Source organism: Talpa occidentalis, unplaced genomic scaffold (genome assembly GCF_014898055.3).
Source record: "Talpa occidentalis isolate TD23 unplaced genomic scaffold, MPIMG_talOcc4v2.1 talOcc4.8, whole genome shotgun sequence".
In the NCBI taxonomy this organism is placed as follows: Eukaryota; Metazoa; Chordata; class Mammalia; order Eulipotyphla; family Talpidae; genus Talpa; species Talpa occidentalis.
The window spans coordinates 87,530,379-87,602,467 of NW_023605194.1; the positions used below are offsets into that span (position 1 = coordinate 87,530,379).

At 41.1% G+C, this 72,089-nt stretch overlaps 1 long non-coding RNA gene across 3 annotated transcripts; it reads left to right on the forward strand.

Annotated features, from left to right (window-relative positions):
• The first annotated feature begins 11,590 nt into the window (after positions 1 to 11,590).
• LOC119233815 (uncharacterized) lies at positions 11,591 to 31,624 on the forward strand. Of its 3 annotated transcripts, none has more exons than XR_005122479.2 (3): positions 11,591 to 11,693; positions 16,013 to 16,147; positions 31,281 to 31,624. It is a non-coding gene; the product is annotated as an uncharacterized LOC119233815 (long non-coding RNA). The 3 variants fall into 3 exon arrangements; XR_005122481.2 differs by having other exon boundaries at positions 31,292 to 31,624; XR_005122480.2 differs by lacking the exon at positions 31,281 to 31,624 and adding an exon at positions 18,214 to 19,177.
• The last annotated feature ends 40,465 nt before the right edge of the window (positions 31,625 to 72,089 follow it).

Below are 72,089 nucleotides of genomic sequence, written 5' to 3' on the forward strand. Positions count from 1 at the left end.
GAGAGATTTGAAAAATAAAATTCCAGGGATGGGACCAACTTAGGGAACCAAAGAATGAAGTCAGGTTCCCATCTCAGAGCAAAAGGATAAGCTTGGAAGGATCCAGATGAATTTTTCCAAACTGTTTTTCCATTTTATTGCCTTAAATGTGCAGTGTTAAATAATCCAACATTAGCACTCCCAGCGGGGTGGATAGTTACCGATTGAATCAATCCAAACCTTATACAATTCCAGAGACAAAGCTGCTTCTGGCACTGATGATTAGACTGGTTTAATAATTGGATACTCTGGGGGAAGATTCTCCTCCTTTCAGCTTTTTGTCCCATTAGCTTGATACAATCTACACAATAAACTAATTGCTGAGTATGTAGGGTAGGAAGATAAAACATCCACTACTGTTTCCCAATTTATACTTTCATGTAGCATTAAACCATGAGAAAGGCCTTCTGGGGAGTGGACACAGATTAACAAAGGTTTAGGAGGTATGTGTTTTAACTTCAGATCTGCAAGATCACTCAAAAAAAAAGGTGTCTCCCTATCACAGCCTCCATCACTTCCCATCTTTAAGTACGTGCTGGAGCACTAAAATCTTCTCTTGGACTGACTTATTCTTATATCAGGATTACTTCTCAGCAAGGAAGATAAACTAGAGGAACAAGAAAAGATTTATTCTCTAGTTACCTTTCATCCTCAAATTCAATGGCAAACACCAATTTCTTCCACGTCCTGTGCTCAAGCAGGGTTTTGGATTGAGCATCTAACCTCCCCAAACTCATATGTTGAAAGCCCATCCCTCAGTGTGACAGGATTAGGAGGCAAGGCCTTTGGAAGATGATGAGGATTTGAGGGTGGAGTCCTCATGAATAGGATCATTGTCCTTATAAAAGATGCTCCAGAGCCTCCCTGGTGGCACAAGGGGTTAAGATGCAACCTATGAAGCTACCTACCCTTAGCCATTGCAACACGAGTTCAATCTCTGGCCAGGAAGCTACCTACATGGTGCAGTAGCTACCCACATGGCACACCTCTCCTGACTCGCCTGCTGCTCCCCTCAGCAGTGTATTTCAGTCAATCTGCCTGTCCTGTTCCCTGCTCTGTCTCTGGTGAATCCTCTCACCCCGCATACCTTTGGCCTGCACCCCAGTTCTTATATGCATAAATAAATCTTTAAAAAATAAAAGATGCTCCAGAGACAGAGGGGTAATATGACAGTGTGCTGGCACTGGAGCTTTGGTAGAGAGTGAATGAAGAAAGTGCACACATCATTGATGTGTGGAGCTATAGTCCCCAAATTATATAGTTTTGTAAACAAATAATAATTTTTTTAAATTGACTTTAAAAAAAAGATGCCCCAGAAAGCCCCCTTCCCCTCCCTCCATGTGAGGGTACAGCATGAAGACATCCATCTGTGAACCAGCAGGGCTCCCACCAGACTCCAGATATGCTGCAGCTTGTAGCTTGAATTTGCCACCTTCCAGAATTGTGAGAAAAAAAGTTTTGTGGTTTATTTAAACCTCTCAGTATTTTGTTACAGAGACCTGAGTGGACTAAGAGTAGGTGATTGGAATGTGGGTTTCCACATGTTCTGGGGGTAGAACTGAATCTCAATACACCCCATTTCTGATGTAACTTTATGTATTTTATCCTACACATTTTCAAACATTAGTCTGAGGAATTGAAGGCCCTTATGACACTGCTGAAGGGATCTAAACCACAAAAAAAATGTTAAGAAGACACTTTCTAGAAGGCGAGAGAGAGTGCAAGCCCTATGGGTGAATGCCAGTCACTTGGCACTTAAGATGCCTACTTGATGCTAAAACAGTAAGGCATACCAAGTGAACCAAACAGTGAAACAGCCATGGATTATGTCTTTCAGTCTGTTACGTTGGCATCAACACAACGCAGGTCAATAACAACTAAGACAGACTAACGCTTCCTGTTTTAGCTCTGGGTCCCATCACTGAATTCTGATTGCAACACACTGAAAACAAAGCAAACAAACAAGCAAGTATCATCCAGTCTTCTGGCACACACCAGGCTATGTTCTCTTGAATCTACCTGAGTCTCTGAACTGTCCTCTGAAAAGACCTGAAAATAAAATAGATTGACATTTTCAGATACTCACAGCAGTGAAACATGTTTAGTAAGGGAAATTAACTTTGTATCTCTGCCCAGATAATTTGGGTTGAGACAAATTTTAAGCAAGTTTCCTTCCATGAGTTGCGCAAATGTGGTTCACATTCTACACTCATTCTTTCATAATTTACAGATTTTTCATTTTTTATCTTAAAGCTACTTACAGTTCCACCTTAAGAAATATTGGGCCAATCCTACCAAAAGCAATGTACAGATTCAATGCTATTCCAATCAAAATTTCAATGTCATTCTTCAAAGAAATAGAACAATTATTGATGAAATTCATATGGAATCACAAAAAACCCCGAATAGCCAAAGCTCTCCTGAAAAAAAGAGAAGGGAATGGAGGCATCACACTCCCAGACTTCAAACTATACTACAAAGCCATAATCATCAAAACTGCATGGTATTGGAACAAGAACAGACACACAGGCCAATGGAATTGAATGGAAAATCCAGAAATAAACCCACAGATTTATGGTCAACTAATCTTTGACAAAGGAGCAAAGACTATGCATTGGAGCAAAGAAAGTTTGTTCAATAAATGGTGCTGGGAAAACTGGGTTGCTACATGCAAAAGAATGAAGCTTGACCACTACCTCACACCATACACAAAAATCAACTCAAAATGGATTAAAGAACTAGACATAAGACCTGAAACCATAAAATATATAGAAGGAAATATAGGCGAAACACTACGTGATTTGTACATCAAAGACATCTTTACAGATACATCACCCAAAGCAGTGATAGTGAAGGCAAAGATAAACAGCTGGGACTACATCAAATTAAAGAGCTTCTGCACAGCAAAAGAGACAATAACAAATACAAAGAGAAACCCTACTGACTGGGAGAACATTTTTGCACCCAACACTAATGATAAAGGACTGATCACAAAAATCTGCAAAGAGCTGATGAGACTCAACAACAACAAAGAAAATAATCCAGTCAAAAAATGGGCAGAAGAGCTAAAAAGAAACTTCTCTGAAGAGGAAATGCAAATGTCCAACAGGCATATGAAAAAATGTTCAACATCACTTGTCATCAGGGAAATGCAAATCAAAACTACCATGAGATACCATCTTACACCAGTGAGAATGGCACATATTAAAAAAACTAGCAACAACAAATGTTGGCGAGGTTGTGGAGAAAAAGGAACTCTCCTGCACTGTTGGTGGGAGTGCAAACTGGTCCAACCACTATGGAGAGCTGTGTGGAGATTTCTTGACCTACTAAACATAGAGCTTCCATATGATCCAGCAATTCCACTCCTAGGTATTTACCCAAAGGACACAGAAACATCAATTCCAAAGAGCACCTGCACATCTATGTTTATAGCAGCACTGTTTACAATAGCTAAGCTTTGGAAACAGCCCAAATGCCCAAAAATTGATGACTGGATCAAGAAGATGTGGTACATATATACCATGGAATATTACTCAGCATTCAAAAAAGATAAACACATGCAATTTGCAGCAACATGGATGGCACTGGAAGGGATCATGCTCAGTGAAATAAGCCAAAAAGAAAAAGAAAAATACCGGATGGTCTCACTCATAGCAGGAATCTAGAAAACTTAAATAAGGGACCAGGAAAATGAATAACTATAAGAAAGTGAAAATCAAAATCAACAAAAAACTATGAACCAGAGACACTTTTTGGGGGTGGGGGGGTGGGAGGGGAGGGATTGGGGTCAGAATGGGGGGGGTTGCAATTGTATGGGGAATATAAAAATAAAATTTATTATAAAAAAAAAGAAATATTGGGCCACTGTTTTAAGATAAAATGGAATCTCTTTTATGATTTGTTTCTCCCGGGCTGCAATACACGCATGCACACCTTTAAAAACATATCATTCTGCTTCGCATTCTGAAGAGTTTGAATGTACATTCATCTTCCATTATAGACAGTGACTTCAATTTACAAGAAGTCTAGTATGAGATTCTTTTTCATTTCTTAGAACAGAAAAAATTCAGCCTTGTTGTAGTTTTGTATTTCTAGAAAGTTTCAAAAAAGTTGACAATCTTCCTTAAAAAGTCAGATAGTCTTTTAAGAGTTAAATCTAAATAAGCTGTACTATCCTCATCAGCCATGAACTATTGATATTCCAGAAAGCTCTATAGAGTATTAGTCAATTAATAATCCTTCTACAGGTTAGCCCCTATTTAGTGTGCCATTTGTCATGCCTTTATTCAATATGGTACTTTATGTGGATAATAATGAGGAGGGAATCAACCTACACATCTAGAAGTAAATACATGGTCAAATTTACAGTTAATGAGAAAAATTTCTAAGCTTTGAATTCACCCTAACATGAACAGTGAAGGTGTCCGGGGTATTTTTCCTTTTTGTCAACTTTCTCAATGAGCATTATATTTACAAGTGAGGTTTCATACACTCAACAAATCACATAGACAATCCTTACAATGTATTTGGAAACATAAAATTTAACAAGCCAGTGTAAAATGATTGATTGATGAACTTGGAAAAATAAAATATTCCACCATTCAGGTTTAAAAAATATATATGGCAGGGCTTAATATGCAATGAAATGAGTCAGGAAAGTTTCTACCATATGAGTGAGAAGCCTGTGAAAATGTGGGCTTTTCCCAGAAATAAACCTCAACTATATGGTTAATGCTGTAAGTTCTTAGAGTCTGTACTGCTGTGACCCAAGATTTGGATATAAGGAAAATCCTGTTGCAACATGGAAACAAGATAACAAATCAGATTGAGAAATCACTGTGTTGAATTGTAGTTGGGTTCATATGATTAGTAAGTTCACTTCTTCCAAATGGACAAGGGCTACCAGAGACCTGCCATCACTTCCTCTACCTTTTATTGGTATTTTACCTCCAATACCTCCACAAACTCTGACAGTCCTGCCATCCACATCTGCCACTATCTCTACTGCTTCCATTCTTTCCACAGAAATTGCTGGGACTCTGCATTAGCCTCTTGATGGGTCTTTCTGCCTCTACCTGATCTCTCTTAGGTCTGTTGTCAACTCCACAAGCAGAATGAGATTGTTTGAATGTGTTTTGGATCCAGCATTCCTCTTCTTAATCTCCAAAGCCCCTAAGTCATTCGTAAGAGAAGCCTCCAGCTTTACAATGATTTAATGGTACAGTAGGATTCACACCCCCTACACCATGTGTATGCCCCATTACCCTTCCCATCTCATTACCTGCAACCCATCTTCCTGTGGACTCTATTTGGTCACCCTGGTCTTATCATTACTCATGAAACTCAAAATGTCAAGTCATGTCTCAGGAGTAGAGCACTTGCTGCTCCTCCTGCCTGGGGCTCTTTATGCCATTAAGACTCTTACCTCAGTGTCTTTAGATCTTGATTTAAATGCCTTTCCTCAGTATGGACATCCTAGTGACCCTATTTAAAATGGCATCATTAAATGACTTCCTGACCTCTTCTCCACAAGACTTTAATCACCTTCTTGATTTGTCTCCACAGCACTTACCACCTAACTTACTATATATTTCATTTATTTTGTTTACTATCTGTTTCTCCATGTTGGAATGATGCTTCAAAGTAGTCATATTCCCCTATTTTATTCATTGTGATATCCCAATACCTAGATAATAGAACCTATACTGATGTGATGCCTCCACCCCAAGATTTGTACAAGCAGAAACTAATTATCTGCTTAGTGAATAATTAAAGGAATGAGTGAATAAGAGAAAGAAAATCAATCAAGGAACAGATATGTAAATCCCCTGAAGATATAACAGAACTTCCACCCCAAGAGAAGCCCAATTTAATGAATCTATTCACATATATATCAGTGAGAAAGGAGATAGGGAGCAGTGATGCGAAGGCATAAAGAATCCCTAACACATTTGCTAATGCTCTCTGCCTTGTAAGAGGCAAAGACTTTGCCAAAGACTTTGAGGAATTCCAGCCCCTGTGGGGCGGGGAGCCATGTGTGTGAGGCTATATCTTAGCTTAATGTTATTGACATTAAATTCTTCAAATGACTTTCTCAGCTCCTGCTTCCCCAATTGACATCTGGCTCCCCCTTAGGTCTGCCCACATGGTCAAAGTGGTCACATGGGTGGGGTGTATGATTTGGATTTGATCTGCTATATAATAAGTACAATGAGAGAAATCACTTATCATGTAGAATCTGAGGGGTGATCTATGGGATTAATAAACCTAATTCTTCTTTTATTTATTCCTTCATCCAATAAATATTCTGATGATATGTGACCAGTCATCCCAGTTTTCCTTCCCATCATGGAGATGTGGTCATCTCAGCCTGCATTAAAACTGAGAAAGTCCTAGACAAATCAGGATGAGTTGGTAAACCCAGCTGCTCCATAAAGCCACTGATAAATACTAGTAATTTTGTTTTTAAAGTGCATTACATAGCCCCTTCTCTGAATATCTGAGATATTCTTTTATCTCCCACATTTGTCAGTAGGGAATTGATTTTTATTTCTTTGTCTTTAGCATGTCAGTTAAATTCAACAAATGTTTACATACAATATCTATTCTATATAAGCTTTTTGGAGCTAGTCATTTAGCTCCAAATGAAAAATTGAGAGACTATCTGGGGAAATAATTATTTTAAAAGATATAGTGAATTTAATTTGGGATAAGCAAGATTCACTGAGCATATATTATTTATCAGAAGTGATCTGGGATGCTAGAAACACATACGATATAAGGTATAGGCAAAGCTTAGAATATGGCTTCCTAGCGCCAGTTTAAATTCTATGTCGGTCTTTTGAAAAATCACCTGCCCATCAGTACAGATTATCAAGGGAAAAAATAATTTCCCATTGAATACATTACTCTTCCCCATCATGCCTTTTGAGAGCTACATGAAATCAGCCATTATCTGGTTTTCCTAATATCCCACCAAAGGATCTAATGTCTCTAATTTTAGATGCAATCACAGACCTCTAATTGACTGCCTCCATTTATTTCAGAGAGAAAGAGAGAACTATTTTTATTATCAGCATTAAGGAGTTAAATCGCCCACAGAGAGAGAGTCTTGTGTAATGGAAACCAACTCACACACTGCAACTCCAGCCAAACATCAGAAACTCTGCTCGTTTGCCTGTGTGTGGGTTTCTTTAGTCTCTGCTGCAGGCGATTTAAGAAGTTCTATTACTAGCCTGGGTTCTGACTGGCCTTTGATGAAAATCATCTTTGTTCAGCAGCATTAGTTTCCCATTATCTTTTGGTGAGGCTTGAGATCCAAGGTCTAAACAAAAAAGAGAGACAATCACAGATCTTTATTTATCCCAGCACTTAAAGACTTGAAAATATCTTCCTCAGCAACAAACCTACAATAGCAGGCTTCAGGTGGCAATGGCAGCTTATCTATAGATCTAGAAAGATGCTTATGCAGACCTCTGCTCGAAATTCTTCACCCCACAATTGGTTAGAGGCATCCTGGCGATGCCAGTCCTCAAAGCTACTAGGAGACAAAGCTGGTCACTCGACCACAGTCATTACCTCAAGCTTTCCTTTGACTGTTTCCTCAAATACGGTATTCCCAGTTGTGACCAGCATGGTTCTCCAAGCCATCATGGAGAAGGTCTCAGTCAGCAAATTTAGGGGCTGGTCACCATGGCAATCAATACCTCACACAGATTCATGTGACTCTCCAGTTGAAAATGGAAAAGAGAATGTGAGGCAGAAAGCACTTTAAAAGCTGAGTGCAACTCCATTGTGTATATGTACCACGTCTTCCTGATCCACTCATCTGTATTTTGGCATTGAGGCTATTTCCATAGCGTGGTTATTGTAAATAGTGTAAAGAGTGCTGCAAATAGTGCATGTTTCCCTTCAAATTAGTGTTCTTGTTTTTTTTTTTTTTTTTATAAGTGGTTTGCTTTTTTTTTTTTTTAAGATTTATTTATTTACACAAGCACTGGGTACAGTCAGAAGCGCAGGAGGGTGAGAGAATTCACCAGAGCCAGAGCAGGGAGCAGAACAGGCAGAAGGACCGAAGTACACCGCTGAGGGGAGCAGCGGGCAGCAGGAGAGGTCTGCGCGCCATGTGGGACCCTTGCCTTTGGCCGGGGATCGAACAGGCGCTGCAGAGGCTGCGGGCAGCTTCGCAGCCCAGAGCCCAACTGCTGCACTACCGGGGAGGCCCGGTATTCTTGTTTTCTTTGGGTAAATACTTAGGGGTTAACAATAATGTAAACCAATGTTATCTCAAATTTTTTAAAAAGGCCCCTTAAGAGCACAAGGGACTATGGTGATGGTGTAGGGGTGAACTGGTGGTGGAAAGTCTATTTGGGGACTACACCTGAGTAAAAAAAGCAAACATTGTAAAGAAAATGAAAAAAGATGTAAAATATAAATAAACAAGTAAATAAATACATTTAAAAAAAAATTTAAAAAGGTCCTTTAAGGACGGTCAAGGAGCTGAAAAGTATATCCTCACTGAGATGAGTGCCTTCAAATAAAACAAACAAAACCATCCAGAGTGGAATTTTGATGCTGCTCCCCTGATCAGGATTTTAAATGGGATGACTCCTTCTGGAGAGCCTGTATTCCTTCCAGTTTTCAACTCCTTGCTACTGTCCCTCAAGAATTTGTTCCTTCCCCTTCATCCATATGTCACTTATAGTAGACCTGACAGTTATTACCAAGTCTTCTCCTCCCTCACCATCTCCATGTAACGACTCATCAGTAAACTCAGCCATTCAATGCACAAAGATTAGAAAGAGAAATAAGCTTATACAGACATCTGCTCAAAAGTCTTCATCCTACACATGCCTGGAGGCAACCTGGTGATGCCAGTCCTCAAAGCTAGTAAACGGGTGGCTCTACCACAATTATTATCTCAAGAATTACTATCTCAAGTTTTCCCTCATTACACTTTATCTATTACTCAACCGCCCGGCAGCCTCCTTTAATACTCTGAATTGTGCCAGTTGAGCAACAAGCAATACAGATTACATGGAATAAAAAAACTCCACCAATCAGAAAGGCCTAGATTTGAGGATGACTGCTCTGTAGCATTAGGCTAGCGTGACCCATTCAAGGGCTCACCATATTATCATATGAGCAAGTAAGTGCTGCATCCCAGGCTCATGTCTTTGTGATAATTTTCCCACTGCATCAACAGGTCCACAGAGGTTATAATTCAGTAGATGAGTCCATGACCTGCCCACCACACCCATGCTATTGACACTGCCTTTTAAAAAACTATGACATTACTGCCTCCTGTCCATTTCTAAGGCCATGGTTTCGTTCCTATGTGGGCTCATGTTCAGCATCCGCCTCACGTGCTCTAAGCCAGCAGCTGCAATGCACCAAGTTCTCTTTTGAAAATGCAAACACATTCATATCACTCACAAGTTAAAAACACTTTATGAGGGCCTCCCTGGTGGTGCAAGTGGTTGAGCACCGCACTATGAAGCTGTCCGCAGCCTCTGAAGTGTGGGTTCGATCCCGGCTGGCCGGCAAGAATCCCACATGGTGTGGCAGACCTCTCCTGTCTCACCCGCTGTTCCCCTCAGCAGTGTATTTCACCAGTCTGCCTGTTCTGTTCCCCACTCTGTCTCTGGTGAATCCTCTCACCCTCCCACGCATCTGGCCTATACCCCAGTTCTTGTAAAAATAAAAATAAAAATAAAAAACACTTTCTGACTCCTTGCCAAATAAAGTCCAAAATCCTTAATGGGGTACAATGGGCTTTTGCTTTTTGTGTCCTGGCTTCTGATTTCTGCCCCTGAGAAATGAGTTCCCATTATTGTCCTACTTGTCATCTCCTTTGCAGCCAATGTCCCCTGCCACTCTGTGACCCTGCCACATTGCTTCCCTCCACCCCTGCCTCTGTACCTGTTACCCTCACTCATGCCTTAGTTATTCAATGATCATGTACTAAAAGGATCATATATTTAAAGTTTTCTTTATACCCAGGTGCTAGGTGCTGAAGATCCAAATCAGATAAGACAGACTTCTCTGCAAAGAATTTGCCTTGTGGTGGTAGGAATTGAAGCATATGATTTAACAGGTATGATACAAAGTGATCAGCTTTTCATAAGGGCATATAAAAATATACATGCCTGAGGAGCATCCGTTAACAGAGACAATGGCGGGCACTGACGACTTCCTGATATTTATGTTAAACTTTAAAAAATAACTAGAAGCTATTAAGGGGAGCTCTACTTTTCTACACTCTCAAGGAGAAGTCTTGCATGGGTTTGGGTTCATATACAGGTGCTGGACTACTTTCCTACTTAGACTGCTAAGTACCCTCACTTCTTAGTTGATGAGATACCCATTCTCTAATTTAATGGGATTAATGAGTGGCCTAACCTCTTTGGTTTCATTTTTAATTAACTTATTTATTTACTTATTTAGGTTTGCCTGTTTGTTTTTACAGATGTGAGCAGTGACCAAAAAAAGAAAATACAACCAGTTGTTCACCCAGATAAGTGGATGTAAATGGAAGGAGCTTTGTTGCAGTGATGGCTTTCAATTATTTGATCTCCTTTTTTGCAGAGGTCAGTACACTGACCGGGGGCTATAATTGATGTTTTTAAACTCTTTCAGCATTCTGTAGTGATTCTGGGTGCAGTGACTTAGGACAAGATTGAAATAAAGTGGTGTGTTTAACAGCCACACTTTCCAGATCAGCTACTGCTTTTATTTTTATCATTTCAGTGTTGTTCAACATGGCTTGTGCTAAATGAATAGTTCCATCCCAGGACCATGCTACACTGCTGATGTGCAGGTCTTAATACACAGAAATCTAACACTAGGTATTATTTTTAAGTTATTTAATCAGATAAGTAAAATAAATAAATTAAAGTACTCCTAAGTATATTAATAATGCCCTACAAATGTATTAATGTAATTTACACCTCTTTGGAAAAAGCAGCAGTCTGCAACCCCCAAAAAGGGCTTTCTTCAGCACTTGACCATGCTGCTCCCTGATTTCCAGCCTCCAGAGTGTTGAGAAATAAATCCCTCTTGCTGAAGCCACCTAGTCTGTGGTCATACCAGCCTGAATGCACTAAGACATGGCATTGTTATTTAGCTGGGATTTGGCAAAGCCTCAGACTACAATGGAAAAGAATTAAAAACATCTGAGGATAACCATTGGGTATCACAGGAAGACCTTTCATGATGGCAAAATGAAGCCATTAAGGATTCTCGGTTCTTGTTACTGATAATCTACAGGTGTTGATCTGGCTCTCTTGTGGAGAGGACAACAATGCCATGTCTTAGTGCATTCAGGCTGCTATGACCACAGACTAGGTGGCTTCAGCAAGAGGGATTTATTTCTCAGCACTCTCGAGGCTAGAAATCAGGGAGCAGCAGGGTCAAGTGATGAAGAAGGCCCTCTTTGGGGTTGCCGACTGCTGGCTTCTCATTGTGCCCTCACAAGAGCAACGGGAATGAAATCTCTGGGGGACATATTTTATAAAAGCACTAGTCTGAATCATAATGGCCCCACCTTTGTGAGCTAAGCAGCTCCCAAAGACCTTACCTCCTGAGATGATACATCAGACATGAGGTTCCACAAGGGAATTTGAGGAGGAGACCAATTCAGAACACAGCAGGTAGGACAGGGTGAAAGTTGACACCATGTATTGATTATATACCCCTTTACCTGCTACTTCCAGATCTTGTCCCATTATCTCAGCCATGTTCCAGCAATGTACCTTATCAGCTTTTTCCCCAACTACCCACGTTATGAACAACAACAAATCTACCTGGTTTTGTAATGTTTCTTTCACAATAGACTTGTAATAATAAACAGATGGATGGTTGGATAGATGGACAAATGGATGGACAGAAGGACAGACAGACTGATGGAAAGACTGATAGATGAGTACCTAGACAGAGGTATGCATCATATACTACCATTCATAGGATATCTCTGTTCTACTTCCTCCTGTGACAAAAGTCTTAATTATCCCTGAGACGATTAGTAATTGACTCAGTGCAGAAAAGAAATCAGTGAGGGAAATAGTATAACTTACTGTCTAAAGCTCCATGTTTTATATTCTTTACCTTCACTAATGAGTGTCAATCACTTCTTTAAGAAACAGTTTAATAGTACCTTTTCTGTAAGGTCCTCCTGAATCCCGAATGTTTTATTATTCCCCCCTCTACATTAAAATATTTTGTATGCAGTTGTAGTTGAAGTAGTCACATTTTTCACCCCACAAACCCAACAAGGCATGGTTACCTCAAGGACTGTGACTTTCCCATCCTACCACAGGAACATTTAATTGGCCTGACTTTGCCAGGTGAGACTTTGTTCAAGACAAGAATATGTCCTTGGTACCTGATATAATTAGAACCATAGTTTTAATTTCAAAATTGTTACCATATTACCTATTTTCTCACTTACTAATCCATTTATTTACTCACTTACTTCCACATTACCAGTATACTCTTAGAGTGTACAGAACTGAATTTTGCCAGCCTTTTTGACTTAGGATCATTATTTAGAATAGTTTCTCAGGGCCTCTCTGCTAGTGCAGGGGTTAAGTCTCAGTGCCTTCAAGCTATCACCAGCCACTGCTGCATGAGTTCGATCCCTGGCCAGGGAGCTAACCCACCCACATGGCACAGCAGACTCTTCTGTCTCACCTGCTGCTCCCCTCAGCAATCTCAAGCCTCCAAGTTCATTCTAGAAGCATGCAATCTATCAGACAAACAATGCCTACATACATGTGGATATTGTGGACCCAATGCTATATAAAACATGAAATAAAATTTAATAAATAGATAAATGTGGAAACCCTAACAACTAGCCCAAAATAATGCCACAGAATAAATTACTTAGAAAAGTTGCTAATTCTTAGAATTTAAAACAATGATATAATCCTCCTACAACCTAGATCCTGTGACCCAAATTTACTCTATTGATTTGCATCTAAAACATTTACCTTCGAATGCCATGTGTGCCCATGTGTGTACACGCACATGTTCTCCAGTGGTGAGGACACGTTTGTAATGTAACAAACCTTGTGCTACTTGGTTGAGGTAGGAACTGGGGAAAAGGAACAGAGGAGGAAAATACTGAAAGCAAGTATCAAACATGTACACCTAGAAATTGAGCAACATCCTTGTTGGAGAAAACAGTGTAATTTTTCAACTCATTAAACATTATCAGAAATTGTTTTTTACATCAGAAGACACATTTGTTTCATGATCTGTTGAACAACTTCTGTGAGACAGTTAAGCTTATTAAGTTTTCTTAATTCCTATGAAATTAATTCAACTTTTAAGCAGCAAAACGCTTAGATATTTTTCTGTCAATGTTTTCCAATACAAAACAAAATGGTACTTTATTGTCTCATAAATATATTCTAATTTTCACCACTGGGTAGTACACATAAAAATTGTGACAAAGTGCAATAAAAAGTATTTGTTCCTTGCCTAGTACTTTAAAGCAGTAATAATATTTTATGCCTGATTTTGTATATATTAAATTTTCTTAATAGGAACTAATCTATGATGAGATGTTCTCCAGAAATAATTAAATCCTGCTTTGCAAACTATAGATGTGTCTGTTTCTCATTGCTACAATTAAGAATAAATCTAAATGTGCTGATTTAACTGCAAATTATTCATAATTTAAGTGAACACTAGATTCTCAAGAAATTGATGTTTCCTCACTATAATTTTATAGTTGCCAATTGTAGTAAAGTGGAATTTCTAGGAAAATCAAATGTACTTTTGTCAATAAGTGTATTAACACATTAAAAAGCTGTCAAGATTTTACTATAACACATGAATAAATAAAAGACGATCAGCAAGCATTTCAACAATCACCAATGAATAAAGCTATCTAGCTCAACTGGGCACTAAGGGGGAAAGCAATTGCTTATGTTATTATTATTATTTACATATAATTGCAGCAAATACTTATTGAATACCTTATGATGTTGTTTACTTGCACTGTGATTTCTATTTTCACTGGGTTTTTTTCTTTGTGCTTTGATGGCATGTTGACATTGTGCAACAGAATCTGTAATCCACTTGCCTTGTTTCTCTTAGAGAATAAGAAATAGACTTTATTTTTGTAATCTAGAACATTGCTCTTCAAACTATAGCCTATGGGGCTTCCCTGATGGCACAGGCGGTTGACTGCAGCGCTGTGAAGCTGTCCGCAGCCTCTGCAGTGCCAGTTCAATTCCTGTCAGCCTCGGAGCAACCCACATGGCGAGCAGACCTCTCCTGTCTTGCCCGCGGCTCCCCTCAGCAGTGTATTTCATCAGTCTGCCTGTTCTGTTCCCCACTCTGTTTCTAGTGAATCCTCTCACCCTCCTGCACATCTGGCCTGCACCCCAGTTCTTGTATAAATAAAATAAATCTTACAAAAAAAAACACTATAGCCTATGAACTAGGATAACTAGCATAACTTGTAAGCTTCTCTGGCATACGGAATCTCCAGCTTACTGGATCTGTTCTTTAGCAAGATCCCCAGGAGACCTGTGTATGCCCTAGTGAAGGCCTATTCCATAGCATAAAAACTCCATGTGTATGTAATTGGACATTGTAATGTGAACATTTACTGCCAAACCTGGGGATAATTGCAACTGGATTTTTAAATGTGAAAAGAATTATATCAAAATTATGTGTTAACCAACAAAACAAAACAAAAACAGACAATTATAAACCAGAGACATCCTGCATGGGAGGAGGGGGGAGGGAGATCAGAGGGAGGGAGGGAGGAGCATAGGGGATTGTGGTGATGGTACACAGGTGCATTGGTGAAGGAAATTCTATAGGGACTATACCTGGGGTGGGATGGGGAAGGGGGAAGCAAACTTTGTTTAAAAATGAACAATGATGTAAAAAATATATAAATAAAAATTTAAAAAATATGTTAACTTCAAGTATTATGTTGATGTTGGCAAACTTACATCTCTTAAATGATTTTTGCAATAAACAATATATAAGTGAATGGGCAGTTTTAAGAATAGCAGGACATCAGGATTCTTATTCCAAATGTCATTTATAATATTTGGCAGAATCATTATTCAACCAACAATGTCAGGCACTGTGAATGTAGTGCAGGACCAAAAAAACAAAAATTTCAAGGATGTGGTCACTGCCCACAAGTAAATCATGTTCTGGTGAGATATATGGGCCAATAAGCAGGTATTCATAACAAATAAAATTTATAATCACACACAGTCTGAGTGTACATAGTGAGATACATTATTCTGAAATATTGTTTCTCCAACATTTTCATCCACACCATGTTGGCAAAAATTGAGTTGTGGAGTATTCCCTTCTCTTTTACTTTTATGGAAGAATTTCTAAAGAACTGATATTAATTCTTTGATTAAATATTTGGTAAAAGCCATTTGGGTCATATATTTTGGAAACAGCTATTAGGTAAAGATTACAAGGAAGGAAAGAATAGTAGGAGGAAGAAGATTGTGCCCAAGTGCCCCAGAACAGATGAGTGGATCAGGAAGATGTGGTACATACACACAATGGAACACTACTCAGCAATCAAAAAAGATAAACTTGTACCATTTGCAGCAACATGAATAGAGCTGGAAGGAAATATGCTAAGTGAAGTGAGCCAGAAGGAGAAAGACAAATACCATATAGTGTCATTTATATAGATAAAGCACACAAAGCATTAGATAAAGCCAAACTCAAAAACTAGCCCTTGAAAGCAAAGCAAAGAACTGAGACTTTCAGAGTGGTGAGAAAAGGGAGGGAGCACAGTGCACTATGGCTGTGAACTATGGGCAGTTTGGTGGTAAGAGTGCTATGGAAACAGCACCAGAAAGGGAATCCTATGTTCTCAAAATACAAGCAAAAACGTAAACCAACATCACTTGAATTAAAACAAAAAAGATCGTTGTTATTGTCACTGTTGTTTGCTGTTTTATCTTCCATCTAGACTCCAGTTAATAAACTATGAAAGGCACTGAGGGGGCAACACAAATGCATAAGTACAGAGATGATGTCGCATGGATAGATTGAAAAGAAACCAAAAACGGCTAAAAGTGGTCCTCCCAACAGGAAAGATGGAGAGGTGAGTGTGATGTGTAATCTTAGGGAGGTATGAATAAGACATCTGTTGGGGGGGTGGTGAAAAGGAAAGGAGCATAGTCAAAAAATCATCCTGGAACACCATTCATGGTCAACATCTGCTGCTGACTGGCAGCCACTAATATTGACAAAATCTGTCAATATTAAAAATTCATGTATCTTTTGAAACAGAATTTATATTGCAACTAGATCCCAAAATTTGTGAGAAATGGCACATATTCAAGAATTTTCATTTCATCATTAAGTAATGACTTTGTATTTGCCAGGTGTGCACTATATTTTTTTCTGGGTCTCTCTAGTATTCTTTATTCTCTTGTCTTTTTGTAGCAAAACCTCCAGTGTACTCCTAAAATATATAGAAAATAGATTATTTTTCATTCCTTATGTGTTTAAAATGCCCTTCTTCCATAGTCACAATTATATTAGTTTGGTTGGTTATAGAAATCTAGGTTGTAAATAATTGCCCTTTGTCTAAAGCCTTGCAGTTCTGTGTTTGTCTTCTAAAAAAGTTTCAGAATCCCTTTTCTTCTTTCCTTATGTTTTGGAAAAGCTTCACATTTATGTGCTGTGCTGTTTCTGTTTTGTTTTTATTTTTATTTACTTCATATGTCAATATTCATTGAGTCCTTTCATACTGGAAGCTTGAGAATACTTTCATGTTATTTTCTTAGCAGTTTCTTCTCCTCTGTGTTCTTACTCTCCGGAAGTCCTTTCAGTTTTAATCAGGAATGATCTAATGTTCTTTTACTTTCTCTTCCCTTATTCTTACAACTAACAATACCACATTGTCTTAAGCATTCTACATTTATTAACTCATCTAAGTCTCACAATACTATTAAGAATATTTACTATTTTCTCACTTTACAGATAAGGAAATTAAGGAAGAGAGATGGCAGATAATTAGCCTAAAGTGCACAGTTACCAATTAGCATAACTATCCACTTAATCATTTTTCCTCTTTGGGGAGAAATTGCTTTACAAATCTTCAGATGGACATTTTTTCCCTGTTGTAGTATCATATTAATTTCCAAAGTTTCTTTCTGATTGTTGCATTTTATCTCTTGTTAATGATGGGTTCTTTTTGCAGCATCTTTATTTCTGAAATTTAATACAGACTTTGGAGTGTCTGTTCCCTTCATTACTTCTGTGAGTTTGTTGTTCTTGGTTTGTTCTCTTTGTTTTTGCCTCTCATATTAAAGGTTTCTTCAAATGATTAGTCCCTCCCAGGTGTTTTGATGCAATTGATATGAGGTGAGATACATGCAAGAGACTATTTAAAATCTCACCCAAGAGATTCTAATATGCGGATAAGCTTGAAAGAACTCTATCTTGAAGGGGAGCTTAATGTTATTTTGGGCTGGCTATTTTATTCAGGGGAGGAATCTTTACAATGTCCTTGGGTGGGGGAGGGAGGTGAGAGAGAGGACAAGGATGTGAATTAGGTCAGCTGTCTGAACCCAAGGAATGGAAGACAAGGAAAGGAATGAGAGGCTGCTTATCACTATGTGAGTAAATTCTTATTAAATCTCTTGTTTTTAATACTAGTAGGTCCCATCTGCACCCGCAAGTATGCACAATACCCCAAGTGCAGAAACCTTGTGATTTCACCTCTCCAGAAAATAAAACTCCAATCTTCTGCTAGCAAAAAACAGAATGCTTGACAGTGTAGAGGGATCCAGAAAATTTTTAAACATACCATGAGTTTCAGTCCCAGCCCTAACTTTCACCCTTGCTGGTTCAGCTGCCTGATGGCTCAAATTTCAGAATCTTTTGGATTTTGTATTTCTGCAGAGGAGATCTGCTTGTCACTAGGTCATGTCCTGCTCCCCAACTTCTTATAATAGTTAGATTACTCTTGTTTGTTGAATAAAAACCAAACATCACCTACATTCCAGTTTCTAGAAAGCTGACTTCTTTTGTCAGTGAAGCTGTCTGCCATTGTCTTTCTTCATGTAGTTGTGCCTCTTTTCCTCTTAATATAATTTATGAAAGAATCTAGATAATTACTTAATCCTAGATCTCCCCTTTATTGGCTCTAAATTCAACTAGGGATGATAGATGAAGAATGTAAACCTGCAAGTCATGGATAACATCAAAATTATGGAAGAAGATCGCAAGTAGTCTGAAGAAATCTTGCAGATATTTCATGTATCTTTAAGCCACAGGAAGAGATTTCTAAGGAGCTGGAGTTCCAACAGTCGCTGCACGTGTTCTTTCTCACGATACCTCAGGCAGGAAATTCTTCAGTTTGATAAATAGCATACAATTTTATGGATCGTTTATTGAAGATATGCCTTTCCATATTTGCCTCAGCAACTTACTAGAATGTGGATTCCTCAGTTTTGTTTGGAGTGCCTAGTAGAGAATATGATACCTACTAAGTGGTCAATTAATTTGAGAAATTAGCAGAGATAAGGAGGAATGAAAGAAGAAAAAGAGAGAGTGGGGAAAGAAAGGTGATACCTGTTCTTACCAATTTATTTGAGATCTAAAGAGAGCTGAACAATGAGACTATACAGGTTTGATTTAAACCCCCACCTACTAGGGGCTTGATATAAGCTAATTACTATGCCATCCATTTTACATAAATTCTCTTTGAGATTACTGGATAATCCTAACAGGTTAGAAATATTATCCCCAAGTTCAACTGAGAAAACAGATATTTTGAAAGGACAAATAAGTTGTCTCAGCTCATAAAGCTAAACTGAGCTCGGAATCTACTGCTTTTTCTGATCTCCAAACCTCTGCTTATAACACAGTGCTACTTGAACGTATGTCAGAAATGAAACTCAGTTCAACGTAGTTGTATTTTGCTTATACACAGTGTCTTCTAGCACATGAAGAAAATCCCCACAGCATGGAAATCAACTTGTTGAAATCAGTGTCAAAATCATGTGCAGAGCAATGTGTTCATCAGTTCATTTTTAATGACTCTCACATACCAACCAAGTCTACTTAAATATAATAGCCCTGTAAAAACAAACTGTGTCTAACCCAGATTCCTTGTACTATAATTTAAACCCACATGTTCTTCTTTTATCCTCAGGAGAAAGGGAAATATCTGATAATTGTCTTTCTTTTAATAAGACTGCCACACTTTTGAAAAATTGTAATTTATAGTGTCTCTTAGTAGCAAAAAAAAAATCTTCTCAGTGTACTCAGCATTGACCAACCTCTTATTATTTATGTATTCATCCTTTATTGGATTTATAGTGTATCTTTCCCCTGAAGAGCTCAAGGTTCTATAAGAAAACTTTTAAGCAGCAAATATTATTTCAACATAATGAGCCTAACTGTCTCCTACAGAAAGAAAGCAGAGTAGCGTAAACTTAGCCAGAAAAAAATCACTCATGCTGAACGAACCAAGCCCAATTTATAAAGGCAAAGCCCCAGAGAGGGGAATGGCCACTGCAAGTAGGGCCAGCACTGGAGCCACAGAGGAGAGGTTTCACGAGAGGCGTCATATAAGAGAAGCATCAGCTTTTCCTTCTGTGGGTGTGGGAGAGAGTGCATATGGGAGATCCAGTGCATGGGAAGAAACAGGAATGGAGGTGGAGGAGGATGAAGAGGGCAGAAGTGATGATGTGGAATGGCAGCTTCTTTAGTAAAGACAGTTAACAGAGAACAGAGGTAAAATAAAAGGTGAGAGAATTCAATAATCTACCATGGGGAACCAGGGAGTAGAGGTAATAGAAGACTGACCTGGAACTTATTTCTGATGTTGTCTATGATTTAAACACAGCCATCAATGGCAAAGATGATAAGTACCTTAGAATAGTTGTTTTCACTGAATTTCTTCACACATGCTTTGTGCTAAATACACCATGACTGCAAAGAAATGAATTTGAACATGTGGTAAAGGCTACAGTTTCCTAACTTAAGAAAAATTTTCACCTGCAAAGTAGTTCATGATTAGTGGGTGTGTGGTTCTAGATAGGAATTTGGATAGCCCAGACAGTAGTATTCATTTTTCTCCATTCTCCAAACCCTTGCACTCTATCTCAGGATTAATGTAGCCTGAGTAGACAGAAGACTTGATCAAACTTGAGATCGCATCCCTTCATTCCTGATCCTCTTTAGCACCTGTTGTGTTTAATCTACACTGACTCCTAAAGCAGCCAGACTAAAGGGCAGAAGACCCAGGCACATTGCCCTTAATAACTGACACTATAGACATTGGATGGATACAAAGCTCTAATAAGAAAATCTTGTGTAATAATCTCAGAGCAAGCACTACCAGAGTGGGGAGGGACATTTCCTAAAGCTACTTGGAATGGGATGATGGGGTGAGGCCTCTAAGAAATGCTTGAGTAATCAAAGATAGTCATGAAATGCCCTCTGGGAAGAGTGAGTCTTGTCTTGGATAAAAAAGTTTTTGTTTTAATGATTATTGTTTCTCAGAAATGCAGAAAAGCAGAAATTTTTTCCTTCCCTCTCTTCTCCCAACAGCCATATAGGAAGGTTAAGAAATTAAGCTCTAGACTCATAAAAGACCTAATTTTGCTACAGGCCTTGCTACTTAGTCACTCGATAACATTAGAAAGTCTCAGGCTTATCCTTAGGAAATGGGGCTAGTAAAAGTATCAACTCTTTCTGGGCCTCCCTGGTGGCACAAGGGGTTAAGACGCAACCTATGAAGCCATCTGCAGCCACTGCAGCACAAGTTCGATCTCTGGCCAGAGAGCTACCCACATGGCGCAGCAGACCTCTCCTGACTCACCCGCTGCTCCCCTCAGCAGTGTATTTCAGTCAGTCTGCCTGTTCTGCTCCCCACTCTGTCTCTGGTGAATCCTCTCACCCCCCACACCTCTGGCCTGTTTTCCAGTTCTTGTATGCATGAATAAATAAATCTTTAAAAAAAATAATTCTAAGGGTTCAATGAGATAATGTGTATCTGGTGCTCAATATAATACATGATTACCTATTCAGCATTCAACAGACATCAGCTTTTATCAACATCCTTATTATTGCATTATTAAAGATTGACACTCATACCAGGAATCTAGAAAACTTGAATAAGGGACTAGGAAAATGAATAACTATAAGAAAGTTAAAATCAAAATCAACAAGAAACTATGAACCAGAGACATTCTATGGGGGGTAGAGGGCAGGAGGGGAGGGATTGGGATCAAAATAAGGGGGTTGCAATTGTATGGGGAATATAAAAATAAAATTTATTATTTAAAAAAAAAAAAAAGATTTACACATTTTATCTCCCAGTCAGTAAGAGTAAGCCACATTTGACTTACTATGCTCTACACTTGAAGTTTCTTCTATATTTTTAACATTCTAAAGATTTTATTTTTTTTTTCTTTTAGATTGTTTTGTTTGAGTTTACAGTGGTTTACAACATGGTATGTGATTCAGAGGTTTAGGGTTACACCTTCTCAGATGCATGCACTCATACCATATCTACCACCAACACCCATAGTCTTCCAGCACAGTCTATTGTATCCCCTCTCACTTTGCTTCCTCCTTCTCTGTCATGTAATCTTGATTCTACAGTCAGTTTTCTGTGGTTGTCTGGTTTTACCTTACTTTTTGATTTGTTTCTCTATATTCCACACATAAGTAAAACCATATGGAAAATGGCATTTGTCTTTCTCATTTTGCTTCAAGTTCCATCCATGTTATTGCAAATGGCAAGAGTTCCTCTTATTTTACAGCTGAGTAGTATTCCATTGTATATATTTACCACATTTCTTGATCCACCTAGCTGTTTGGGGGTACTGAATTTATTTCCATAGTTTGGCTATTGTAAATAATTCTGCAATAAACATGAGAGTGTAAGTTTACTTTCATATTAGTTTTTGTATTCTTTGGATAGTTACCTAGAAGTAGAATTGCAGCATTGTGGGGCAGATCTATTTTTAAATTTTTGAGAAACTCCACACTGTTTTCCAAAGGGGCTGGCCCAGTATATATTTCTACCAATAGCGTAAGAGAATTCTTTTAGCTCCATATTCCACAAGCACTCATTTCTGGTCTTTTTTGATATGGGTCAATCTCATAGGTGTGAAGTGGTATCTCATTGTGGTCTCGACTAGCAATTCCCTGATGACAAGTGATGATGACCATTTTTCCATGTACCTGTTGACCATTTGTATGTGTTCTTTAGAGAAATACTTATTTCTGTACCTGTTGACCATCTGTATGTGTTCTTTAGAGAAATTCTTATTTAATTCTTCTGCCCATTTTTGATTAGGTTGTTTTTATTGTATTTATGAGCTTTTTCTAGATTGTAATAGTTTCTTTTGCTGTGCATAGGCTTTTTAATTTGTTGTAGTCCCATTGGTTAACATTTACAGTTGTCCACAAAAATATCACTTAAGCCAAAGATATACACACACTCAAAATAAAAGGTTGGAAAAGAACCCTATAAGCAAATGAGGGCAAAAAAAAAAAAGACTAGGACAGCCATATTTATATCAGATAAAATAAATATCCAACTAAAAAAGTAACAAGACACAGAGGTAGGCACTATATAATGATTAAGGGATTGATACATCAGGAATATATATTCATATATATATATATATATATTCATCAATATATATGCACCAAGCAAAGGACCAACAAAATACGTAAAGCAACAATTATCAAATCTGAAACTAGGCATTGACAGCAACAAAATAATAGTAAGAAATTTCTATACCTTACTTTTACCAATGTAGGTAAACCAGAAAATCAACAGGGAAACAATAACCTTAATTGAAGAATTAGACCACATAAGCTTCATAGGCATTTATAGGATGCTGTACCCAAAAAAAGGTTGAGTACATGTTTTTCTCAAGTGCACATGAAACAGTTTCCAAGAAAGACCACTTGTTGAGTCACAAAAGAAGTGTCAATCAATTCATGAAGATTGAAATTATGTCAAGTATATTTTCTGATCATAATGGTACCAAAGTAGAAATCAACAACAAAAAGCAAGCAAAAAAAAAAAAAAAACACTAATATAAGGAGATTGAACAACACACTAACGAACAACCATTTGAGAAATGAGGAAGTCAAAGGATAAACCACAAAATGCCTGGAGATGAACAAAAATGAAGACATGCTCCGTAAGAATTTATGGGATGCACCTTAGCAGTGTATTTCGTTGGTCTGCCTGTTCTGCTCTCTGCTCTGGCTCTGGTGAATTCTCTCACCCTCCCACGCTTCTGACTGTACCCAGTGCTTGTATAAATAAATAAAAAAATCTTAAAAAAAAAAGAAATTATAAAAAAAAGAATTTATAGGATGCAGTAAAAGAAACAAGCATAAAGCAATAAAGACCTACATCAAGAAACAGGAAAAACTTCAAAGAAACAACATTACCTCTCACCTTAAGATACTAGAAAAGAAGAGCAAACAAAACCAAAAATCAGTAGAAGGGAGAAATGATTTAAAAAATTGAACCAGAATAAAGTAAGTGTCAAAAAGACAGCCCATAGGATCAATGAAACCAAAATCTGGTTCTTGAAAAATTCCACAAAATGACAAACCTCCAGCCAGACTCACAAGAAAAAAAGGGAGGGATCTAATAAACAGAGTCAGACACCAAAGAGAAGTCACCCCAAACATTTCAGAAGTACAGAGGCTCATTGGAGATTATTCTATGCCAGTAAATTCAATAATCTGGATGAAACGGACAGATTCTTAAGAGCCCATTGTACAACCCTCCAAAACCTTCTTCATTTTCTTTTTTTTTTTTTTAAAAGATTTATTTTATTTATACAAGAGCTGGGATACAGGCCAGAGGCGAGGGAGGGTGAGAGGAATCACCAGAGACAGAACGGGGAGCAGAACAGGTAGACAATTGAAATACACTGCTGAGGGGAGCAGCAGGAAAGAGAGGAGAGGTCTGACACGCCATGGGGGTATCTCCCTGGCCAGCCGGGAATCAAACCCACGCTGCAGAGGCTGCAGACCGTCTCACAGCGCTGTGCTCAACCTGCTGCACCAGCAGGGAGGCCCACTTTCTTCATTTTCTTCTCAGCACCAATATTTTAGATATTCATAACAATTAAGTTTATTTCAGATATTGTTTGACCCCCCCATGAGAATAAAGCACCAAGAGGACAAGTCTGTACTTCATGCCACATCCCCAGCTCCACCGGGAGCAAGGCAGGTACTGACATGAGTGTGGGGAACGTGAGAGGAACGGGCTTCACGCAGGGTGCACAACACAAAAATCCTTCATTTGAGAGATATAAATTTAAACAAATGTGTGAATCTAAAGACTCACTGGATACCACCCCATTTTCTGCATCAGCGGCCATTCTTCTGGGGGAGCCATCTCTATTCGGCAGGGAATGCCATGAGTGGCAGCTGCTTTATTGCTGATTGAAAACTGGTTAATGAATTATGACTGCTTAGCATAACAGAGAGGTGAGTAAATTTGAAGAGGGCCAGGTTGATCAGCAGAGTGATTTAAACGTTAGAAAATAGGATTTAAGATGAGAGGCTAAGGGAATTGGGGTTATTTAGTCAGGAGAAGAGCATGGGAGGAGGTTATACAACAGGCGAAGCCCAGCTGTTCTACACTTTTAAAGACTAATCCATGTAATGAAATGCAGGAGGTGATGTGTTATAGTAAATTCACCAAGAGACTGAGGATTTTTCAAACATACATTTATGTCATGACTTTGGGGAACCCTCAAATATAAATTATACTAGACAACTGAAGTTGGAAAAACATTGCAATGGAAATAGCTATAATTAAGTATTTGGGAGTACCTGTGTGGATTTAAAGTAATCTAACAATAGTCAAAAACATAAAAATAAATGAACCTGAATGCCTTCATCATATATGTAGCCTGCACTTAATAAGTTTATTAAACACTCATTACCTCCAAGACAGTTATTTAAATTTGGTAAGATTTTCATTCAAATGATTTGTCATAGAATTTTTCCCAGGGAATTAACCAGACTAGAACTTTACATGTAAAAGAAATATGCAAAATAATTAATATCATAAAGTTTTACATAATCTTGATTTAGTAATGAGAGCATTAGGACTTGATGATTTGGAATAATCGTTTTAACTTTCATCCTACTTTATGTAATTTATAAAACATGTCAATCGTATCACATTATGAATGCATTAAAACAAATTACAACTTCAAAATATCATTTTATGAATTTTAGAAAAAATAATTTTGCAGCTTAAAAAGTAAACTTTACATGGGATGATTCTGACTTAATATATTTAATGAATATTTCAGAATTGCACAGAACTATGCTACAAATATGTATTTCCAACTTAACTTGAAGAATCAATGTTTGCTTTGGTCATTTTCTTCACAGGATTTTCTTTCCTCACTGATTATTTAGAGTTTGCTTCTAGAAAAGAATACCATTTTTTGGATATTTTCTGAACATTAATTACTCATGTTCTGGGTATTATTACTAAATTATTTCTATGCCTCACAAAAATCCTTTAAGTAACTATGACTCCAGTTGTTTCCTAGATAACTAACTTCTCTTGGAGGCTCAGTGGGTGGCATTATTGGCATTCTGTCCAAAGATGTAGGATTCCAGAACACAGACCTCCCCCTTCCATATATGTTTACAAAAAATAATTGATTACACACAAGAGTAACAGTAAGCCTGCAAAGGTTAAACAATATTTTCTAGAAACCTGGAATTCAGATGTTAAGCATATATTTACAATACTGGCAAAGCAACAGTCATTAAATCTGAGCTTTGAAATGACTTCATGTGGGGTTCAAATACTGGTTCCAAATGTTTGCTATCTCCAAACCAGCCTCACTGGATTTGAGTAAAGTACTAACTTCCTAAAGCTATTTTGAGGGGGCCTCCCCGGTGGCACAGCAGGTTGAGCACAGCACTGTGAAGCTGTCCACAGCCTCTGCACCCTGCACCGCAAGTTCGATTCCCGGCTGGCCAGTGAGAAACCCACATGGCACAGCAGACCTCTCCTGTCTCGCCCGCTGCTCCCCTCAGCGGTGTTTTCAGTCCATCTGCCTGTTCTGCTCCCAGCTCCGTCTCTGGTGAATTCTCTCACCCTCCCACGCCTCTGGCTTGTACCCCAGCTCTTATATACATAAATCAATCTTTAAAAAAATAATAAAGCTATTTTGAGGATGAAGTAAAATCCTGAGTGCCAGGTATACAGTAGATACTCAATACTTGGGGCTGAAGATGCTAAATCACATGTCTGAGACACAGAAAGCCCAATCTTCACCCTTACCTGGCAAAACAATGAAATTCTGAGTCTCAAACTAGCATGTACACTTTCCATACATTATTTCACTATTTTCCTTTTAGCCAGCACTAAAAGAGATAGTACTGGATAAAGATTTGTTGTTGGAAGAAAAGATAATAAAATGGTTTCAGAATGCTATGTCTTTTAGCCATGTTTTCATTTGCTGTGTTAACTCTGGTGAGAGGCTGCTGTTTAATAATACATTTTCACGAAAGCATATCTTTTACATTAAGTTGTTTACATTGCAAAGGCAATATGGTAAAAATGCAAGTTTCTTGTCATTATTCCAACAGCCTTAGGTTCCATACCTTCAGACTCATTGAAAGCATATTGTTTTTCCTCTTCATAGCTGCCTAAATGGTCTTAACAGATACATGAGCACCATCTTTTGGCAAAAATGTGTCATGAATTGAATTTTTTTTTCATCATGGTTAGCACTCAATTACTATCTTCTACAGGGTGATCTAAAAATGACTCAAATGCACATAAAATCCAAGTGTACTGCTGTTTTTCTTTTCTTTTTTTTTTTTGCTTTTAAATAGTATCTTTTATTGAGCGCTTACTATGGCCCAGGTACTGCTGTTTTTCTTAAGTGAGTTTAACCTTGAAGAAATGAACTGAGTCACTTATTTAGTTTCCCCCACAACAAATGTAAAACTAAACAGCAAGGGCATAGTTTGATAATATATTTTGTGGAGATGGAAATCTTTACCCTTTCCACTCATAATACACACCTATCCAAAAATGCCAGATTCATAGCAAAGCACTCAGCCCAGCCTGCTATGACACATGGGCCCTGATTTTATGGCACAATCACCCCAGATTCGTCCAGTATTCCCACGTGATGCTCCACTAACTACCAAGCTCTAAGGCTAGATGAATCTAGCTCTCCACCTCTCTCTACGGTGAATGCCAATGCCAAGCTTTGGGGTGGATAATTCTCTCCTCTGACCCTATTTTCTATTGTGACTATGCAGAGGTCTTTGTTTATACTTTACCCCTGACAGTTTAATACTTTGAAAAACAATACACATAACAAAATCCTCAATTTATATTTATTCCACTTCTAAGACCCTGAGTGGCAAAAATTTATAAGGGCACTGTTTCATGCTTCTGGAAAAACTGTAAAGTAAGAAAAAAATGGTGTCACACTAATTTCTACATATGTTTGCATCTAATGAACCATATTTGAAATGCTTTGTTCAGTGGAAACAATTAAGAAATTTACCTTTATTATTTTTAAATGCTTAAAGAATATAGATACTAAGTTTGTGGACCACCATTTTCAGTGATACAGAATTTTCTCAAGTCTTGCAATCCTTGTGTTCATTTTAATGAGAAATGGAGGGGTTTCAGAGGCTAAAAATAAGTCTATTTTTATCATAATATGAAAATGAAAAATCTATTCAGGAAATAAGATATAAATCAACCTATTGCTTGTAAGCATTTTCACTTAATAATGACATTAACAGCACAAATTCTAAATAACAAATCCACACTAATTCAAAAGGATGTATTCCTAAGTTAGACTAATATTTTCATTAAGACATTTTATACGATCATCTTCACAGCTTGTCTGTGATCAAGTTCTCTTGATCCACTCTAAAATGGAGATTTGCATTTGGCACGTTTATTGGGGTATTTTTGGTACTAACACCTTTGAGCCTATGAGTGAAGGAGGGTTAAGTAAAGGGAGAGACTGGAGTGCAATGCAATTCAACACAAGTGTGAGCCAGCCCCTCAGGAACATCCTTGAAGGTGTTCCAAATTTGGGCAAAGGGCAAGGTCTTGGGCCTTTGCACCAAGACATTAAACACTCACCAAGCATGGATGTGACATTTCCTTCTGACATCATTAGCAGGAAGTAAGTCAGATGTAAGGTAACAAATTCATCAGGTCTGCCTAGAATCTTCCTAGTCTTGATACTAAAGGTCTCACAACCCAGAAGTTCCAGGCTATCTGGATGGTTGGTCTTTCCCTAGTCACATGATTGCCCTGAGGTCAGAGACACTCAAACTTGTAATATGTTGCTGAACAACAAGCTCAGTTAAGAACTCAAGGTTGGCTACTACAGAGGAAGATAAAAGGTGTGCAACCAGCATATTGGGATGCAACAGATTTGGGGAAGCAACTAGCAATGTCTTCTTTAACAGCCAGTAAGACTTTGGGCACATTCAGTACTTAAGCAATGAATGGGAAAAGAGAAGACATAAAGGAAACTTAAAAGAGACTATTTCAAATGGAGAAAAAAACAGCAAGTGAAAGTATAACAAAAGAGCAAACTTCAAGAGGAAGTGTCTTCCACATAATCAAACACTGCAGAAAAAACCTCAAAAGTGTGCCCCAGTTGAGTTGTTACTAAGTAACGCAGCCACAGGTTTGGGTATCTAAGAAGAGAAGGCTGCCAAAAATTGAAAAGAAGTAGACAAGCAGGGTAAGGCAAATGAGAACGTCACTTGAGGAAAAAATTTACTAACATCAACCCTGGATTTCAACCTAATCCCTCTTGATTAAGTTCTTTTCCCAGTTTCATTGAGATATATTTGACATATAATATTGTGTAAGTTCAAGGTGGACAATGCAATAATTTAATATATGTATATATTACAAAATGATTTCTACAATAATGTTTGTTAGCACATCCACCACCTCGTAAGAGTTAGGTTTTTTGTGTGTGGTGAGAATTTTTAAGATCTACTCTCTTAGCAACTTCCAAATACACTGTATAATGTTGTTAAATATAGTTACCATACTGCACATTAAATCCCCAGAATTTATTCATCTTGTAACTGGAAGTCTAAACACTTGGGCCACCATCACCCCATGAACTATCATCTCACACCTGTTTGAATGGTTGTTATCAAACAGACAACAAGTTCTAGACAGGATGTGAGGCAAAGGGAACACTTAGGCACTGTTAGCAGCTATGCAAACTGATACAGACTCTATAGAAAACAATAGGGAGTTTTCTCAGAATATTAAAGCTAGAGCTGCCTCAGGATCCAGCAAGTCCACTACTGGGTATGTCTCCAAAAGAAATGCAACCAAGATCCCAAAGAAACACCTGCACCCCCATATTCATTGTAGCATTATTCACAATTGCCAGGATGCAGCATGCCTAGGTGTTTTCATAACTATACAACACTATAGTTGTCTAGTGTCTGATACTCTGAGAATACACATTTTCTTTGCCTTGAAAACCTTACTTCTTCTGCCAGAGAGCTCTCTATAATTTAGGTGCTCTGTCCTGGCTGTGTTTTTCATTCTGGCAACCTCACAAAGTGCTTTCTCTGTGCCCGCGGTAAGCATGGCCCACTGTCAACATCTGTTCAGTATAAAAGATAAGTCAGGGGCTGAATCCTCTAGCTCTCCTGCCTATGATCCTAACAGTCTTTTTTTTTTTTTTTTTTTTTTTAATTTTTTTTTTTTTTTTATTTATAGAGGCATGTTTTATTTATTTATTTGTTTGTTTGTTTGTTTTGTTTATACATGCACTGGGTACAGTCAGAAGCGCGGGAGGGTGAGAGAATTCACCAGAGCCAGAGTGGGGAGCAGAGCAGGCAGAAGGACCGAAGTACACTGCTGAGGGGGGCAGTGGGCGGCAGGAGAGGTCTGCGCACCATGTGGGACCCTCCTCTGGTGGCCGGGGAGCAGCCGGGGATCGAACCGGCGCCGCAGAGGCCGCGGGCAGCTTCGCAACCCAGCGCTCAACCGCTGCACCACCGGGGAGGCCCCTAACAGTCTTGACATGATGTAAAGAGGCAGAGGTTATGGCGTTGGATGGCAAATGAAACAACACTAAAATCCCCCACACGAAGGACCCCCCAACTCCCCATTCATTCCAGTGTGCTCACTCCGCTCCTCCCCACACAGTGTTTACCTAATCAGCATTTGAAGTCAAGTGGCCCTCACTCTGCCTCTCCTTATGTACCAGCTTCTCCCAGCCTTAATGTCTTGCCACATCAAACACACTTTTTTCCAGTTTCCTTGTTTCCAACCCTGAAAAATCTCAACCTTTATTAATCCAGCTGCCCAGTTTGTTCATCACAGCAGAACAGCACCTGAGTGTGCTAAGGAATCTTCCAGTCAATTCCTTGTCAACTCTCTCACCTGTCCTTCTCAGAGAGCACCTCTGTTCTCAAAAAACAGACCTCTTTCTTCAGGCATCTGCATTTTAAGCTCAGTGACAATCTCACAGGTCACCTCACTGATCAAATAAAAGCCATCAGCAGGAATACTTTGAACCCAGCACACTCACAAAACGCTCCCCAGGTGGGACTGGACTCCAGCTTCTTCAGTTGCTCTCCCGGACCCCCAAATTGTTTTCCCTTGTTTTCATTGGCACCTTTCCACACAAAAGCAGACCAAAATCTCTTCAAATAAAAAAAAAATTCTTCCTTGATTCCTTTTTTCCCTCCCCTCTCTTTACAATCAAATCCTTTAAATAAGTTGCTTTTACTCGCTACCTCCATGTACACCCCTCTCCATTATTTGGTGAGTCACCCCAACCTGTATCCAGCCCCCACTATCCATCGAAGTGACTTAGAGAGGCCTCAGCAGTGGCTGTCATGTTACTGCAGCCACAGAACATGTCCTCCACCCTTTCTGTAAGTCAGAACATGGAAGGGTTGTACAGTCAGCCTGGTCAGTTTGTTCAGTCAGGGTCTCTGGATTCATACCATGGCTTTGCTATTTGCTATCTGTGCAACTCTGAGCAAGTTTATGAGTAATAATAATGAACCACTTTTATCTATAAAACAGACAAGAGGGAAACTTACCTAAATACAGAATTGTTTTGAAAAGAAAAGGTGAGTGATAAATCTTAGTGTCATTTTGTGGATAATACAATATATTTGTTGAATAGTTTGGGTTGTAATTTTTTTTTCTCTCTCCCTTCGATGAGACATTCTCCAGGGATTTCTCACACTTTAGCAAATCTTGAGAGCAGAAGCAGTGAGAGTTCTGTCCTAGAGAACCTCTTCAAAGATTTTCACACATATGTCTTCTTGGAACACAGAAACGTCCTCCAGACAGAAGATAAACTATTTGCTCCCCAACATAATGAAGATAATGTCTCCTTTAGAGGCAATGTCAAGCAATTTTGCTCACAGTCCATATTAAAAGATGAGGATTTCCTAAGTGCAGGTATCACAGCTCTGATGCAAACTCACTGTGTGCATCTGATCCACCAAGACCCCCCCCCTTCACTGCCCCCGTGGACAAGGTTCACATTACCTACCACAAACAATAAAGCTTTTTTACTCTTACGCGAGTGCCTCATCTCTTCTATCAGTATCCCTGACACTGAGACAGACTTCCTTGTCAAATCTCAGACTCCACATTTCTTTAACCCTTTGACACACCCAAACTTTGGAAACTAGAGGACCCCTCAGCCTCATTATGCTGCACTCTTGGCTTATCCTTGTATCTCTTCTTACTCTTCTTTGCTCCTTAGTCCTAAAGCAAGCTGCCTGCATTGTTGTGCTCCTCAGGTTCTATCTCTCATTAGTCCTTCACCTTAACATGCCCACTATTACGTGAAACTCTTTTCTCTTCCCTGTATGACTTCAGTCATCATCTTGAAGATGACTCTTAATCTACATCTATAGTCCAGATCTTTTGCCCAACCATCAAAATATGTAGGCTAGACACCCAATACTTGAATGTCTCATTGATGTGTAAAATCCACATAATGAAAATTTAATTCATCACTGTCTCTTGAAAACTTGTACCTGTTTTAGTATCAACAATGAAACTATCTCCACTCACACACACTGTTTCCCAGATTACAATGTAGGTGCCACCCCTTCCACTCACCCCCACTGTCAATCACAAAGTCCCTTCAAGCAAATCTTGAATGTAATCATTTTTCACCATCTATACATCGCCAGAACCAAAACAGTGGTAAGCTTCTCAACTATCTCCTTTTATTCTGTTCACTTCTCATTCATTTATCACATAGAAATACAATAATCTTATGATTTTTTTATTTTTTTTTTAATAGAGGCATGTTTTTTTTTTATTTATTTATTTGTTTGTTTGCTTGTCTGTTTATACATGCACTGGGTACAGTCAGAAGCGCGGGAGGGTGAGAGAATTCACCAGAGCCAGAGTGGGGAGCAGAGCAGGCAGAAGGACCGAAGCACACTGCTGAGGGGAGCAGTGGGCGGCAGGAGAGGTCTGCGCGCCATGCGGGACCCTCCTCCGGTGGCTGGGGAACAGCCGGGGATCGAACTGGCACCGCAGAGGCCGCGGGCAGCTTCGCAACCCAGCGCTCAACCGCTGCGCCACCGGGGAGGCCCTCTTATGATTTTTTTAAAGATTTATTTATTTATGCATATAAGAACAGGGGTACAGGCCAGAGTTGTGGGGGGTTAGAGGAGTCACCAGAGACAGAGCAAGGAACAGAACAGGCAGACTGACTGAAATACACGCTGAGGGGAGCAGTGGGAAAGACAAGAGAGGTCTGCTCCTCCTTGTGAGTAGCTCCCTGGCCTGCCAGGGATCGAACTTGTGCTACAGAGGCTGTGGATAGCCTCACAGTGCTGTGCTTAACCCCTTGAGCCACCAGGGCAGCCCAATAATCTTTTAGATTTAAAGCTTATTTTTAATGGATTCCCATTAGCTTTCTGTCAAAATCCAACCTCATTGAACTGGCTTACTAAGTTCAGAGTCCTGCTACTTCTGTTTGCTAGGCTTAGCTGGACTCCATCAATCTGTAAAGCTCTCTCACCCTAGGCCACTGCCCAGGTTGTTTCTTCCTGGGCTTGCCAGGTGTCCAAAATTTAATTGGAAAATCCATTTTTGCATTGTCTTAGCCAAAAATAAATAAATGCACATTTGATAAGGGATGCATTACTTATAATTAAACAACAGCATTTTCAGTGGGCAACTATCTATCTACTTAGATAATGAAACTAAATAGTTCTAGGTACTTTGTGACTGATATGTCAACAAAACATCAAATGAGTTTCCCATCAATGCCATCAATGAGTTTCCTATGAGCCTAAGGGGGAAAGTCGGAGCTGACCTAGGACTCTCCTCCTATTCCAGAGGGTCCCATGTAATGAACTCTCATGGTCACACTATATTCTACTCAGAGAATTTTAGGTGCCCAGTGGCAAATACATAAAAGGAATAAGTAATATAGCTAACAACGTTATTTTTAAAAAGAAGATCTTCTGCTTCTCGATATGATGAACAGCTGCTACCAGACTAATCCATCCACCAAAACAAAAGACAATGAAAAAAAACGTTGTTTGGTGACATAAGAGGATAGCAAGAGACAGCCTGAGCTGCCAAAACTCTAGAGAATGGGCTATTCATAGAAGTGAGTGAGACCTTCTCTGGGGCTTTATCCCAAGAGGTAAGTTTTAGTTGGAAGTGCTGGTCTTAGGAACATACTAGGAACAATTGAAACCATCTCACTGATCTGAAAGGAAGGAAAAAAACTGATCAAGTGGGCCTCCCCTGGTGGCACAGCGGTTGAGCCCTGGGCTGCGAAGCTGTCCGCAGCCTCTGCAGCACCCGTTTGATCCCCGGCCGCCAGCGAGGGTCCCATATGACACGCAGACCTCTCCTGCTGCCCTCTGCTCCCCTCAGCAGTGTACTTTGGTCCTTCTGCCTGTTCTGTTCCCTGCTCTGGCTCTGGTGAATTCTCTCACCCTCCCGCGCTTCTGACTGTACCCAGTGCTTGTATAAATAAATAAATAAATCTTTAAAAAAAAAAAAAACTGATCAAGTGCAGACAGAATGTGAGAATTTAAGATACTGGAGAAAAAGAGAAACACAAATTAAGTGAAACCAACAATCGATGTGAAATTGTTCCTATAACCGTTGGCCAATTCCTGCTTTTCACATACACAAGGACAGCTGCCAAGAAACCAAACAGAAAGGCATTTTAAAAGCTCAAAAAGCCAAAGAGAAAACAGCAAATTCCCAGTATTAGATATGGGTTCACTACCTGTTAACAAAATAGGACAGTGATATGAACCCTAGAAACTCAGCTAATACCCATAAAGGTCTGAGTCCTAAGAATAAAGCAAACACAAAAGAGACTCAACATGGTTAAAGGTGAACTGAAAGTCCTCTCTCTGTCTGACAGAACAAAAATCAAATCCTCTCCAGAGGAAGAGAGTATTACCAAAAGATTCTAACACTGTCAATATACATGCTTATTTAATCAAAAATTACCAAGCTAACCAAGAAGCAGGATAAATGATCACAAATCAGGAAAGTAAACAGACAATATATATAGATCCACAGGTAGTCCAGACACTGATGTGCTATGGGCTTTAAAATAACTGCATAATATGTTTAAACAAAGAGTCTTTGGGATACCTATTTAATATGTTCCAGGAAAATAAATAGAAATTACTCAACTAAAAAAAAAATCAGAGATAGAATAGCAAAAAAGATACAGGACTAATAAACTGGATGAAAAATTTGATAAAACTAAATCAAAGCACAGGCCTCCCCTGGTGGCGCAGGCGGTTGAGCGCTGTGCTGTGAAGGTGTCCACAGCCTCTGCAGTGCTGGATTGATCCCGGCCGGCAAGCGAGGGTCCCACATGGCGTGCAGACCTCTCCTGTCGCGCCTGCTGCTCCCCTCAGCAGTCAGTCTGCCTGTTCTGTTCCCCGCTCTGTCTCCGGTGAATCCTCTCACCCGCCTGCACATCTGGCCTGTACCCCAGTTCTTGTATGTATGGATAAATAAATAAATATTTTAAAAAAAAACTATATCAAAGTGTAAAGAAATAAGAAGATAGGAAATACAGAAAAGAATTTAAGAGTCACATGGGACAGAATGAATAGGTCTAACATACATATGGGAATTCTAGAAGGGAAGAAATAGGACAGGAACAATATTAAAAGAGACTTTGCGGGCCTCCCCTGGTGGCGCAGGCGGTCGAGCACAGCACTGTGAAGCTGCAGCACCGGTTCGATCCTGGCCGACGGGCAAGGGTCCCACATGGCGCGGCAGACCTCTCCTGTCTCACCCACTGCTCCCCTCAGCAGTGTATTTAGTCAGTCTGCCTGATCTGCTCCCTGCTCTGGCTCTGGTGAATCCTCTCACCCTCCCACGCATCTGGCCTGTACCCCAGTTCTGTATAAATAAATAAATAAATGTTTTTTAAAAAGAGAGACTTAGCCAAAAATTTTTCATAATACTGATAAGACATCTAGGCTCAGAATTAAGAAGTTAGATGAACCTCAAGCAAGAGAATAAGGAAACACCACACTTTTCAAAGACGAAATGGGCAAAAGTTCAAACACCACTTTAGAAAGGACTGTCCCCAGTGGGCTAACATGCACTGCATGATGGCCAGCAAGACCCTGCGTGGCCTGCCCAAGTCTACCTTTCATCTCACATCTCCCAATTTGCTCCTCCTAAACCATGACCCTTCTCTGCATTCTTGCAACAAATCCAATCCATTCCTGCCCTAAGGTCTACCTGTGTGCTCTCCCATTCTTTAGAATCTGCAGTCCTACTTCTTCATCTAAGTGACTTCTCATCATTCAGAGGCAACTCTTGATCATCAAAACTAATTAGACTCCTTTCCCAGTCTCCCTCTATCACATCACGCTATTTAATTTCTTCATAGCACTTCTGCTACTCAACATCAGCTCCTTTGTTCACTTGTTTGTTTTCTGCATTGAGTGTCTCCCCCCAGAGTATCTATACCCTATTTGTGCAAAGACAGTATCTGAATATAGTTCACCACTAAATCTCAGGTCTAAAGGCATGCTTGCATGTAACATGCTCAATATTTGATGACTAAATAAATAAATGAATAGGTAGATACATCATACTAACTACTGATTTCATGAGCTAGGACAGGTAATTATCTTTATTTATCTATCCTTAGAGAGATAGATTTGGAAAGTTATCTTCCTCTTCTACTTACCTGTACCTCTCAAGACCCACCTATGCTTTTGTACCTCCCTAATAACTTCCTTGACAAATTCTACCACCAATTATTTTTGTACTTTTTGAATTCAGATAGCTGTAGAGTCTCATCACACATTTTATCATTTCACTTTATATTCTCAACCAACTCAAAGTTGTTTTCTTGCTTCTGCATGAGACTAAAATCTCCTTATAACAGTCTTATTTATATCTGATATGGCACAATGCATGTTACTGAGTGATAGACATTGATTTACATATGGGTAAAGAATAAATTTTACATAATGGTGAAAAAGTGGAGCCATGGAACCATGAATAAATTAAGAAAAATAGTGATAACAGAAGGGGTGCAGCTCTGGAACCATTTGGGACACATCACTACAATCCTTGATAGAGATTATCCTCATTTGAATAGTTCTAAAGGTCACTTTTTGATTCATTTTTTCCTACCTTTTCCACTCTATCTTTTTACTGAATAAAAAAGTACCTGACATGCTTGCTGGTGATTGTCAGTGTCTGACTGTCTTTGAATCAAGAAAGTATGTAGTCTGTCTGCAAAACTATGAATTGTTCTGTCTAAACCATTGGAGAATGAGCGTGGCACCTGACATGTCTGCCTCTTCTTAAGCTATCCAAAATCTAGCAATCCTTTTAAACTTGCCAAAATCCTTACGTCCCTTCAAATCTTACCTGGCTTATCTAGTCCACATTGATCATCCCCTAACACTTCGTGTGTTCCCCTAGCATATTGATAAGTAAATAAATTTTCTTTATGTATTCATTGAATATTTTTTTAAATCACTAAGGCAATTTAGTACTTAAAGAGTAAGAAAATAATATACAATGATTCTATTAGAAGAAAAATATGCTTCAGGCATTTAAAAGACAAAAAAAAATCCACAAATAATAGAGGAAAGCAAATAATGACATACACAAAACTAAAATTGAAGCAAAATAAACAGCTATGGGTACATAAAGAAGATCAGATGAAATATCACTTTAAAATGAATGTAAAAAATGTATTTACTGTGGTTTTAAAAGGAAAAGTGGATCATTTGTCAAAAGCAAAGATGATTTAACTTGGCTGCAACAACGTATGAAGGATTAAAAAACAACATAATGCTTCTCAAATACAAAGGTGACAAGAGACACTGAATAAAAAGAAAATTGAGATGTGAAATACAAGAGAGAGTTCACAATACAGCGAAAAAGTAATTGAAAAAGAAAAAAACAAGAAAGTAAAGGCAAAAACAAATCACTTATTGAAGAGTGAGATAGAAAATAAGGACAACTGTATAAGGAACAAAAAACATCCATATCTCTCAAGTGTAAAGAATAAAAGCAGACTTAGCTGAAGAGAGACAAAAAGTAACTGTGTGCAAGCTGGTGAACTACCTGCGACAAAAGAACAAGAATATTATTGACAAATACCTGGTAGAGGTTGAGATAAAGTGAAGCAGCCGAGATATGGAGAGGGGATTAAAGATAACCTTGGGGGATATTAAAAGACTTAAACAAAAATAGGAGAAACAAACAGGGAATAAATCATCTGCAGAGGAAAACACAGCTCTTGTACTGCCCCAAAGAGAAAGCTTAGAAAACTTAGTTACTATGAAGCACACATCAAAGAGGATGTGATACCGATTAAGTTAGGAGCGCTCACAGGACAGGGAAGGTGGACTCGCAGGAGCTTGAACCGAGTAAGAGCCGCAGAGAGGGGGCAGAGTGAACTGGCTTCGAAGGTGATGAGGCCACACATCACCGACAGAGGAGAGAAAGGAGGGCAGAGCTGGTAGCTAAACCCAGCCAAAACAAAATCTGACATTTATGAAACAATGTTTTAGGGTTACAGAGGAAGTGAGAAAGGGTTGTAGTAGGTGCAAAAGTGAATTTAAGGAAAATCATCCTATGACATCTGCAGGGGTAAGGAAAAGATTTAAGTTGAAATAATAAAGTCACACAGGACCCCGAAGTCATCATCAGATTACTGTGTTAAAATATCAAGATTCTATTCCATTTCAGGCTATTCCCAAATTTTTCATAAGAAGCAAATATCACTTTTGTGTTAGATCTGGAAAATGTTATTGAATGAGAACTATTTTTTGTTGTTACGACAGAAACTTTGCCCGACAGCATTGCCTAATGTCAAGTTAAGTCATGAATCACGAGGGATAAGGTATCTCAGCGAGGGTGAATGGATGAAGAACTGTGGCAATACAGAGTTTTCACGAGCAGTGGGATTCTAAGTAGCATTTGGGTGTAGAAAATGGGAAAGACAACATGAAACTGCACCTGGGATGAGCTGACGGTCCCATCGTTGCTCCAAGTCCACAGGGAATAAACCGCATTTACATTAAACGCAAAAGAGGAAAATGACCGCACAAGATGGCCGCCACACCCTGCCTCTTGTGGGACAAAGAGGGAGCACGATATCTTCAGGTATCACAAATGTTGAACCACATACACTCCTTCCCACTGTAAATCAAGGATTCTGCAGTCACCTGTTTCTCCATTAGAGATGTTTGAGAACCAACAACAACAATTAAGGATGTCAACATAGACATAAAAAATCTGTAGTTCTTCTGAGGGAAGATGGGTGCCAGGGAGAAGTCAAAAGTGAGTTCAGGTGGAGAGTAAGCACAGGTGTGCCACCTCTGGCAGTCTCAGGTGACTGTATCAACAAGAGTGCTGACAGGTGTGCGTCTCTGGAGACGCCAACTTTAAAAAAATAGAGAAGGGCCTCCCCTGGTGGTGCAGGCGGTTGGGCACAGCGCTGTGAAGCTGTCCGCAGCCTCTGCAGCGCGGGTTCAATCCCGGCTCGCAGGCAAGGGTTCCACATGGCGCGGCAGACCTCTCCTGTCTCGCCCGCTGCTCCCCTCAGCAGTGTATTTCCTCAGTCTGCCTGTTCTGTTCCCCGCTCTGTCTCTGGTAAATCCTCTCACCCTCCCGCACATCTGGCCTGTACCCTGGTTCTTGTATAAATAAATAAATAAATCTTAAAAAAATGAAAAATAGAGAAAAGTGGAGCTAAGGTGCACTTGGCGAGATTTTTATTTAGGTTGTGTATCTAAAGAAGATAAAGAAGAAAAGCAACAGCTGGGAATCAGAGAATGGTCCCAAGCGTGATGTGAGGGTGAGCTATACTCTATCAACCCAAGAGTATTCCATAAAGCTAGTTCCCTGGCAACACATTTGTGAAGGCACTAACATAAATTTTATATCCTTCTCCATTCAAAATTCTCAAATTTCATCTTAAAAGAAGAAGTTGGACTGCAGTATATCTGGTTGTAGCTAGAATACACCATGTGGGTCAGTCCTTGCAGACAAGACTGTGTGTGTGAGAGGTGACTGTGTAAGCCTGCAGTGAACTGCAGCTACAGTCCCAGGTCCGCCCCAGTCCTCCTGGAGATTTCCAGGTGCCTCTGTTTTCACAATGACCCTGTGGTTCTTGCAAAGAAAATACTGTGTGAGCTACAAAACAAAAAATGGATGGCCTGAGGAGACAGACATTTAAGAGGTCAACCTTGGGCCTCCCCTGTGGTGCAGCGGTTGAGCGCTAGGCTGCGAAACTGCCTGCAGCCTCTGCAGCGCCGGTTCGATCCCCGGCAGCCAGCGAGGGTCCCACATGGTGCAACAGACCTCTCCTGCCATGCCCGCTGCTCTCCTCAGCAGAGTATTTCGTCAGTCTGCCTGTTCTGTTCCCCGCTCTGGCTCTGGTGAATTCTCTCACACTCCAGCACTTCTGACTGTACCCAGTGCTTGTATGTATGTATGTATGTATGTATGTATGTATAAATAAATAAATCTTTAAAAAATAGAAAGTTAAAAAAAGGACATTTAAAAAAAAGAGGTCAACCTTTCTGAAGACAAAGAACTCTGCATTTGCAGTCCAAAGAAAAGTTCAGGCTGACATGGAGGGGTAGACTACTCAGTGACCAGCTGGACGGGAAGCTGCCCCTTGTCCTACACTCTCTTGTCCCGCTCAGTCCATGTCCAGTAAGGAACAAGCCCTTCCCTTTCCACCACCACCACCACCACCATTATTATTGCTTTGCCCCCTCCATGTTCATCTCTCAGGAAACAACTTAAGAACTCACCTTGCTGACTTCTGTGCTGCTATCTTCAAATGCATCCTTTGCAGCTTAAGCATATGCCATTCCTTCTAGATTGTAGTATTCTTGAGTGCAAAGACTGTACCTCAAGTCTCTTTCTAATCCCGGTGTTTTGCAAAAAATAATGTAGAGTCAGATTATATTTGTTTGGGAGTCCATATAGCACAAATTAATTGGGAAAAAATAATCTGGAAGAAATGTGGGTGCACTAAAATTGCAAAGGAAGAAATATAATAGAGCAAAAATTGGTGACAAATGAAACTTACACTATAGAAGTTAATGTGTCCATAAAAATAGCAAAACGCAATAGTTAGCTGTTAAATATGAACATTGTGTCAAAAATGGTAATCCATTTGTGTTTAAATAGGCATACGAATTCTGCACCAAATGCATGAAGACTGTGAGACAACTGTTTGAGACAATGATAGCTATGCAGATTTACTTTCAGTAAAATATAATATTTCTGTGTTATGATGAGAGAAGCAGTGATACATTGTCAAGACAACAGAGACTAGTCAAGTGATCACTGATTTAATGGGAGCATGGGGTGCATTCATATATTCTGCCTGATGACTCCAAAATACTGAACTTTTAGACAGCAGCAAGAACACTAAGATACTCTTAACCACACAAGAGTAAGAGTTAGTACAGTAGTTCCAGTAGCAAGGAAGAGGCCCACACTGTAAATCTGACATGGGATATGGAACTGAGGAATGACAGAAGTGATGATGCATTTTAGTTAGAGAATGGCAGATCATTTGTTGGGCAAGTGTGGGGGAGATACTATATAAAATAGGACAAGAGGAGAAAAGGTTTCATACACTAAGAACAAAAAAGAATTTTCTGAACTTAGTGTTCATGGAGAATGCCATGCTGAAAGGCACAGGGAAGAATTTGCTTGTGGGGCCCTAACACTAATACATCATGAAGGGAAGGTTGCTACTTCTGGGAAATCAAAGGGAGGATGGCAGAAAGAAACCATTGGCCTCCTACAAATGAAAGACAGAGGAACCAAGAGTAGAGAAATTCTGGTCCTGATTCAAAAAACAAGGACACAGGGTGTTGTTAAAAATGTTTGAAAGAAGGAAAGGTATACAACAAATAGAACAAGGAAACCACTAGCTCTACAAAAGGAAACACTTTGATCTGTAGACACTATGTGAGAAATTCAATAAACATGGCCTAAGAAAATGTAATGCACCAGACAGACCAAAGGCAGAAAACATCTCTCTTCTAGACCATCCACTGGGAAGGAGATAGAAACTTTTTAGGCTCAGAAAACTCAATGATTTTCTTAGAAAAAGAGTAAAACTTTTGGAAGGGAGTTCTGAGACCATATATGGGATAAGAAAATAGAAGCGATGACGGGAAATTTACTATAAAACTTAACAGAGTAGCACAGGATACAATGAATGTGTGTAGAAAGAGCTCTATATAGAGCTCTATATAGTCTGACCTAAATGCAAGAATCCTCAAATCAGGATTCTGTAGCAGAAATGGGAAATAAGAGACACCAGTGGTAGGCAAAGCTATAGTAGCGAGAGAGAGACAAAGAGTCAACCAGTCCTTTATCTTTCCCCAGGTTGCTGGGCAGCCTAATGTACACACTGGGAGATGAAAGAGATGACATATTTCATTGGAGATTAAAAATTATGTTGGAGGGCCTCCCCGGTGGCGCAGCAGTTGAGCGCTGGGTTGCGAAGCTGCCCACAGCCTCTGCAGTACTGGTTCAATCCCCGGCTACCGGGCGAGGGTCCCACATGGTGCGCAGACCTCTCCTGCAGCCCACTGCTCCCCTCAGAGTGTACCTTGGTCTTTCTGCCTGTTCTGCTCCCTGCTCTGGCTCTGGTGAATTCTCTCACCCTCCCGTGCTTCTGACTGTACCCAGTGCTTGTATAAATAAATAAATTTTTTAAAAACTACATTGTAGATTCAAAAAATAAAAAAAAGAAATTATGTTGGACTCTGCAGGGGATGAGGAGGGAGAAGGATCAAAACAGGCGAGGGGGTGTGTTCTTACACAAGTGGCTCTGGTGATGGTGCACAGGTAAATTGGTGATGGGAATTTTGTGGGGACTACACCTGAAAAGAGAAAGCATGCATTGTACAAAAAGGAAATATGATGTAAAATACATGTAAAATAAAATTTAAAAATTACTATGTTGGGTAGGAAACTCTGATTTTTTTTTTAAATCTGAAAGTGTTCTATGAATAAAAATGACCATAAGATTTTCCAGTATTTAGCCATGAGGTCGGCCAGAGTTATTATTTAGTGGCAGTGATAAAGTTTTCCCACTGAATAAAATTTACATAGTGAGTGAGAGATCAAAATACTACTGCAATTTAATTGTATCTCACAAAGTTGTCTGCGCTAACTATGCTGGTTAAAAATGTTTGTCACGGGGTGAATGTTCCTGATATGCATTTGCATATGTAAATCAAAGACATGTGCCACCTATTCTGTAGCAAGGCCAACATTAAGTGCCAGACAAGACAATACTAAGCACAAGATACTGCATGGCTTTTGGACACTTTTTATGATCTAATTGAGCTGTGGAAGTAGACATGAAAAGTGGAATAATAAGGAAAAATTTAAATAACATATAACCAAACAATGTAAGAAATTCACAATTTCTTGTGATAGTTATTATCAAATAATTCAAAAGAAGCATAGAAGAGAGGGATTTAGAGCAAAATTTCTGGAGGAACCTGAAAATATTTTACAAGGGAAGAAATTCCAGTTAGCTGAACCTGGAAGGAAAATAGTATGTAGCCACATGGAAAATGAAAAAGAAGCAAGGATGATGGATTCTTAGGACAGGCACATTGAAAATAAAGCTAAAACAGAATGAGAGTTAATCTCTGGGTAATGTGAAAAGAAAAGAAAAAAACTTCATAAATAAGTCCTTCCCTGGACTTTACATGAGACACTTAAGGTGGGGATGGATTGCTGTCAGTTCACACTGTTCTCCTCTTCCAAGGTGATAGAGGTTAACTGGAGGAAACAACAAAGCCAAGATTGCCCATCCCAGATCTCCTGGCTGCAGGCGTAGTCGTAAAGTACATGGATGTTTCCTGCTTCTAACCTGAGGCTTTTGAGAAACAGAAGTATCTACTTCATGCTGTCTTTTGCCTTAGGGTGATTAAAAGTAGATAACGAGCAGATGCTCAGAGGGAATGGAAGGGCCACAGGACATGAGGAACCTGGATCCCTGAATCACCATGTGGAAGCTGCCACCAACCTGGAAAATCCCTCCCAGACTGTCATGAGTCAGACCTCAAATTAAGGCTCAGCTTTGACATCTGGTAAATTGGAAAGACCTTGAATGGCCCTCCCCACTCTCCCCTTGTGGATTAGGTGCCCTGACCAGGCAAGACTTTTGAAGGACTGGGTAGAGTTCCTGCTTATCACAGAGCTGCAGGTTTGGGTTCCCTGCCAGACCACAAAATTATTCAGACAAGGCACCCTCTCTCTCACTGGAACCACCAGACATATTATCGCCTTCATCCTACTGTGCCTGTCCCCCTCCAGGTTGTTCACCTATTCACAGAATGCCCACGTGGCCCCCTGTGCCATGTGGGACCCACCCCCAGGCTATGCGTATAAGTGACTCCTAAACTGCACTCCAACCAATCTTGTTATAGAGCAACCCCGATACAAAACGGGGTGCCTGACTGTGGGTCCTCACCCGCGCGCTTAAAAGGACTTATCAATGCTCTACTGCAGGCACACGTGAAAGGTTAATAAAAGGTTTATTTACAAGGGAAAGGGAAATGAGGAAATGTACAGCTCCGGGAGAAAAGTGGGAGACAAAGTTTTAAATGCGTCCTACCCGATCCGCCGATCAGGAATCCCAAAATGGCGCTCTGAGAGCTGGCCGCCAGCCAGGAGCGGTGAAGCCAGGAGGCGAGCGATCGCGAGCCAGAGAGCGAGCAAGGCCCACGTGTTTGGTTTTTATATCCAACCTGGCTGCCCAACTCCACCCTCAGGTCCCAGCCACCCTCCCCTTGGTGGTGATGGGATTTGTCTTTCCCAATGTCCTGATGGCTTTAGTCTGGAGTGGGGGTGGAGTCCACAAAGCCTGTATGAGATTATCTCAGGACATCCTTTCCCCCTAACAATTCCCCCCTTTCACTTTTTGCCACCATTTCCATGGTGATGAAGATCAAACATATGGATTCTGGGATACAGTCTCAGATGAAAATTTTCCAGGGTTCCAGTCTGAAAGAAAACGAATCCCTCCAGGTAGTGTCCATTGTGGAAAGCAAAAGTCCTCCATTCCTGGAAAAACAGTTCATCAGTCCCAGCCGAAAGAAAACATCTGGAGGCATTAGCCAGAACAAGACAGCAGATATGTCAAAAATCACAGGAAAAAAAAATCTTAAAATGGTTCAACTTATGTAAAGACAAATTCTCTCAACCTTGATCCCAAATTTTTTAAAACAGCATAGCAAAAGTTTGCAAACCAAATCTACTTTTAAACCATATTGCCTATTTTTGCATAAAATCACAGGGCAGAATAACTAAGCAGCAATTTTTAGCTGGCTCCGTTGGAATACTCCATATAGGATTCAGAGCGAACTGTTGACATCCGGTCCGTGTAGGCTTTTGGAAGAAGTTGGTCTCATCAGACTCCACCTGGGCTTTCCTCTTCTCGAGGGTACCAGGGACTTTTCGTTGGCCGGGTTGTCCAGTCCTGCCAATGGAGGCAAGCTTCCTCACCTTCTTTGGAGGTCTCTGGAACCCTACAAACAAGGCAAACAGGTTCTCCTCTTCTTGGTTTAGCTCTGTTTCAACTTTCTGGAAGAGCTCCACACACAAAGCCACACAATGAAACTTATGTCCAATTTTTTTCAGTTTAAACAAAATTCCTATGGAAGTTATGCAAAAACAGACTCTGAGATAAGTAGTAAAAGATTACTACCACTATTTTTATGCGGTGTTGGTATCAAGGGGAGAGAAAATGCAAACACAAGTTAGCTTTGTTGGAAAAAAATTACAACCTTGCTGCAGATCCTGGTCACCAAAACAAGAAAACTTTGTGGATTTAGAGCAAAATGCAAAAAAATCATCAGTATTATTATGTCAAGGAAAACTTAGTAAATATGAGGTGTATTTCCAAGTCTATTCAGTCCTTAGTAGAAAAGTTTTACTCTCAACAGTTCCATTAATAGGAATCTGTTGAGACCTTTTCTCCCTATATTTTCAGAAACAATTTCTGTAGATGTGAAACAATTGAATTATAATATTACAAGGTGACAATCACCATTGACAATTTACATACATACCAGATACTACTGTTAACATTTTGTACATACCAAAGTTTTACCATTTTCCCAAGTGACAATGCTTCCCTTCCAGTTTTACTTCATTAGGTAAAATGCAAATAGAACAAATTCATCTAATGCCTTTCCCAGGAGGAAAGGGAGAAACTTTGTGGAGTGTCTCAGGAGCTCTACTGAGGTTCCACAAAATTTCCTTGCATCAGCCAAATGACAGGCTACCAAATTTGTACTTGAATTTAGATTTCTGGGAAGCTTTGCCATAAATATCAGAAAAATAACAGAAACAACAATGTTCAATCTCTATGAAGGCACCGGCTTAGTTCAGTAGCACAATGTTGACAATCAAACCATAACCTTTAGTTTTTCTCATAACTGGAGACTCTTTTTTTTTTTTTTTTTTTTCAACGTCTATGGGCACCATGTATACCAATTTGTCAATCACTTGAGGTCAAGACAAGGACACAAGGAAAGGACATACAGACATACAACATATAGACACAAAGAGCTCATTAGTTACCATTTATCACGCGTGGGATATGTCATGCAACTGCAGTTTCACTCATTGGCCAAAGTAACAAAAAGAAAGCAGAGAAAAAAATCTCAAAGGTAAAAAAAAACAGAAAGTTAAAAAAAATAACAAAATCAAAATCAAGATTGAAAACCTTTATGTGTAAAAAAAAAAAATAGTGGCACCATACGCATGATCCTAGATGTTATTTCACGTCTCCTAAACTTTGAAAAGAAGAAGATTGGTTAGAGCATGTTAGTTTTCTTAGGGTTTCTTCAGGAAAAAAAAATGAGTCCTTGGGTATCCTGCAACAATAACTGGAAAAGAAGTCAGTAACATTCAAGTTTTTGTCTGTTTCTTAAACAAATATCTCAAGTCCTCAATGGGTTCACAAGACCAATGGGACTTCGTCTCTGGGTCAGTTCCTCCTGGGGCTTTCTTAACTCTGGAATGATGTACCCAGGGTTTTATGCCTGCAAGTTTCAGAGAAGTATGTGTGCTCAACAAGACATCATAGGGACCAGTCCATTTTTCTGACAGCTGGTTTTGAGCATCCCCGCTCTGCCAAGTCTTCAGTAAGACCTGATCTCCAGGTTTGAAGGGATGCAATGGTTGATCAGGAGGCATAGAGATCCTTGAGGTTGCAAAGTTATGAATCACTGCCAGAACCTCCTGGATGTGTTTCACATATTGCGTGATCCGGCAATTTTGTGTTATTTCCGGACTGGCTTTCAGAACTGAGGCCTGAAAAGGTCTTCCAAACACAATCTCAAAGGGGCTTAATTGTAGCCCACTTCTAGGTGCCACTCTTATGCGGAGGAGGGCAAGGGATAGTACCTGGTCCCAACGAAGTTGTGTTTCTTGGCACAGTTTTGCCAAGGTTTTTTTCAAGGTGTGGTTCATCTTTTCTGTTTGCCCGGAAGACTGCGGTCTCCATGCAGCATGCAATTTCCAGTTTATCTGTAACGCACTGCTCACTGCATGGGTGACGTCAGAGACAAATGCCGGCCCATTATCACTCTGGATAGAGTCCGGCAACCCAAAGCGAGGGATTATCTCTTTCAGTAGCTGTTTGGCAACCTCGGAAGCTTTTTCCGTCTTTGTGGGAAATGCTTCCACCCATCCCGAAAACGTGTCGACAAAAACCAAGAGATATTTGAAATTGCCTGTTGTTCTAGGCATTTGTGTGAAGTCCACCTGCCAGTCCTCAAAAGGACACTTGCCCCGATATTGAACCCCAATGGCTTTAGGGTGGGAGTCAGTCTTGGGGTTATTCCTGGCACATAATTCACAACCTCTGGTGATCCGTTGTGCTATTTTGTGTAAATACGGGCCCTTCAAATATGGGCGCACTGTTTCTAATAAGGCATCTCTCCCATAGTGAGATCCCTCGTGAAGATGTTTTAGCACCGGGTACACCAGGGCCTCCGGGAGGAGGATCATCCCATGAGAGTTTACTCTCCAAGTAGAGCTGGGATCAAACTCAGTAAATCCCCATGCACGAGCTCTCTCCTCATCCCGCTCGGTGTATTCAGGAGCATACTGAGTCAGGTCCACAAGAGGGATGAGTGCACCCTGGAGGGCAGAATGGGCAGAACGGGCAGCGACCTTAGCCACCCGATCGGCTGCCCTGTTGCCCTTTGCCATGTCAGACCCACCCTTTTGGTGGCCAGGACAATGCATTACGGCAACAGCTGATGGTAAAGCTACTGCCTTTAACAGGGCCAGGATTTCTAATGGATGTTTGACGTCCTTGTTACTGGCAGTAAGAAGTCCCCGCTCCTTCCAAATGGCCCCATGCATGTGGAGAATCATAAAAGAGTACTTGGAGTCGGTAAATATATTGACTCTTTTACCTTTCGAGAGTTCCAATGCACGGGTCAGGGCTATTAATTCAGCTTTTTGCGCTGATGTACCTGCCAGAAGAGCCTTGGCCTCCACGGTATTCTGGAGCGTCACCACTGCATATCCAGCACATCGACGGCCCTGGTCCATGAAGCTGCTGCCATCTGTAAATAGCTCCCACTCTGGGTCTGGCAGAGGCTGGTCAGTTAGATCTGGTCGGCTAGCATACACTGTGTCTATGGTTTCTAAACAATTGTGGATTAAAGTGTCATCATCAGGTCCATCTGCATTGCTTGGAAGCAGTGTGGCGGGATTCAGGGAGTTAGAAACCTGCAGCTTCACATTAGGATTGTCTAACAGAGCTGCTTGATATTTTCCCATTCGCCCGGCAGTCAACCAAAGTCCACCCTTCTGCTCCAGCAATGTCAAGACCTGATGTGGCACACACACAGTGATGGGCTGACCCAATGTAAACTTCTCTGCCTCATGTAGGAGGTCACAAGTGGCAGCCACAGCACGCAAACATGGAGGCCATCCCTTAGTGGTGTGGTCCAATTGTTTGGACAGATATGCAACGGGCTGCATTTCTGGTCCCAACAATTGGATTAGTACTCCAAGGCCAACACCCTGTCTCTCATGTACATAAAGTTTGAATGGCTTCCTAAGATCTGGAAGCCCTAATGCTGGTGCTGAAATCAACTTTACTTTTATTTCTTCAAAGGCCTTTTGACATTCTGAGGTCCAAGACAAAGGTTCAGAGTCCAGGCCTTTGAGAGCATCGTACAAGGGTTTTGCTATTAATCCAAAGTTAGGAATCCAAATCCTGCAAAACCCAGCCATACCCAAAAATCCACGCAACTGTCGCCGGTTGCTGGGGACTTTAAGGGCTGAAATTACTTGTTTCCTTTCTGTCATCAAGCTCCGTCTGCCTTTCCTAATTTCAAACCCCAAATACGTCACCGTTTGTTTACAGATCTGTGTCTTTTGGGGTGACACCTTATAGCCACATTCTGCCAGGTGGTTCAGTACCACTATGGTATTTTCCAGACAAGATTTGTAGTCTGGACTTGCAATCAATAAATCATCTACGTATTGCAACAAGACGCCCTGGTTTAATTGAACCTTCCTGAGATCCCTGGCCAGTATTTCCCCGAAAATAGTTGGGGAGTTCTTAAACCCCTGTGGAAGCACAGTCCAGCAATACTGGAGAGTGCTCTTGGACTTAGGGTCTTGCCACTCGAAGGCAAAAAGCGGTTGATCCTGGACATCTATTGGGATACAGAAAAAGGCATCCTTCAGGTCTAATACCGAAAACCACCCAAAGTCACCAGGTATGGCAGTTAATAAGGTGTAGGGATTAGGCACAGTGGGATGTAAATCCCGAACAATGTCATTAATGGCCCTTAAATCTTGGACAAAACGGTACTCGCCTGTATGGGGTTTCTTCACTGGCAGAATCGGAGTGTTATACGGTGAGCGACAGGGCCGAATGAGTCCAGATTGAAGGAACCTTTTCAATACTGGCTCAATTCCCCTCAAGGCCTCCTCTTTTAAGGGGTATTGCTTCCTCCTCGGGGTTCTGCTCCCCTCTATCACTTCTATTTTTACAGGCTCCGCATTTTTCGCACGTCCTGGGGTTCCATCAGCCCATACCCATTTACTTACTCTTTCAACAATTTCTGGAGGTAAAATTTCACCTTTCGGTGGAACATCTTGAGTAAGTAACATCTGGAACCGCAGAGCATGCTCTGGAGGCACCTGTAGGTGAAGCCTCTGATGTTTTGGTGAGAATATAATTCGTGCGTTGAGCTTACTTAAAAGGTCACGACCAAGGAGAGGGATTGGACACTCTTCCATGTATAGGAAGCTGTGCTGGAGCTGTGTGGTGCCTAGCCAGCACTCCAAAGGTTGCAGGAAGGGTGTCTGTTGTGACTTCCCTGTAACCCCAATGACTGCTGCAGTCTTTTTGCTCATTTTAGTTAATTTCGAATTCAAAACTGAGTATGTTGCTCCAGTGTTCACCAAGAAATCAATCAGACGATTCCCCACAGCGAGGGTTACCCGGGGCTCTGAGGGGGTTATTCTAATGGGCTTCTCTAGATCTAGTGGAGCCCCCGGGCACCCCTATTCTGCATCTGAACTTTTTCCATGAACTATCATCTGTCTCCTCTCCTCTGCACTTGGTTCTAGATTCCTTCTACTCTGTCTGTATTCCCTCCTATCTTCACCTGAGGCTCTACCCTGTGCTGTCATTTGTCTCCTGTCCTCTGTACTGGGCTCTCGATTCCTTCTCTGTCTGTATTCCCTGTCATCATCTGAGCCTCCACTTTGTGCTAACATTTGTCTTCTTTCCTCTCTCCTTGGTTCCTGGTTCTGTGTGCTCCTTCTATATTCCCTCCTGTAACCCCTACGTGAATCATCATGTCTTGGGGTTCTCTGTCTTCTATCCTGCCTTCTATAATTATTGCGTCTGCCACTTCCCTGTAACCTGGGACAACTGTACTTCCAATGTCCCTCTTCCCTACAGAAAGCACACTGATTTCTTCCTAGGGGTTCACATCTCTGTCCATTATTGTTTCCTTGAAACCCTGTTCTGTGTTCTCTTTGTAAAAAAACAGTCGCAGGTTTCGGTCTCCTGTGCTCTCTATTATTATAAACCCTGAATGCCAGGTCCACTACCTGGGACGGACTCATCTCAGTGACGCCGTCCACCTTAGCTAACTTTTTCTTTATGTCTGGGGCACTATGGGTAATGAAAGCCGTAGTGATCAGACGAGCATTTTCTGGGGCATCTGGGTTTATGTCCGTGTGGTTAGTGTAAGTTTGAATAATCCTCTCAAGGAACTCTGACGGATCCTCATTAGTTCCTTGCTCGAGTTCCAATATTTTGTTAAAGTTTTTTTGTTTGGGGATCCCCTGCTTCAGTCCTACCAATAAGCATTTTTTATAGAGATCCAACATCGCCATTCCTCCATTGTTAGGGTCCCATCCAGGATCTCTCTCTGGGACAACAACCTCCGGCTCTGGGGACTGCCTATCCTGTTGGTGGAGACGGTCAGCCTCCTCCCTGGCTTTCCTGAATACCATCCTCTGCTCATCCAGCGTTAATAAAGTATGCAGCATGGACTGTATATCTGCCCAGTTAGGGCGGTGGGAGACAAAGATAGAGGCAAACAAGTTCGCCATCCTCTGAGGAGCCTGCCGGTACGAGGGAACAGAGCTCCTCCAATTTAGGAGGTCCGCAGTACTGAACGGATGGTGCGACCAAAAGTACCCAGCAGGTCTCCCATGTTCATTTAAGCCACCCATTGGCATCTGGCGAAGGGGAAACTGCCCTGCCTCAGGTTGATCCTTCCTGCCAAAATGGGTGCCGAGTCTAGTGTGGGGAGGGGACGCCATTTTAGTGTCCTCCCCAGAGGGCAGTGGAGGCTGTGCAGCCTCAGGGGTCTGCACGGGAGGGGCTTTGTCACGTGGAAGAGGATTTTGTCCTCGTGTATTTAAAGTATTTAAAATATGATGCTCCTCCTCTTCTAACTCTGCTCGCTGGCTGTCCTCATGGAAAGGGGAAGGTCTATCCTTTCTCTGCACCATTAGCCTAGCCTTCGCCTCTGCCATATCTAATTTATGGAGGGCGGCCTGCATCTGGTCCTGCATACCTTTAAAAGCTGACTCAAAAGTCCGATTTTGTTGTTGCACTTGATACAGCATGCTTTGATAAGCTGACTCAAAAACATTACGATTTTCATCCCTTATACTCTTAATAGTTAAATCAAAAACCTGATTTAGTTGTTGTATGGCCACGTTAAAAGCCTGAATTTGTTGTTGCACATTCTCAGTATGTGAAGTAGAACTTCTACCTCTCACAGAAACAAGAATGTAGCAAACTGCGCTTACACATATTACCAAAAAACCACCCAGAAGCACAGTCTGTAAAGGGATGGCTTGTAAACCACCCATGTATGTATACAATAGTAAAATCACATGCCATACACCAGGCTTCATCAAATTATTTATATTAATGAAACTGGTGGTGATATTTAATGGAAGAAGGCTGCTCAAATTCAAGGCCGGAAGGAAACTGAAAGAACTCAGGCTAGGGATGAAACTGTATAGGCTCATGGTTGAGGCCATATTTGAGTCAAAACACACCCACAAGGGCTGTACGCACAGGGAAAAAAACAGACTTTTCAGGACTAGAGACAAATATTATACTGCTAGTCCTGCGGAACTAGTGCGCTTATGGTGACCAACGCAAGGAATGTTACTTTGGGCTGGTCAACCGCGGGTGTAACTTGGAAACCACGCTGGGCGCCAAACTGTTATAGAGCAACCCCGATACAAAACGGGGTGCCTGACTGTGGGTCCTCACCCGCGCGCTTAAAAGGACTTATCAATGCTCTACTGCAGGCACACGTGAAAGGTTAATAAAAGGTTTATTTACAAGGGAAAGGGAAATGAGGAAATGTACAGCTCTGGGAGAAAAGTGGGAGACAAAGTTTTAAATGCGTCCTACCCGATCCGCCGATCAGGAATCCCAAAATGGCGCTCTGAGAGCTGGCCGCCAGCCAGGAGCGGTGAAGCCAGGAGGCGAGCGATCGCGAGCCAGAGAGCGAGCAAGGCCCACGTGTTTGGTTTTTATATCCAACCTGGCTGCCCAACTCCACCCTCAGGTCCCAGCCACCCTCCCCTTGGTGGTGATGGGATTTGTCTTTCCCAATGTCCTGATGGCTTTAGTCTGGAGTGGGGGTGGAGTCCACAAAGCCTGTATGAGATTATCTCAGGACATCCTTTCCCCCTAACAATCTGACCAGTGTCAGGTATGTGTGTTTAAACCCTAGAGCAGGAATGCCTTCCACATCAATGGAGTGGATGGGAAACAGTTGAGTCATTTGTCCAAAAACAAAATCAGCTCGGATCAGCTCAGTTAGATTCAGTGAGAAGAGGACTGGGGATCTATATTTCTAAATATGAAAAAGCAAACTTTTTTATTATTACCCTTTCATTATTGTTGAGGGAACACTGGTTGACAACACTGGATGTGATTCAGAGGTACAGGATCACACCTCCTCAAATATCTGTCCCCCACATCACACCCACCACCAAGGCACCCTGGGTCCTCCACGTAGTCCACTGTGCCCGCTCCCCAATTCCCCTCTGCCCTTCTCCTATCTTTAAGGAAGGGCATATTCCCCACCTTTTCACCCTTCCCGTCTTGGACTGTGCAACCTTCAAATGATGAAAAAAGAGGACAGAGGGCTTGGGGGCCTCTGTAAGATCAGGAATGGCCACAGAGCAGGTTTTCTATTATCCCATGCAGACCGGGTAAAGGAGGAGAGAGTCCTGGAGACCTCAGCGGGTTTTCAGGCTTTTATTGGGATTTACCAGACACATGGTAGGTAGGGTTGCTGGGGGGCCGGAAGGCTGGCAGGCCTCCCAGCCCCCAACAAGTCTTTACTCTTTCTGGGCTCTCCGGCCTTCTCTCTGCTTCTCTGCTCTCAGCTTCTTGGCTTCTGCTGGTGGCCCTGTGACGCCCCCTTTAAAAGCTCAGTCTTAGCCCAGGTGAATCCCATCTACATATGCCCACACCCTACTCCAGGTGCCCGCCATCTGGCATGCATTAGGGACCACAGGGTTCCATCATCTATCCTAATGGTGGGAGGGCAGAAAAGCCTGCTACTTTTTACCTTACCCTACAGCCTCTCAACCTTGCTGGCCCTCACACCAGCTCAGATTTTATACAAGATTGAAAATGTCTGTCTACTTCTACCACAATGTCTTAGTTCTCTTTCACAGCAGCCAAACCTACATTTCAGCTAGAACAAGAGCTTTGGTTCTGAGACCACCCATGCTTCTATTGGTTATTTAATAACAAGAAAATCCCTAATGTTCTCCCACTACACTAGTCACCTTTAAAAATAGGTGCAGTTGTTATTTAACACCCATTTAAGGAGTAATAATAGCTAAAGATCCTAGAGCAGCAAGGCATGGTAGCAAGTCCACCAAAATTCAAACTAAGCTATTCAATTTCAAATTGTTTAAACTCCACAACACTCCTCGAAACGGATAATGTTTACATTTTACAGACAAAGAGTTTGGATCACAGAGAAGGTAAGAGAAGCTCCCAAGGTTATACACTGGTAAATGGAGAAGCTGGGGCACTAATCTAAACCTTTCAGCTTCAGAATCTTTGCTTTCATCTATGACGTTACACGGAGGATCAATAAATGAGAATTATCATATGAAAGAGCGTATTAGTGAGTTTACCATGGAGCAGGCATGAAACAAAGCTTCCCTCCTTTTCCCCTTCTGCTAATCTTCACTAAACACATTTTTTTTTTAAAGATTTTTTTTTTAATTTACGCAATAGCTAGGGTACAGGCCAGAGGCATGGGACTGTGAAAGGATTCACCAGAGACAGAGTAGTAAGCAGAACAGGCAGAAGGACCCAAGCACACTGCTGAGGGGAGCAGTGGGTGAGGCAGGAGAGGTCTGACGCGCCATGTGGGAATCTCCCTGGCCGGCTAGGAATCGAAATGACACTGCCAGGCTGCAGATAGCTTCACAGCGCTGCGCTCAACCCACTGCACCACCAGGGAGGCCCCACTGAACAAACTCTTACACACACCACACATCATACACCAAACATACCACACATCACAGACACACCATGCACATACCATACAACACACAACACACACATACACCCACACTCTTTCCTTCCTAGCATAAGAACACAGTGTAAGCAGTAATTTTCTAAAGAATGATATTGAGGCATGAGATGCTCCATCCCCAATCAATCTCCTTCAGCACCCCAACCAAAAGCACAAAACTAAACGTGTGTCTACTGTCACAGCACAAAATTCAGCACGTGAAAGTGAAATGAAAGTTCACTGACGATACTTTGCAGTGAAATGACAAACAAAAGTCAAAAACAACATTCACAATGAAAGTCCTCCACCCTGAAAAAAAAATCGTAACGCAGATGCCCCGAGGACATAAAAATGTCACAAATGGAGTGCATGTCGAAAAGGGATGTCCCTCCCTGAACGCATTAGAGACTGTCACCCAGCAGACGCATGGCCGAGAGAAGATGCCCTGGCGGTGTGAGCAGAGAACGCCCGGGAGCACGTGGTGATAAAGGAGGAGCCGCCGGCAGACAAAGGAGTCATGGGCCTGACCTGCCTGTCACAGAGATGACACACTTGAGACGCTGGGAGGGAAAAGGAGACTTGTCAGAGAAGTTAGTAGGTAAAATATGGAATGTTTCGCCATTACAGAGACAAATGTTGCCTGTGAATAGCTCTTTTGAGTCAGCTTGCCGGAGCTCTTTGCTCCTTACTCATTGGGGGCTGAGGGGAAGAAATTCTAAGAAAGCCTCCTGAGATCTTCCATCCATGCCAGTATTCCCCTTGTTTTTACTGAATGCATTTAATAATTCAACAAAATGTGCTTTCCAAATCTGTGAGGAATAGCAGTATAATTTTTATTTCAAGAAGCAATAAACAAAGCCAAAAATATGAAAGTCTCCAAGCAAGCTCAGAAATCTACAAACAAAAGATTTTCCAATAAACAGTTCTGTGAAGCCCCTGCCATCCTGACATTCAGACACTGTTGAGTTGCCTGCTTCCTCGCCCATATGTCATATAATATTCACTGCAAGCAAATTCATCTCTTTAACTCCATGTGAGGACATGTTTGCACTCAGATCTGCTGCGAAGGGAGGAGAGAATATCAGGGAAATACCCCAGCAATTGGTGGGGAATTATGGTTCTCAGGTACCCTCAAATCTTCAAAAATTCTAAGCCTATAGCAATTTCAAAAATTATTTTATTAATCTGTCAAATAAAAGATGTCTGATAAAATGCTTCCTAGGAAATCTTACAGAAGCTCACCTTCTCAAGAAAACTCAGAAGGAATTGCCACTGATCTTCTGAGCTTTTTATAGCCCTACCTGTGTCCTAGATTTGACAAGAGGCGACTGCTTAAAAAGGTGTGTCCACAAAATGGCACAGATTTCCAAGTGTCCTTCTGAGGTGCCATTCAGCGCTAAAGTAAAGGAAGAACTTTCATCCCATCTCAACTTTGCGTCATTGTGGGATTGCAGGCAAATTCCCCAACATTGTGCTGTCACAGTCTCATCTTCAGTAACTTCGAGATCCTACTGGTACGGACCTCATGGAATTTTCATCAGGATTACATGAATTACATTCTGTAAAGTGCTTAGGGTAGCATATGAACAATTATGAAAATGTCCTCATCTATAGCTGGATATAGGCAAAATAACATTTATTCTTTTGAAAAAATTCCAAAATGACAAAAATATTATACTTTTTTCTATCAAGTTAGCAATTCATAAAAAGAAGGGTCAAATTGATACCTTCTCACACAGCTCGTGCCCAGCCAAGCAAGCACAAGCACTTTAGATCTTTTTTTTTTTTTTAAAGATTTATTTATTTATTTATTTATTTATACAAGCACTGGGTACAGTCAGAAGCGCGAGAGGGTGAGAGAATTCAGCAGAGCCAGAGCGGGGAACAGAACAGGCAGACCGACGAAATATACTGCTGAGGGGAGCAGCAGGCGTGGCAGGAGAGGTCTGCACGCCATGTGGGACCCTCGCCTGCGGCCAAGGATCAAACCGGTGCTGCAGAGGCTGCGGGCAGCTTCGCAGCCCAGGCCTCATCCGCTGCGCCACCAGGGGAGGCCCTCTTTTTTTTTTTAAGATTTATTTATGTGTCCAAGAACTGGGATACAGGCCAGAGGTGTGGAAGACACAAGGGGTTAAGACTTTAGATCTTAATGAAGAAACTTGTCATATGTTCACAAAGAACAATAGAAAAAATATACCAAATGAAACAGTATTTGCTGCTAGGAAGCATGCACTATGGGAGCATTATTTTGCTTACATGGGAATGGCTAGGATATGATGCGAGAGCCCATATGCAAATATATCGCCCAAGACAGAAATAAAAAAGACAGAAATAAGATGCTATGAGGATTTAGAGTTGGAAAATTTGCTTCCACCAATTTTCAGATCTTGTGGTATTTATCAAGCTGGAATTTAGACAGTTGGAGAAAGAATGTAGAAAAGTGTTGGGAATACAAGGAAATCACCCAATATAGCACAGGGCTGGGCAAAGCTAGTAAGTAGCCATGAGTGCATCTGCAAAGTGTGACTAGGGACGTTCTTCACGATGCCCCAAGTCATAACTGGACAGTCGCATTCACATTATTCACGGAATCTTGTTACTTCAGGGCAGATGGCATTTAGCTCATTTAATTTTTTGAATAGACTTGAAAATCATAAGACTTCAAGGCAAATTTCCAATTTCTGGAACACCTTGCCTATATAGGGGCCAGGTGCTGAGAGTAGACGAGCTTCCCCAGGTCACCCCAGGCGACAGTCGCTCCCTCAGCACCGGCTCTAACTCATACTATGCTCTGCAACTCCCCCAGAGACCTGGGGTTTACAGTCCAGTGAGGGAGAACATTACCCACCTGATGGATGGCAATATACTTCAAGACTAGACTGTCTCCGGCCTCCCTGGTGGCGCAAGGGGTTAAGCACAGCACTGTGAAGTTGTCCGCAGCCTCTGCAGCACGAGTTCGATTCCTGGCCAGCCAGGGAGCTACCCACATGGTGCAGCAGACCTCTCCTGTCTTGCCCGCTGCTCCCCTCAGCAGTGTATTTCAGTAGATCTGTCTGTTCTGCTCCTCACTCTGTCTCTAGTGAATTCTCTCACCCCCTGCATCTGTGGCCTGTATCCCAGTTCTTGTACACATAAATGAATAATTTTTTTAAAGATTTCTTTATTTATACAAGCACTGGGTACAGTCAGAAGCGCGAGAGGGTGAGAGAAATCACCAGAGCCAGAGCAGGGAACAGAACAGGCAGACCAACCAAATACACTGCTGAGGGGAGCAGCAGGCGCGGCAGGAGAGGTCTGTGGCGCCATGTGGGACCCTCTCTGGGGGCCGGGGATCGAACCGGCGCTGCAGAGGCTGCAGGCAGCTTTGCAGGCCAGCACTCAACCACTGCACCACAAGGGGAGGCCCTAAATAAATATTTAAAAAAAAAAAGAGAGAGACTAGACTGTCTCTACAGGGAGAGGGAAAGGAAAGAGGAAGGAGAGGGAGAAAGGCAGGGATAGGAAGAAGGGAAGGGGGCGAGGAAGGAGAGGGACTGATTGATTTGCTAATTTGGTAATTTAAATCTGGGTAAATCACCTCCAAAATGAATGGTGGATCTTTACCACTCTGTGTGCTGTGTGTGTGCATGTGGAGGGGGGCGGGGGAGGACGGGTGGAGGTTACTGGCTTTGTTTAAATGATTTTTTTTATTTAAATTAAACTCAAATGTTTTATTATTTCTCTCCTCTCTTCATTCCAATCCATTTTTTCCTTTCCTTCCTCCAAACACCAGAAAGAAGCAGCCCCACCTGCCCCTCCTTGCCCATAAAGCTCCCCGAGTGTGCAACGGGAATTCATGACAGGAGGCCAGTCCGTTCCCCATAAGCGACGCTGCTACTGACGTGCGGCCAATTAGTATCTTTCTTAATATTCTTTAGTACCTTTAGTGCCTCATTCCTTTGTGCTCTTGAGCCCTTTTCATTTCTCCATTCTCACTTCTAGCCGAACGAGGCTTTCTGAGTCTCTCAAAAGAGTAGATCTAGCAGAGATTCCTCCTGAGACAGACAAGTTTATTTAAGATGTTTATATAAAAAGGATTGTGAAACATCAGAGATGGTAGCGAAATCTTGAGAATACAAGTGGACATTTGTTGACTCTTAAGAGCCAGGCCTGTCTTGGTACTAAGCGTGTGTTCGCATATCACTCCACAAGTCAAGCCTCACTACTTTAACAGTGGCTACTACTTTTGCCTCCACATTGTACAGATGAGTAACCAAGGTTCAGAACATGAACCTCTTTTCCCAACACAGCCCAGCTATGAGAAGCTAAGCCAGGCTTCAGAGACAGGTGAGGTGGCCCCAGCACCTCCACCTGTCCCCACCAAGCCATGTGCCCCCTCCTGTTCCCTCAGCCCTAGACCCAGTGACTCACAGCCTCCCCGCATACAGGCACATGGTCTGTGAACGCTCAGTGACTTCATTTCAGTTTTGTTATAAAGTACAAGGAGAAGTACAAGGGTCAGACAAGAAAAATGGTAATTGCTAATGTTCACCTCTCATTTCTGGTGGCAGAAAACAAAAAAAAAAAAATGTTACAGGAAGTCCTAATGTATGACTTTCCTTGTGGTTTTGTTCATTCTCACCTTTTTGACACTCAAACATCTACCTTCAGAAGACAGATATAGGTTATGAGATTCTCAAATCACAATTCTATTTGAATCAACTATGTATTCTGTTTTAGAAGTTTTGGAAATGAAGAATATAGAAAAAATACGATAAATGTCCTCAGTCCCATCACACCAGGTTGACTTAGTGAATATGCTTTCTTTTTCTTTTTTTCTTGGGAGCACAGATCTTTCTGCTTGGTCTGATCTACTTTTCTTTGCTCTAAGATGCTGGTCCATCGCCAAGAGCAAATCCCTTCCAGCAAAAGATAAATTTGCCCTTATAACTCGCCTCCTCCCACAGGAACATACAGGAGGCACGACATCTCTAAAACTATTCTTGCAACTGCCTTGCTAAGGTCAGCTAAAAAAGCTGGATCTCCTTTAAACATATTGGTTTATAATGGTTTCAATTTGTCCTGTTACCCATTAGGACAACTTAATAATAATCTATTTTCAACCTCGCAGATACTCCATCTGAAATATTATTTATAAACCACAGTCTCCAAAACCTTGAAATTTTCCCTTGTTTTTCTCATAAATTTTTTTAGATTTCAAGATAGGTTCCAGAGAAACTCTCTACAGAAAGTACAAGAACCAATAAATGTTCTTTAAGCCTCATACCAGTCAACAGAATCCATTACTCCTGCCAGCTGAATTGGCACATCTGGGGGAGCTGAGCTACATCTTTCATTGCCTTTTATATATACTGCTTTGGGGGAAAGGTATTTGAAGTATTTAACCTTCATGCTGCCACCCACCCTCCATTTTTTGTTTCTAAAAGAATGGACCAAATATCTTTTTTTTTAAGATGTATTTATTTATGCATACAAGAACTGGGAACAGGCCAGAGGTGCGGGGGGTAAGAGGACTCACCAGAGACAGAGTGGGGAGCAGAACAGGCAGATCTGCTGAAATACACTGCTGAGGGGAGCAGTGGGCGAGACAGGAGAGGTCTGCTGTGCCATGTGGGTCAGCTCCATGGCCAGGGATTGAACTCTGCAGTGGTTGCCAATAGCTTCATAGTGCTGACACTTGACCAAACTTGTGCCACCAGGGAGGCCCCCAGGACCAAATATCTTATTCCCACTGTTTCTCCTACTATTAGCTTCTAATATTCTCTTCTAAGTGTGAGTGCCTAACTGCCTCTTCTCTTCTAAGAAAGGCGCATTTCACTTTGCTGGAGTCTATGGGTGAGAAACTGTGTCCCTGAGGAGCAGAGCTTAGACCCCTTGGTTCCACAGGGTCTACACTCTCGGGCTGCTGACTGTGCACAGCCAAACACCAGCATGTGTACAACTGTAACCCACTGCACAAATATCTGCTTTCATGTTTTATGGGATAACCATATTTTAATTAGCTGCATCATTATTCAGCCTTTGCAAAGAGCATCACTATTTATATCACGAGTCACAAATACGAATAAACATCATTTGGAATCCTAAGTGAAAATAAAGTCTGCAACATCTGGGGCCTCCCTGGTGGTGTAGAGGTTAAGTCTCAGCGCTGTCACGCTATGAGTGATGTGGCTTTAGTTGGATCCCCGGCCAGGCAGCTGACCCACATAGCGCAACAGACCTCTCCTTCTCGCCTGCTGCTCCCCTCAGCAGTGTATTTCAGTAGATCTGCCTGTTCTGTTCCCCACTCTGTCTCTGGTGAATTCTCCCACCTCCTGCACCCCAGTTCTTCTATGCATAAAAACATAACATAAATCCTAGTGGGTAAAAGTCTGCAAGATCTAGCAGTCTGGAGTAAATTGTGTGAAACACTATTTACACCATGTTATACAGACACACACCCAAAGGAAGAGACGGGAGAGAAGTGAGAATGCACAAAGCACTCGATGTTACACCTGAGTTCATCTCACCCCCTGAGACCAAAGAGTTCAAGTAGATCTAGGATGCAGACTGTAGCAGCCTACTGCTTCTGCACGACCCTCTGCAGACCCACACAGGCTCTGCGGTCATCCCCAACCACCTACTCCATCTAGCCCATAGGCGATCCTGTCACTATTCACTTCTGACCTCTGGCCTGGACAAAATTGTCTCCTTGAAGATAAAAGCCTGATTCAGTCATGTTTGGTTTTTTTTAAGATTTATTTATTTATACAAGAACAGGTGTTCAGGCCAGAGGTGTAGGGGAGGAGAGGATTCTTCAGAGACCGAGTGGGGAACAGAACAGGCAGATCTACTGAAATACAATGCTGAGGGGAGCAGCAGGGGATGCAGGAGAGGTCTGCTGTGCTATGTAGGAATCTCCCTGGCCGGCCAGAATCAAACCCACACTGCAAGGCTGCGGACAGCTTCGCAGCGCTGCGCTCAACCCACTGCGCCACAGGGGAGGCCCTGATTCAGTCAATTTTTAACAAAGGAGGCACCGAGTCAAGTCTTTGTACATGGTCCCCATGGATCTCCCATCTCAATGATGCTTTCTGAAGGTTCCTGGGTCGCGCTTGCTGATATGCTGAGGTGCAGTTGCTCCCAGGGCTGCCTGGGCAAGAACACTACTGGTCCTGTCCACCACCCTCTGGGCAGAAGCACCTGGCGCTGCTGATACCTCACTTGCTCCTGAATTTCTCCTGACTCTAGAATAGTCGGGGACCTACCCACACGGAAGTACCTTGCCTCCTAGCCATGTCACTCCGTGGTGCTTTCTGACATGGTGGTTGGAACTTGCGCCCTCTGCTACCCTTGCTAGGATTCACTGCAGCTCTCATCACGGTCTCCATGGGGATTGACAAATGGGCTGGGAAGCAGAGGTCTGCCTCCTGAGTCACTGAATAGCAGGACAGTAGGAAAATGGATCACTTGAGGGATTGCATCTCTCCACACTCCATGTTGAAAGTTGAGGCTCACAACAGCCTGCACTGGGGGACACGGCCCTCTCAGAGGCCTCACTCCACATTGCTCATGCAGAGGCCAAGTGTGCAGGCAGAGAGCCCTGCATGTTCAGCGGTGCCAGGAGTCTGCTTCACCTAGGACGCTCATGGGCTTCAGGCCACAGTCTCTCCTTCGAGGTTAAGAATCTAACCTCAGGGCCTCCAGGTGGCGCAGCAGGTTGAGCACAGTGGTGTGAAGCTATCCACAGCCTCTGCAGCATGGGTTCAATTCCCGGCCAGCCAGGGAAATTCCCACATGGTACAGCAGTCCTCTCCTGTCTCACCCCATTGCTCCCCTCAGCAGTGTATATCAGTAGATCCACCTGTTCTGCTCCCCACTCTGTCTCTGGTGAATCCTCTCACTCTCCCATGCTTCTGGCCTGTACCCCAGCTATTGTATAAATAAAAAATAAATCTTAAAAAAAAAAGAAGAATTTTAATAATCTAACCTCAGAGTCTCCAGACACCTTCCCAGAAGCTGAAAGGCATATACACAATCAGCCCGGCTGCCTACCTGGGGCTTCTCTGTCATGAGAAGGGAAAACCTGTTCACCCCACACACTTCCAGCACACACTGAGTGACTCCCATTTAACACATTCTGAAAGGCTGCATCCCACACTAGCGGTGAATCAAGCCGTATTTTCCACTCAATTATAACTCCTCACAGATAAGTTACACAGGTCCGTGTTTGTCTATCCACGCACAAACCCTTTCAAATTTGCCTCCGTTTTCCTGATGCTGAAGACTGCAGTGAGGTCAAGGGTCCATGTGAACTATCTTCGCAGCCCTAGAAATTAAACCCACTCCATGCAACTATAACATTTTGTCGCCAGGTTTTTCTCTGTTATTCTGGGCCTACACGTTTCATTGCATCCACCTCACTTTCTGTAGTGAGATAAGGACTTTCCTCCTTGGATACAGTGAGTCTTCCCTTTATTTTATGTCTGCTCTTCTGTCCCACTGTTAAATTAATTATACTATTTTTTAGTCTCATTGGTAATTCGACACCTTCAAATCTCACTGTAGGAAACAGAATATTAAATAACATACTGAATCATCATGACAAAGCAAAATAAACCCATTGGGTCATGGTCAATTTTAAATAATATCCAATAAACAAATTAATGGGTGAGAATTTCCTAGGTTCTATTCTTATTCCTAATGTGTACACTGAATCTGACATTTACGAAATGATTTCATGGGTCATGATGTCAAATATTCTGGCATCCCAACAATGTTCAGACTAATTGACATATTTCAGATCCAAATTTTAAGTACTTTTGAAAGTAAGCAGAAGAAAGGGGAGAGAGATGTGAATATAAGAGAGTAGGGGTGGTTAATAGTATATACTATTCCCAGAGTGTGTTTTCCAAGAAGAGCTGCCAATTTTAGGCAGTTCTTTGCTAGCCCAGTGTGCTCAGCAAGGTGCCAGGGTCTCCAGCGCTAAAGGAATGATCTGATCCTGAGATGACCTGGATAAAGTTGTGTTAATTTTAATCATTCAAATTTCCTACCATGCCATGTAGGCATCCTGTTCCACCCTGAAGGGCCTCGGTTATCTCAGGAGACATCACTTAAATCTGTTTTTTAAAAAGCAAAAATAAAGAATAGAAAGATAAAAGATAAATCAAAACCCTAGTAAGACTTTGGCTCAGCCTGCCTGTTTGTGACGTCAGCTCCCCGCCTGGTTCAGGCTGTGTTGATAGCCCCGCTGACAGTCAGACCCTTGCTGCTGCTTTGTCTCTATTTTTTTAAGGTCTTGAATTTTAGTAAGATGTTTTCACATTTTAAACAGGAAAAATTAATTAGCTGCCAAAAGAAAGGAAAAATTCACATAAAATAGCTTTTGGGCTACAATGAGGACAAAACAGGTTACAATGAACGGTGACTGGGAGAAGATGACTCTGAAGGAGGCGAGTCTCTTTGCTCGTTTCTCCTGAGGGTGCTGGGATGTTCCCTGGAACAGAAATGCCCACAGCAGGCATTCCTGATCTTTGTGTTATTTTCAATGTCAAGAAAGGAGGCTATTTTATTTTTCCTGACTAGACACCTTTGTTTGCTGTGTATGTCACCTGGAATTAGCCGCAAATGAAACAGCTTCACTTTTTTGCACTTTAGTAGTAAATCAAAAATATCATTCTAACAAGTTAACTGCTCCAAGCCTCTGAAGTGTTTCCCAGCCAGACACGCGCCGGGGGGGGGGCCTTTTCTTCGCTGAGGCTGTGGTCTGCATCCACATCCTCTGTTTTGTTAGCATCTGAGGCGTTTGTCTTTCTTAGAAGTTGTACTGAAGAAAGAATCCAAATTTGAATGATCAACATGAACCAAAGTTTATCCAGTAGGACTGTGCTAAGAGTGCTGTGTATGAGGCTGTGCTACAAAGTAGACCTCCCATGAGTGCTGCCTAGGAAGCTTGGTAGGAGCTAGGTTGGTAGACAGACAGACAGACAGATAAATGCATGGGAGAATGATGAGTAGGTAGATACATACATACAACATAGGGAGGAATGGAAGCAAGGAGGGAGACAGAAATATAAGGAACAGGGACAAGGAAAGGAAGAAGAGGGAGACTAAAGAAATAAACTAACGCAAGTGCTGATAGTATCCATTTAGAAAGGTGATCTAATGCACATACAATGAAGATAGATGACATTACATACCATCATCATCAAACATGTAAAGAGACTAGCTCGTAATTATTCCATCTCAAAAAAGAAGTGACAGTTGTGTGAGGTGGTAGAGGTCCCCTCACTACCCTGGCCATCACATCATCAAATCACATGCCGTACACCTCAAATTTCTACAGTGTTATATGTCAATTGCATTTTGATTGAATATAAGAAAGGGGGTCACTCCCACCTTTCCCCATCATCTCTCTCCAACTTAGCAGGCTGGGATCCCAGGCAGGATCCCTTGTTGCCCCAACCACAATATTATAATGAGATGATGTTCTTTATATCAGGGCCTCTCGGTTTTTCTAGTAACAGCTTCCTCCAATAACTGCTATTGCTACAGAATAAAGCTCAAACCTCCCTTCTTACCTGGCTTCTTCACTTCCTTCTAACCTTAGGGGCCCCCACAGAGCTGCTCTGAACTATGTCGGCTGCTCTCTGCTCAGCTTTGCCACCTTACCTGCAATCACAGGAAGGAAATCCTGTTCCCTTTACCTAGAAATTCCCTGTCTTTTATGTCCTTGCAAAGTACTTAGGATTTCAAATTCCAACCAATTTCACATCTTTGAAGAATTTTCTTATCTTGTCCTCTAAAAAGGTAATTTTTCTCTGTATTCTCCTAGGAATGTACCCGACATGATTCTATTTGTGTTTTCTCTATATTTGTAGGTTTTTTCCCTACAAGACTATAGGCATTCTGAGGTCCAAATGAAGAGGTCTGGCCTACAGTATGTGATGAATAATTCTGTACGAATAAATAGAAGAGTGATTTTTGTAACTTCCCTTAATTACTCAAAGTTTAAGGAAATTATACATTACAACTAATAAAAATGTGTTGACTATTCTATTCACAATTCTAGGCTGGTGATAGGACAAATTGAAAATAAGGCAAATTTTTATAGCATTTTTATTTTAAGTTAAAATTTCTTTGGATTATGCTAAGCAATATCAGTCACAAGGAGAAAGGCAAGCGAGATGATTTCATTCATATGAGGACTACACAAAGACAAAATAAAGAAACAGACAAAACTAAACCAAAACAAATCCTAGAAATCTGACTGCACAATTGAGGCTACCAGAGGGGCAGGGGAGGATGTGGGAAACAAAGTGGGGAGAGGCCCCGATGGACTGTGGTGGGGGGCCATGGGTGCCTTGAAGGTGGGGGAGAGAAACATCTGAAGAGGTGGGATCCTATATTTCTGAATCATACACAGTACTGTAAATCATCACTACCTCATTAAAAAATAATACAATTTAAAAACAAATAAATAAAAACTCTTCAGGTCTATCTAGTTTGTGTTCCCCCAACTTCCTAGAATTCTAATTTAGCACAGCTCCAGCCCAGCTCACCCCAGAAAAGTCTCATTTTCTAGACTCAGTTCTTCCCTGAAAGTCAGAAAACAAAAACAATTACCTTAGACTTCACACCTAGGAGACGGGTGTCAGAAAGCCTATTTCCTGGGGCTATGTGGACAGTGGGTGGCTTGGCGAGAAGGAAGTCTCCAGTGACCAGCCAAGAGTACTGGGGGTCCTTTATAATGAGAAGAAAACAGCTATCCTTCCCTGCCCCATCCCAGAGACAACAGAGCAAAGCAAAAAAGACAAAGCTAACTTTTATTTATAATACGCTTTTTTATGTCATTTTGTTTATTTAGAACACACTAGAGGGCCTTCCCGGTGGCACAGCAGGTTGAGCACAGCGCTGTGAAGCTGTCCACAGCCTCTGCAGCAGGGGTTCGATTCCTGGCCAGCCAGGGAGTTACCCACATGGCGCAGCAGACCTCTTCTGTATAGCCTGCTGCTCCCCTCAGCAGTGTTTTCAGTCTATCTGCCTGTTCTGCTACCTGCTCTGTCTCTGGTGAATTTTCTCACCCTCCCGTGCTCTGGCCTATACCCCAGTTCTTCTATAAATAAAATACATCTTGAAAAAAAAAACACACTAGAGTTGTGCTTTATTTTGATTACATTTGAAGAAAGATTTTCAAATTGTATGAATATACAAATGGACATCCTGGACACTACAACTTCCTAGCAATGAATATATAGGAAGAGATTTTCTTCCCTGCAAAATTAACAGGTTAGAGGACCATATTACATTTTAAGCCACAGCTCAATTTATTCTAAGAGCTGCAAACAGAGCACATGCTGACTTTCCTCCACACTTGTGTCCAGTACAAAGGAAGCAGTGCCTCTTCCTAAATACTACTTCAAATTCTGGGTAGATCAATGAAGATCAAAGTATAGCTAATTTAGAAAAATTTTGCCGGCATTGCAGTTATATTTTAGAAAGGGTGAAAATAGATAGTGCGAGGTTTGCCCAAAAAAAATGTACTTCTTTTCTATAAAAAGTGTGGAATAGAGACTCTGTGTAATCTGTAAAGAACATGAGTAAAGAATCAGAAAAGACCTAAATTCCAGATGCAAGTATAACATTTCCAAGTTGTGAGAACTTGGAGTAATTCCTCCACTTATGATTTAGGGTAGTAGCCACACATTATGAATCCCCTTGTACACAAAACAGAAAATGAGTGAGATTAGCATCCCACCCTAATAGTAGGAACAAGCTGGACACACTTAAATATCATAGTTTTTAAACATTCAAGACCTGAGGATTCAAAGAAAACTAAATGAACTCCTAAAGGAGACCAACATGATTCCATCCCACATACAGGGGCAAAAGGAAACCACCACAGACAGTCCAACTTCTAACACTTAATGCTTTCAGATGAACTGCCCAGGTGGGTTCCCATGCCGGGATCCCCCATCCCAGAGCCAGTCTTTGCCCACCTGGCAACCCTTTCCTGTAGGCCTCCACCAAGGGACAGAAGCGTGCCCAGGCTGAAGGGAGGACATGGGAGCTCAGGAGAACTCTCCTGAGGGAGATTGTGCAGGGCAGAATCTGCCAGCAAAGACTGACAAGGATAACAGAAAGAAAGAAAATCATTGTTTGATAGCCCTCATGAACTGAGAAGTAAGCCATTAAGAAGTTATTAAATTAAATCCAGCAAAATTTGTAAAAGATATACTCCAAATGGAGTTTATCTCAGGAAAGCAAAAGTTGTTTCAAACACATTAGAACAGTCAATATATGTTAATGCATGTCATGATGTTACCAGGTAACAATAATATGATCGTAACAGAATTAGGAGATAAGTTATATGAATATCTCATGATACACATTAAAAACTAATAATGCTGGGGCCTCCCTGGTGGCTCAAGGGGTTATGTCTCAGCACTATGACGCAATCTGCAGACCTGCAACACGAGTTCAACCCCCGGCCAGGGGAGCTACCCACATGGCACAGCAGACTTCTCCTGTCTCACCCACTGCTCCCCTCAGCAGTGTATTTCATCAGTCTCCCTGTTCTGTTCCCCACTCTGTCTCTAGTGAATCCTCTTACCACCCCCGTACCTTTGGCCTACACCCAGCTCTTTTATGCATAAATAAAATAAATATTTTTTTTAAAAATTAATAGCATCATTTCAAGATTTTTAGAAAGTCTCTCAGAAAAACAATATAAGGGAACTTGTTCAATTAGTTACAGGGTATCTGCAAAAAACCTATAGGTAACATTCCATTAACAGCCAATAAACATACACTCATCAATCAATATGTAACACGTTATCATATACAAAGTGATGGTATTTTGATAATGCTAGCAACACACAATTGGAAAATAAAATCTAGTAATATGTATAATTTATAATAACATTTAAAAGCTTCACTGAAAAAAATAAAAAATAAAAGCTTCACTGAGAATGAGTGCCTTTATGGTGGGTGTGGCGAGGTCACATACATTTGAAGAGGTGTGATGTTATGCCCCTGAATCACATACAATATTATCAACCAGTGTCGCCTCAATAAAAACAAAAGTAAAATAAAAAATTCACTGGAAACTAGGAAACAATGCTGAAAGAAAATAAGATATTCATGAGTAGGTATTCAATAGACATTCAAGGAATATTAATAAGTATTCTAAGCTAATGTGCTGGAAAACATCCTATTGTTAAGATGCCCATTCTTTTCCAAAGTTATTAATAGATTTAACATAAACAAAGTATCAGTATGCTTTTTTTAGAAATTGAGAAGTTGATACTAAAATTTGTATGGAAATTCAAAGAATCTAGACTCACAAAAACAATTTTGCAAACAAAATTTACACTACCACCCTCTGTCAAAAGCTACTGTAATGCCACTTCCATCAAGCTGGTTGGAGGCCGTCATAAGGATGGACAAGTAGAAATCAGTGGAGCAGAAAACAAAGTCCATAAACAGATCCATACAAATAAAAATCAATTTATATAAGAGAAACAACTATCAATCAGTGAATATTGAGCAAAACAACTCAATAGGGAAGGTAGTATCTTTTTAACAATAAGCACTGAAATAAATAGATATCCTAGTATAAAAAATGAAACCTGACGCTACCTTATTCAATACACAGAAAGCAACTCGCAACACAGACCACAAAAATTACACATAAACAGAAACACAAGCTTCTAAATATCACTTAACAAAATATCTTTACAACCTTGGAATTGACAAGGAATATTTCAAAGAAGACCAGAGAAGTATTTGTCATAACAGAAAAAAATGATAAATTGGGCTTTATCAAAATTTTAAATTTCTGTTCATCAAAAGATGTCATTAGGCAATTGAATAGGCAAGTTTAGAAAAATATTCCCAATGCATAACTGACAAAGACTACAAAGAAAAAATATGCAAAGAATCCTTTTGAATCAAGGATATTTTAAACAAAGGTCTAGCAAATTTCTTAAACATTTTACAGATGATCACTAGACACTAAAAGATGCTAAACATCATCAGCCCTACCTTCCCAGATCACACAGAATAGCTAAAGTCAAATCACAACATCACATTTGGTGAGAATATGGAACAGCCAAACTCACAATATTGCTACTTGTAGGTCTGTAAAATGGAAAAAATGTCACCTTCCTATAAGGTTAGTCATAATCAACCCTTTGACCCAAAAATCCCAACTCAAGAGAAGTGAAACATCTACCCACAGAAATCCCAGTATAAGAATGTGAAAAAACACTTTATTCATAATAACCAAAAGTGAAAACAACCCAAATGGCCATCAATAAGAGAATGGATAAGGTATGATATGTAATACAATGGATAGCTCATCAACTAAAAGGAACAAACCACAGATATGCATTACAACATGCAAGTGTCAAAATGTTATGTTGCATGAAAGAAGCCTGCACAAAAGGACATATGATACATGTTTATAGTTATATACAGTCCAAGAACATATCGGGTGATAGAAATTAAAAATGATTCCTCTGGAACCCTCGCACACAGTCAGTGGGAATGCAGACTCGTCAGCCCTTATGGAAAACAATGTGGAGGTTTCTCAAAATATTAAAAATAGGTTGACCATACAATCCACCAATTCCACTCCTCGGTATCTAGCCAAAGAATGCAAAAACACTAATTCAAAAGGATATATGCACCCCTATATTTACAATAGTCAAGTTATGGAAACCACCTAAGTGCCCAAGGAAAGAGAAGTAGATTAGGAAGATGTGAGATATATATATATATTCAGCTGTTAAAAAAAAAAGATGAAATCTTGCCATTTGTAACAACATGGATGGAACTTGAGAGCATAATTAAGTCTGAAGAGGAAAGATAAATACAAATGATTTCACTTGTATGCAGACTACAGAGAAACAAAACAAAGGGTCACACAGACCCAAACCTGGAAGTCTGACTATAGAACTGAGGCTCACTGAGGGGGAGCGGGGCGGGGGGGGGGGCAGGGGGGGCGGGGGGGTTGTGGAGGATGCCCAGGATACTGTGGTGGAGGACTATGGGTGTCACTGTGGTGGGAAGAGGGGTTATCCCACACCGTTCTATCATACACAATGTTGTAAACAAATGTTACCTCAATAAAAAAATGGGGGGTGGGGAGAATTTTTAAAAATTTACACATGGCTCCCCTGGAAGCCATACAAAATAATTGGAAGTCATACAAAATAATTAGAAAGGGGCACAGCACAGCTATGTGAGATAATGGACATATTTGACATTGAGTTTGGGGTGATGGCTGCATGAACATAAGCACTTGTCAGAAACAAATCAAAACAGATGCTTAAGGTTATTATAGAAAAATAATTAAATTTTGAATTAAAATACGTATAATAAAGAAAACTTGCATATTTCATTGCTTATTATATAAAGTTCTTAATATAACATAATACATAATACATTAAGATATACACTAAGTTCTACGTAATACATCATACACTAAGGCAGAGCTTTGCACAGTAGCCCCAAAGCTGATAACCATATTTCATTATGACATTATCTTAGAAACGGTGCCTTATTCCAAGTAGTGGGCTTGTCTATGTAACGGAAGAACAAACAAGCGAAACACTGAATGGCAGGACAGAGGTCACCAACCCAGGCCCTCCTAAGCGGTGCCCCCTTCTCTTGCTTAAGTTCCTGAAATGCTTGTCAAATGGAGACCATCACCCCTGTCTTGTGCACAACTACTTGTGAACTGGAAAGAGAGTCTGGAGCAAGTGAAAGTGCTATGACAACATCAAAGTACTAAAAACAATGTTCAGAATCATTAAGACAAGGCAGGACACACCCCCCTTTGGTGCCTGGGAAGTGACGGTCACCTATCTTCGTCCTGCTGTAGGAGGCCTGAGGAAGCAGCAGTGAAAGCATCACCCTTCCAACATCCCACCGGGCTTGCAACCCACCTGACCCACTTTTTCTGGGAATGGACATCTTCAATTTGCTCTTGGAATCAGCGCCGGGCACGCTGCAGAGAGAAAACTCAGCTCCCAGGGCCTCCCTGGTGGCGCAGCGGTTGAGCGCTGGGTTGCGAAGCTGCCCGCGGCCTCTGCGGCGCCGGTTCGATCCCCGACTGCTCCCCGGCCACCGGAGGAGGGTCCCACATGGTGCGCAGACCTCTCCTGCCGCCCGCTGCTCCCCTCAGCAGTGTACTTCGGTCCTTCTGCCTGCTCTGCTCCCCACTCTGGCTCTGGTGAATTCTCTCACCCTCCTGCGCTTCTGACTGTACCCAGTGCATGTATAAAAACAAAAAACAAACAAACAAAACTAAATAAATAAATAAATAAATGAAACATGCCTCTATAAAAAAAAAAAATAAAAATAAAAAAATAAATGTCTAGAAAACTCAGCTCCCAAATGGCTCCGTGAACGTA